The 72,089-nt window shown below is 35.3% G+C and overlaps 4 protein-coding genes and 1 pseudogene across 5 annotated transcripts; 4 read left to right on the forward strand and 1 right to left on the reverse strand.

Moving 5' to 3' along the window:
• The first annotated feature begins 19,493 nt into the window (after positions 1-19,493).
• Positions 19,494-23,371, forward strand: LOC141666760 (protein trichome birefringence-like 18). Of its 2 annotated transcripts, none has more exons than XM_074472934.1 (4): positions 19,494-19,641; positions 19,816-20,597; positions 21,278-21,552; positions 22,519-23,371. In XM_074472934.1, the coding sequence occupies exons 2-4, from the start codon at positions 19,988-19,990 to the stop codon at positions 23,323-23,325; spliced, it is 1,692 nt and encodes a 563-aa protein (XP_074329035.1). In that variant the 5' UTR covers positions 19,494-19,641; positions 19,816-19,987; the 3' UTR covers positions 23,326-23,371. The 2 variants fall into 2 exon arrangements, with proteins under 2 accessions (XP_074329035.1, XP_074329036.1); XM_074472935.1 differs by having other exon boundaries at positions 19,816-20,561.
• A 673-nt stretch (positions 23,372-24,044) lies between these two features.
• On the forward strand, positions 24,045-29,085 carry LOC141668842 (65-kDa microtubule-associated protein 3-like). The gene is made up of 13 exons (XM_074475869.1): positions 24,045-24,258; positions 24,963-25,048; positions 25,187-25,393; positions 25,772-26,023; positions 26,127-26,336; positions 26,424-26,579; positions 26,721-26,880; positions 27,003-27,154; positions 27,234-27,321; positions 27,489-27,562; positions 27,794-27,868; positions 27,968-28,262; positions 28,502-29,085. Exons 2-13 carry the CDS (start codon positions 24,977-24,979, stop codon positions 28,978-28,980), a joined length of 2,220 nt encoding a protein of 739 aa, XP_074331970.1. The 5' UTR covers positions 24,045-24,258; positions 24,963-24,976; the 3' UTR covers positions 28,981-29,085.
• Positions 29,086-30,300: 1,215 nt separating this feature from the next.
• LOC141667562 (AT-hook motif nuclear-localized protein 7-like) lies at positions 30,301-35,233 on the forward strand. The gene is made up of 6 exons (XM_074474107.1): positions 30,301-30,473; positions 30,803-31,186; positions 32,070-32,137; positions 33,237-33,368; positions 34,012-34,173; positions 34,444-35,233. The coding sequence occupies exons 2-6, from the start codon at positions 30,862-30,864 to the stop codon at positions 34,831-34,833; spliced, it is 1,077 nt and encodes a 358-aa protein (XP_074330208.1). The 5' UTR covers positions 30,301-30,473; positions 30,803-30,861; the 3' UTR covers positions 34,834-35,233.
• A 2,237-nt stretch (positions 35,234-37,470) lies between these two features.
• Positions 37,471-39,385, reverse strand: LOC141668503 (putative rRNA-processing protein EBP2 homolog). Its single transcript, XM_074475389.1, has 2 exons — positions 39,249-39,385; positions 37,471-38,535 (listed from the first exon to the last, which is right to left on the reverse strand). The coding sequence occupies exon 2, from the start codon at positions 38,530-38,532 to the stop codon at positions 37,672-37,674; it is 861 nt and encodes a 286-aa protein (XP_074331490.1). The 5' UTR covers positions 38,533-38,535; positions 39,249-39,385; the 3' UTR covers positions 37,471-37,671.
• A 26,491-nt stretch (positions 39,386-65,876) lies between these two features.
• On the forward strand, positions 65,877-67,646 carry LOC141668474 (UDP-glycosyltransferase 91A1-like; annotated as a pseudogene).
• The last annotated feature ends 4,443 nt before the right edge of the window (positions 67,647-72,089 follow it).

Raw genomic sequence — 72,089 nt, forward strand, 5'->3', positions numbered from 1 at the left:
TTGATCTATTTGGTCCAGTAAATGTCATGTCTATTGCAAAGAAGAAGTATGCGTTGGTCATAGTGGATGAGTTCACCAGATACACATGGGTGTATTTCTTGCACACAAAAAGTGAAACTGCATCTATCTTGATTGATCATGTCAAACAGCTGGATAAAATGGTCAAAGATTCTGTGAAAATTTTAAGGAGTGATAATGGCACTGAGTTCAAGAATTTGATAATGGAAGAGTTCTGCAAAAGCCATGGAATAAAGCAGGAATTTTCTGCTCCTGGAACTCCACAGCAAAATGGAGTTGTTGAAAGGAAGAATAGAACTCTCATTGAAGCTACACGTACAATGCTTGAAGAAGCAAAACTTCCAACCTATTTCTGGGCTGAAGCTGTGCAGACTGCTTGTTTTACTCAAAATGTAACACTCATTAACAAGCATGGAAAAACACCATATGAGATGGTGAAGAAAAAGAAGCCAAATCTGAAATATTTTCATGTATTTGGATGCAAGTGTTTTGTTCTCAAGACTCATCCTGAATAGCTATCAAAGTTTGATCTAAAAGCTGATGAAGGAATCTTTGTTGGATATCCACTTTCCATAAAAGCCTTCAGAGTCTATAATTTGAGAACAAAAGTGGTCATGGAATCTATCAATGTCTCTTTTGATGACAAGAAGATCACTGGTCTTAAAGATTTCGTTGACCATGATCAGCTGAGATTTGAAAATGAAGACTCATATTCTGATACTGAAAATCCTGACAGTCTAAGTTCTGATACTACAAACTCTGACGGATTAAACTCTGATGTTATTGAAACTGTGGTGACTACATTAAAGGAAGATGCACCTATGCAGGGGGAGCATACTCAAGATCCTACCACATCTCAAGAAACATCAGAACATGCATCTGGCTCTTCATGTTCTGATTCATCAAGTTCTGATAAGCCAAGTTCTGATAGTGCTGAAAATCTTAATTCTGAAGAATCCAACTCAGAGAGCATAGTTTCAGGGGGAGCATCAGAAAATGAAAATGAAGATAGCATGGATCATGGGGGAGCATCCAGTTCTAGAGAGAACATTCCATCTGCAAGGAAGTGGACAAAATCACATACACCTGATTTGATAATTGGAAATCCTGATGCAGGTGTCAGAACTAGAATAGGTACTTCAAATGAGTGTCTATACAATTCTTTTCTCTCTCAGACTGAGCCAAAGAAAGTAGAAGAAGCTCTTCAAGATGCTGATTGGGTGCAAGCAATGCAGGAAGAGTTGAATGAATTTGAAAGAAACAAAGTCTGGACCCTAGTGCCAAGACCAAAGAATAGATCTGTTGTTGGTACAAAGTGGGTATTCAGAAACAAAACTGACAGTGATGGCATAATTACAAGGAATAAGGCAAGGCTGGTTGCAAAAGGATACTCTCAACAGGAGGGAATTGATTATGATGAAATATTTGCACCAGTTGCTAGGTTAGAAGCCATAAGGATATTTTTGGCTTATGCTGCTCACAAAAAGTTTACTGTCTTTCAAATGGATGTGAAAAGTGCTTTTCTCAATGGAGAATTGGAGGAAGAGGTGTATGTTGAACAACCTCCAGGTTTTGTAGATACCAAACATCCAGATTATGTCTACAGGCTTGATAAAACACTTTATGGACTTAAGCAAGCTCCTAGAGCATGGTATGAGACTTTAGCTCAGTTTCTTCTGGAAAGTGGATTCAACAGAGGGACAATAGACAAAACACTGTTCTACCTCAACCATGGAAAGGACTTACTTCTGGTCCAGATTTATGTTGATAATATCATTTTTGGATCTATAAATGACAAACTTTGCAAGAAGTTTGCCAAACTAATGCAGTCAAGATATCAGATGAGTATGATGGGGGAGCTTAGCTATTTTCTGGGCCTTCAAGTCAAGCAGAATGAGGAAGGCACTTTTATTTGTCAAACCAAGTACACCAGAAACTTGCTAAAGAAATTTGGAATGCAAGATTGTTCAAGTGCATCCACTCCAATGGCCACTGCAACAAAACTGGATAAGGATACCGGTAAATCAGTAGATATTACTGACTACAAAGGTATGATTGGCTCTCTACTCTATCTAACTGCTAGTAGACCTGATATCATGTATGCTACCTGTCTTTGTGCAAGATTTCAAGCAGATCCAAGAGAACCTCACTTAACAGCTGTAAAAAGAATCTTTAAGTATCTTAAAGGGACAGCTGCTCTGGGATTATGGTATCCTAGAGAATCAGATTTTAAACTAATAGGTTACTCAGATGCAGATTTTGCAGGTTGCAAAATTGACAGGAAAAGCACAAGTGGAAGCTGCCAATTTCTTGGAGGCAGATTGGTTTCTTGGTACAGCAAGAAACAAAAGTCAATTTCCACATCAACTGCAGAAGCAGAGTATATTGCTGCAGGAAGCTGTTGTGCACAGATTCTTTGGATGAAGAATCAGTTACTGGATTATGGGTTAACATATTTCAAAATCCCTATTTACTGTGATAATCAAAGTGCTATTGCTATGACAGGTAATCCAGTTCAACACTCTATGACAAAGCACATTAGCATCAGGTACCACTTCATCAGGGAACATGTGGATGAAGGTACAGTGGAATTGCATTTTGTTCCCACAGATCAACAGTTGGCAGATATCTTCACAAAACCATTAATTGAAGCTACTTTTACAAGATTGGTAAATGAACTTGGAATGGTTTCAGGTTCTTTCTCTAAAGGGTTAAGTATCACTTTGGTCACTGAAGTGAGTGGCATGTATCAAAAGGTTCACTGTAGTAATCGGGATATCAGTTGTACCACTATAGTGGTTAGTAATGACAGTCCGTCATAGTTGACCTGTTGACTTGACGGAAAACAGTGACATAGGCCTCTTACGTGTATTGTAACGGATAGTTGTAGGTTACGTGGCATTCATAACGGCTATATAGTATTGTAATTACAGACTTACAGTCTCTATATATATATTAGGGTTCTTGTTTTTTCCCCAAATTGAGAGAAGAGTTTGTAGAATTCAATTATTTGTACATATAGCATCTCAACATGGCGACAATTGAAAGTCCCATAGCCAAAAGTAGTGGTAGTTTTTCTTGCGATTCTGTTAAAAATTGGGAGCACAGAAGTTGTCATTGTGGGATAAGAGCTCGAATTTATACCTGTTGGTCTTTGAATAATCCTGGGAGGCGTTTTTTTACGTGTTCCAAACCGAAGGTAAAATTTGTGTTCAGTTTATTTTCATCTAGCTATGTATGGGTTGATTTTCATTAAGGAAATATTCAAAAAAATGAACTAATATTCTTCAATATAGGCGTCCGGAGGTTGTGAATTTTTCGAATGGTATGATGCAGACTTTACTGGAAGAGCCAAATCTGTGATTACGGAGTTGAATCATAGAAGAATATTTTTGGAGGAGAAGATGAGACTTGTTGAAGAAGATCTTGGTAAAAAGACAGAGGAAAAGAGTGCTTTGCAATTTGAGAATAATGATTTGCTTGAGTTAATTGTTGCTGGTCAAGATCAAATGAAGAAGCTGTCAAAAAAGTTGAAGATATTAATGTTTGTGAGTGTTGTATTGTTGGCTTTGCTCTTCTGTGAGACTGCTTGAATGTAATGAATGTAGTGGATGTTATGTAAGGTTTATGGTTGTTAGATGTAATGAATGTAACTGAGTGTTTTTAACTTGTAATGATAAAGTCTCCTCAACTGAATTTTACCAAAAAACAGACAGACAAAAGTTGATGATTTAGAACATTAAACAAAAGTCTAACAAAAGTACCAAAAGTTTCAACAACCATAGCAATAGCAAATGTTTCAACCACCGGAACTTAACAAAAGTACTACAATGATCCACATAGCAAAAGCAAATTAGTTAGAACATAACACAAAAGTCTAAAACATAGAAAGCATAAACATAGTAGCTTCTAATCCTCCCCTAGAAAGACAGGTTCATCTTCAGAATTTTTGAAGTTGAATTTTCCTTTCATCAGCATCCTTGCACTCCTCCTTGGTGGTGCTTCAGATGGTGCAGAAGACTTTGAAGTCTTAGAAGAGGTTGCTGGTGCTTGAGATGTGGTTACAGCACTTACAGAAGTTCTTGACCCAACTGGCATGAAAGGAGTGTGAGGGGGTATTGGTTCAAAGACAACAACATTACCCAGTGGACCTCTAACAGCATCTTCAAGGCCTCTTGACTGATTTCCCCTCAAGCACATATCCTTACCATCTTCACTGTTGTCTAAAACCAAAGGTAGTTTCTTTCTTGGCACTCTGAATGCTAGCTTGTCAACATGTTTCTCAGGTGCTTGTTCTGCAGGTCTAGGCCTCCTAAACATCAACTTCTGTCTCCTTAATTCTTTTCCCCTCTTTTGAGATTCCCCAACAATAATACTAGGCTTCCTTGACACTGAAGTTGATGATTGTTGTGTTTCTTCAATGACAGGTGCCTCATTTCTTATAGCTTCATCTCTAACAGGTGGTCCCATGACAGGTTCTTCCCTCAAAGGGGGTTCCATGAGTGGCTCTTCAAAAATTTGGTTTGTTTCTTCCCTCAAAGTTGGTTCCACAACAGGTGGTTGAGATTTACTAGGACATTTGTTCTTTCTATGCCCTTCACTACCACATACACTACAATGCATTACCCTCCTGTTACTAAATCTTTGGATGCCCCCTACATTTTCACTTGCTTGACTTCTGGAACCCCCTTCCCAAGCTTCTCTCCTCCTCATTTTCTTAGGCCTCCCTCTGAGCTTCTTGGGAATGTCTGGAGGAAGTACCTCCTCACATGATTGCATTGTCCAGAATTCCTCCCCTTTCATTGCTTGTATGGAGAAATTGTAACTAGCAAGGTATTTTTCCCTTTTGTAATAATCAGAGACATAATCACTAGATCCATTAGCCTTATTTTCCAAATTACTCTCAGGTTGTTTGTTATTAAGTTCTGTAGGGGTTGTAGGCATGTCAACCAGATTATCAAGCTCAAAATGGTCTACAAACAATGAGATTTTACCATATGGTTTGTGCAACTCTACCATTTCCCTCACAGTATCATCATCATATAATAGACTAACACCATTCCTAAAACTAGACCCATCAGACTTAAAATAAACTAATGCAGAAGGATCGTAATCGTATTTCACGGCAAAATCATCCAAATCACGGAACGAAAACACATCAGTATCAACATTATGGAGGGTTTCTACTTTCCCCCCTATATAGCTAACATTAGGAGGAGAGGTCAAATCCCCATGGTGATGCAGATAAATAGTCACGAAAGAAGACATACTGAAACACAAATCACAACAAAACAAGTATTCCAAATTCAATCAAATAATATACAAAACATATGTTGAATCAAAATAAAATTAAAGTTCAATTAAACTTATTCATGTACAATATCATCGAAATGAAATTAGGGTTTCATACCTCACAGTCGTGCTTCGTTTACATCAGTCGACCTTGGATTAAAATTCACCTCTTCAAGAAATTAGGGTTTTTCGCCCCTTCCCCAATTCGCTACCCACCCGTGTTAAAATGAGGGATTTGACCCGATATTTTCATATATATCAGTATAAATCTATTAAACAAATATAATTTTCCTATTTTTTCAACAAATACAACTTCTGTGTGTTCACGTATGTCCACGTGTGTCCACGTGTGTCCACGTATGCTTCCACGACGCAATCGTTACGTTTTCCGTCAAGTCAACAGGTCAACTATGACGGACTGTCATTACTAACCACTATAGTGGTACAACTGATACCCCGATTACTACAGTGAACCTTTTGATACATGCCACTCACTTCAGTGACCAAAGTGATACTTAACCCTTTCTTCTCTAAATCTGCTTAGTCTTGTTCTGTGTTATCAGACTTTATGCTCAGTATTTACAGAATTAATCTCATTGTATATTCTGTGCTTAATTGATACATGTCTTTAAGTACTGACTGTTGTCTGATATATGTTTCTAAACTCTGATAAGTGATATGTCTGTTTAAGTAATTATTCAATCCTATGAGGATAACTGTGCTAGATACTGACCTAGTAGTCTTCAATAAACAAATGATTCCATGGAAGAAGTAATTATTTCAGTGGAAATTTATGACACTAGCAAATTCTGATAATTGAGCTTAGTTAAGTTCACTTTGTATATCTTATTACTAAGTCACAAATTAGAATAATGCTACTCATCTGTTAAGTTCTGATACTAGTAAAACTGCTGAATGCACTAAGTGCTGATAGACCTCTCTTATCAAAAGAAAAAGCAAAAAGATCAAAGAATAGAATCAGGTACTCCTTTGAGATCTAGAGTAAAAATGTGGAAGGGACGACCCAAGTGCATTGCTGGTATTAAGTAAATATGCATCAGAAAAGCAAAATATTTTCTTGGTGACTTTTCACACTCTATGATTACTGGAGAAATACTCTGAAAATAGCATAAATTCTGATAAACAGTCGTGACTCACTTACACTGAGAAGCCACTGTACAATAGAATTTCAAAAGATGCATAAAATTAGCACAAAATAGTTGAGGTGGACTCAAGCATAAACTCATTCTTCAGTCGGTTTCAGGACAATGACAGATCTTTAGCAAAATTTTAGTTATGCCTTATTTCTAAGATGTACTGCAGTGAATCAGACTTTACTCTTTGTCTGTTTTTAGCTTAATGCACACACTAATCACTCCATCTGAATGATGAAAATTTCTGTGGTGGTCTATGTTATTTTCGATAAACAGTCAGTGGGTCCTTATTGCACAAATTCTGAGGACAAGTTCTAAGTTACACGTTCTGATAATTAAGTTCTGACGTTCATAACTCAGAACTTGTATGAGGTTTTACTAAGATGGGCATTCCTTTTTCGAGTTAAGAAATTATGTTCTGATGACTGTTAAGTTCTGGTATAGGTCTAAGTTCTGATTTCTCAGTCTAATCCTTTACTTGGCTTATCTTTGAATAAAATTTGATAACAGTCTCAGTTTGTACTCAAATATGTTGAAGTGGAAGATTAATAGTCACTATGATTAGGATTAATGGTTTTGTACTTGAACAGTCCACTGTTTCTTGTGTCTTGTGCGGTCTAGACCATGCTTCCTCTTTCCAATGACTGTTATTCTTTTTCAAAGTCTAGGGAGACGAGGTAGAATTAATTCTACCTGTCAGCATTAAATATCTTTGCGTCTCTTGGCATTCTCTTGCCTATATAAGCAACCACTTCACATCAGTCTTTCCATCTCATTCTTCTCACACACTTATCCTCCTTCTTCTATCAAAAACACAATGGTTCGATACAACATGTTTTTGAACAACCAAACCTTCACAATGGAGCTAAGTTGTGCCGATTGGCAGCAGGAGTGGCATGTAACAGCCATTCCTGAGGAGATCTGGGATTCTGTCCCACAGGAGGTGCTAACTCACCTCCTATTCTTCTATATGGACTACCATCGCCATCTGGAGCGATTGGAGGAGGAAAGGCGGGAAGCTATCCGTCAGCAAGAGCGAATCATACGACTCGCCATCTTGTTCGTCGAAGATAGGAAGAGGAAGATGACTTAATCTCGTCTTCTTCCTGTTCTTCTTCATCCTCAGCTTTGTCAGGCTTCTTAGCTCGGACTAAAGCTGTTGATGTTAGGATTAGAAGCTTAGGGAAAATCTTGTATTGATGTAATTTCCATTTCATATATGTATTGACTTGATATATTAATGAAAACTGTTTTTACTTCAAGATTTTGTCTCTAAGTTATTTTATCTTGTGTTGATAAATCCTGATTGATATTCTGATGACCATTTAAATTTTGTTTTTATTTAAGTTCTGATTCTCTGTCAGCACTTATTCATCGAAATTATCTCGGTCATTTTTAACATGATTTATTTTCAGAATATTAATGTTGCAGTGACAAATATTCCAATCAGTGATAACAGGTTAAAATTTGAATTGTTTCCCTTGATAAATGGAACAATTTTTCCTTGAAACTCGGCAAATGGGTAAGTCATGATTACTGTTTTCTCGAGCCCAGTAACTATCCGTTATTACTGCATGTCTGACAGGTTCCAACAGTAATATTTTTTTGTATAAGTACAGCAGAGAGAAGATTTCTTTAATCTTTTTAATTTCTTCATCTTCTATCTCTCTTCTTACTTTTACTCTCCTTCACTTTACTATTTCCGTTGTTTTCATACAGATATTATATCAAACACCTATCAGGCATACTTAAACTCTAAATTTTTTCACATGGCACCAAAGGATTTAATCATTGATGGAGCTGAGTTTGTTCCAAACAACTATGCTGCAATTCTTGATCATGCTGAAGCTCTATTTGAATTGCACTTTGTGCAAGATCTTCTTGCACATAGTGAGGTTGGGTACGCCTTAACTCAGCCTGAATTATTTTCAAGTCAACAAGTTCTGAGGTTCTGGAGGACTGGCATTTTTGATGATGGTGGTAACCGTGGAACTCCCAGTATTATCTTCCAAGTGGGTGATTCATCTTTTGTAGTCACTCCTGGTACAGTACGCAGGGCTTTACATCTTCCAGAGGATTGTACTTTCTCAGTTCCAGAGGACTCAGCCCTTCGGGAGTTAATGGCTGAATTGGGATATGAAAAGAGTCTGACGAAACTTGGACAGTTGAAACGGGCTAATATCAGAAGAGAATGGAGTTTCTTCTTTGATTGCATCACCAAAGCTTTTGGGAACAAATGTTCAAATTTTGATGATATCCCAATTCTGAGTCAGCACATAGGGTATGCTATTATCCATCAAACTCATTTTGATTTTGCAACTGGAATAATTGGTTTTATTGGGGATAGGATGACAGAGGATAGAGATGTTGTTTATTTTGCTAGATTCTGTCAACTTATTTACACTTACTGTACTGATGAACCCCAGTTAGTCAGCACTCAAACCCCACCTTTTAAGGTTGCAAAAAGGTACTTTAATGACCTGATAAATGCTGACACAAAGAAATCAATGGTGAGACAATTACAGATCCCTCAGTCTGTGAAACAGATTCTGGTAAATGCTGATCCTGCTACTTACAAATCTGTTTACTCAAATGTTCAACCAACTCACCATAACCAAAATCCATCAACCTCAGTACCTACCTCTCATTCTACTCAACCTACCCTCAGAACTTATCTCAAATCCTATCTCTCCACTTCACAGACTGCTCAACCTTCTTCTTCAACACCTATTGTGAAGCCTACATCCTCTAAGCCAAAGAGAACAAAGACTGTTCCTCAAAAACCTCAAAAGAGGAGGAGAATTACTTTGAGAGATGAATCAGATTCTGAGGATCAGATTCCTTCTTCGAAACCTGTGGTAGATGAAGCTGAGAAGGCAACTTCTCAGAAGGATTCTGCAATTGGGGGTTCTAGGCTTCTCAAGAGGCTTAGACGTATGACAGTTCCTGAAACTCCCAAGGAATCCAAATCAACAAGGAAGTACAAGAAACAGAGGGCACAAAGGCCAGTTTCAGATGATGAGGAGGAAGCAGCTAAGGAAGGGGATCAGGAATCTCTGATCTCACAAGACAAGGAATTTGCTCCAGTCACTTCTTCTCCATCAACTCCATCTCAGGAAGTTGTATCTGACAAGGCTAATTCACCTTCTGTGTCTCTTGTTGATCCAGGCACAAGTGCTGAAATTGATATTCAGAACCTGGTTGTGCCTGAAATACTTTTCTTAGAAGCTCCAACAGCAAATAATCCTTCCACAACACCTGTTACTGATGCTGTTCAAACTCCTGAGTTATCACCAACACCTTCTATGCATCAAGATGCTGATGATAAGATTTTAGGTAAGCATCAGGATATGGCTGTTGATCAGAACTTAGTATCAGATCAGCAATTAGAGGATGCTGAAGCCTCCATTGCTACTCACACTGTTGTCTTATCAGAAGATACTGATTCTCTAAGTTCTGATGCTGCAAATGTTGGAGATACTGGTGAGGCTGCTACAACTGTAGATGCTGATGAAGCAGGTCCTTCAGGACATACTTCTCCACTGACTCTTCCTAAGTCTGAACTGGTAAAGGAGTTTGTTATCAGGGATACACCAGTACCTTGGAGTGAAACTCCTGTAGGTCAGGAGTGGACTAAGGAATGGAACTCAGTTTTATGTGTTCCAAATGCTTTACATCTTGCTGAGCACTTGACTAAAGCTGATGAAATGTTACATTCTGATGATTTTAAAACCCAGCTTAGAGTCACTGCATTGAGTACTAAACATCTACAAGGTCTTCATTCCAACACTCATGCAGAGCTACACAAGATTCAGGAGAACTTTATCAAACAGGAACAAGTTTGGAAAATTGATAAGAAAAAGTTCTTCCAACCTACCATTGACAGGGTTGCTTATATTGAGAAAACTCAAGAGAAGCAACAAGCTCAGATTGATCAAATTCTGACAAATCAAGCTTCTCAGCAATCGCAACTTACTGAAATCCAGACCTCAGTGGAACTACTTATCTCTCTTTTATTACCTGCTGATGCCAAAAAGGGGGAGAAGGTAATTAAGTCCAAATGCCAAACCAACAAGACACTGCAAGGAAAGGATGATGGAAACGATGACCAAGGAACCTCTGGAATGGGTAGTGGTCATAGTCAAGGTAGAAGGTTTACATCAAGACAAGCTAGTCACAGAACAAGTTCTGATACTGGGAAAAGAATAAGTTCTGCTGCTGGTAAAAGGATAAGTTCTGGTGAACTTCTAGATCTTGATGAGGAAATGTCAAGACAGTTATTTCTTCAAGAAAATCCAGGGATGGATTTGGAAAGTTTAAAGGAAGAAGAAGCCAGACTTAAATCAGAGAAAGTCACATCTAAATCTGAAGCTTCTGGTAAAAAGTTACTTCCAAAACCTAAAGGCATTGTGATCAAAGAAAGGATACATACTGAAGAAACTTTGGCTAGATCACAACCACAGATAGATCCAAGATCCAAGGGTAAAGAAAAGGTTGGTGAACCTATCAAGCCTTATGTACCTCCTGAGGAAGAAGAAATTACTGATGGAAAAGATGATCTTGCTCTGACTTCAAGAAAAGTTCTTAAAACAACCTCTGACATGGCTCAAGTTGTTCAGAGTCAAGAAATTAGTAAGTTCTGATATTCAGAAGAAGCAAGTAACCTCTGACAGTGCTCAAGTTAACTTGATATCAGAAAATAGATCTAAAACACTCCTACCAGGATTCACTAAAGCAAAACAGACTCAATCTTTGAAGACTACTCCAAGTGGTTTTGAAGCAAGAGTAGTTACTGGAAAGGAAGCTAGAGATAAAACTGGATTGGGAAGTGCTGATGAAAGAAGAGTACACAACACTACCGATGATCCAACTTCCTTGAGTGAACCAGGTATTGGAGCAACTCCTGAGAGATTGAATCAACTGGAATCTGTACAGATGGTTTACCATACCTACTTGAAAGAATACATCATGTTGTATTTCATGACAGATGGTAGGGTTTATCATATAAGACAAAATGCCATTCCTTTGAAGTACTTTGAAGAATTGGAGCATGTACTTTTCTTACTTCAAGTGGATGACAGAATAACAGAGACTGCTGCAAACTACTTAAAAGAACAGATTCAGAGACAGAAAAGGCTTTATTCTGTTAAGTCTGACAGCATATATGTTCCAAAGTACAGAGATCACAATGGTGATATTGTTGATATGAAGCCTAATACTGCACAGATCAGAACGTATCTTGGTATTAAGGACTTTGAATTCAATCTTGAATCTGACAAAGCTTATGTTATAAGACTAGATCAGGAGTTAAGGAAAGCAAAGATTAATGATCTCAGAGCTGCAATCTTTCAAACTGGTGAAGATACTGCAGAGCTTAAAGGTGTTAAAAGGAGAATGATTGATGAACTAAGATATGCTGAGAAATGTTTGTTGAAGAACTATCTCAGAACAACTCCTGACATCAGAGAGATCAGAAGATGATGAAGCCAAGTCGAAGATCTACAACTGCTTAAATTCTGATATTTATACAGATTGAAGTTGTTATCAGAAGTTGAAATTGGTAAAACTTTAAGGACTGTAAGTTGTAGTTATCTAGTCTATTTCTCATGCATTTGTACTTAATGTTTTTGACATCATCAAATATCTGTTTAACTTGTATATTTTGTTAATTTACAAGTTGGGGGAGATTGTTAGATATATTTGATAATGTCATGGCTAATATGTTTTATGTTTAGCTTTCAGATCTTGTGTGAACAGGATAGATCAGTACTTAACTGTTGATCAGTACTTATACTGGAAGTCAGGACTTAAGGATATCAGTACTTGTATTATCAGGAGATAATCATCAGAAGATAGATATCAGAACTTAAGTGCTGAAGGACAATCAGATAAGGACAGTAGCTGATTAAAGGAAAGAAGATCGAGATAAACATAAGAAGAGATATGCATGAAGAAGGAATTCCGTGAAGAATGGAATACTTGGAATAGAAGATATCTGATTGATATATTTTAGGAAGCAGAATTATATTCCATATCAATTAGCGATTATCTTGTAACTGTGTAGTATATAAACACAGGCATAGGGTTTACACTATAAGTGTTATCATTATCGAAGTTATTATTCTATATAACCCTAGCAGCTCTCGTGATATTTGTTCATCACTGAGAGGTAACAGTTCCATATTGTAACAGAGTTTATTGTTTCAATAAAGTCTGTTTTCTGTTATTTAAGTTCTTTAAGTTCGATTTGAGTGTACTATACACTGTATTCACCCCCCTCTACAGTGTGTGTGTGACCTAACAATTATGTAACAGCCCGTACTTCCGGACTATTAAATCTAAATCAAAACTACAAGAAAATGCAATTATTAATCCAAAATTTTATTACAAATGTGTCTATTACAAACACACAGTTAACGGAAGTCCAAAGGTCAATCTGCTCCAATTCTAAGTCCTCGAACTCTAATGATATCCAGTTCGAATCTTAGACGAAACCTGAAAATTGAGGGAATGTTTGACAGCTCAAAATAATAATTTATATCTTTTTCAAAAACACACTTTACACATATTATACATAACATCTTGTTAGGTTCCAATATGTTTGTCAAAGGGGGGGTTGAATACAAAATTTACCGTTTACGGAATAAAAAATTGAAACAAAATTCAAGTTAAATAAAACTATTATTAAACTTGAAAGGTGTTACAACAATGGTATCATTTACAAGGGATTAATCTCAAATAAATTATCACAAGTCTAGAATAAATTCGACATAAACTTTTTCTATTTTTGCAATAAAAAGATCAAATGCTAGAAGCAATTTGAGATTAAGTTCTAGGGATTTTGATCCACTAGATAGTTACACAAGAACAAGAGAAAGATTTTTAGTGGTTTAGATTTAACTTTAACTGCTAGAAATTAATGATCTTGAAGCAATTGAGAGATGAAATGCTGAGTTTAAGTCTTCTGCGGCTGCTGGGTTTCTTTTGTTCTTGAGTAGTTGAGTTGTATTCAATGTCTGTTGAATTATATGAATGTCTGCTGCTCCTTGTCTTTAATAATTCAATCAACGCAATTCAATTGAACTGGCAAAACAATCGGTGAAACAATCTGTTGAACTAGCAAGACAATCGGCATGACAATCTATTGAACTAACAAGACAATCGGCATGACAATCTATTGAACTAGCAAGACAATCGGCATGACAATCGGCATGACAATCTGTTGAACTAGCAAGACAATCGGCATGACAATTGATTGAACTAGCATGATTTTCGGTATGACAATTAATTGTCATACCAGTTTAATTGATTGTCATGCTGAATTAATATTGAATATAAATTCAAAATCAATTTTGAAAATTCATAATATTAATTCAGAATTAATTAATCAATTAATTCAATTAATCAATAAATTAATATTTGCATATATAATTTATTTTCTTAATTAAATTATATGACTTAATTAATTAATAGAGAATTAATACTACTTTTGAACAACAACCATTCTTCTGAAAATCTTCTGAAAATTATGAATCAATTCCACCACTTCAATGTTGACACTCGATGTACTGTCTGGTTCATGAGTGACAAACTTCCGTGACGTTTCTTCATGTCTTGACTTTGATAACTTGATTTTATTCAGATTAAATCCCTGTAATTATCTGATACCCTGACAAGATCTCTGTCTCTTGATTAAATCCACAATCTTGATTTATATCACTGAGGCTTGATCAATTTCTTGAACTTCTTCCAGTGAATTAATTTCTCAAGTTTGTAGATGAACATTATTTCTGAATCCTTTAACATATGTTACTTTGTGAGATCTCTTTGACGGTAGATCCACTATTTACTTGTTACATTCTTATTTGAGTTGAGTTAAATCCTCGAATAAACAAATAAGCTATGACATATGCCTTTCACATTTATCACATAGGATCACACAAATATTCTATTCTATAACAATTAGTTCAAGATTCATACTATATATTTTATAACAATTATCAAAACAAAGCATACAACATATTCTACAATTCATATAATCAATATTCTTAATCAATCAATAAATCTTAAAAAAAATCTTATTTTTAGTCCCATAGTCCTAAATCACACCTTATGTCACACTTTGCTAGTGACCGACATCTTATATTTTATGTCACACTTCCCAAGTGATCGGGTTCTTATTCTTATTCAATGGGGGGTTAGTTTACGTCCCTCGTCAAGTGCAACCTAATCTTGACAAGGTATCGATGTGTTCCGGAACATGCACAAACTAGTACTAAGTTCTATGTATCATACTACCCAGTGATCAATATCTAATTCTAATACATGACTAAGACCGGAGATTTCCGAAAATTTGTTATCTTATTAATCGCATATCGATATCACACTTATAACAACTAAATAAATATTGGAGAACATGTAATCACACATAATATGGAACGTTACACAATATACGGAGCAACGAATTCTCACTTAAAGAACACGTAGGCAAACAAATAATACCGACCAACAGAAAGTTACTTACAAAATGTGTAGGCTAACAAATAATACAGGGCAATGGATAGTTACTTACAGAACAAGTAAGCAAATAAGTAATACGGAGCAACGAGTAGTTACCTAACTCAATCACGTAAACAGATAATTCATAGTAGAGCACATAATCAATCTTTAGCAACCCATCAAATACGAAACATCTAAAATCTTGAACATCTCCACAATTCCGATTCTGATCAGATCCTTATTTACCCTTTTGACCCTTTAACGACGTTTTATTGGAAAACATGAATCACGAAAGTTGTAGAGAACGAAAAGACCTTTCCGAAAAGTACAAAATCAACGAATTCCGACATACGATGAATTTTTTACGAATTTTACAAGACAACTGATTTTTATGTAAAAGAGCTCTACGAATTTTGACAATAAAAATGAAGAACACGAATATGATGTATTTATAACAATACAAAACCCTTATTTCTTTACCTACAAGTTATACATATTAAAATCTTATCCAAATTTTTGGACAATTAGTCTAATTCAATTTTAAATCCTAGTCCTTGTCTGATCTTAATATTTTTTTCTATTATTCTATTATTAATCTAATTCTAAAAATTACGGGATATTACAAATTATTGCGACATTTAATGTGTATTTAGGATATATTTTCTATCCATATCACTAATAACATTCAAATACATTATTTATGTATTTTATTCACTTATTCTATTTGATTAAATAAGTCAAATACAACTTCTCCCACTTGACGTTTTAATTAAATATATTTATAACTCCCACTTTTGACATGATCCCAATGATTTGAATCATCCAATACAAATCTACTCACTTATTTCTGGAGTAGTATTTTCACTTTCCCAACTTAATATTATAAGTCATATAACCAAGAACTTTTCATGAATACATTCACCAAAAAAATTTCAATCACGTTCATAATTTTTCTTCCCAAACTCCAACTCCGACAAAAATAAATAATTGTCCCGAAGTTGAATTAGTATCAGATTTAACACCTATACCGTAATAACCAATTATTTCAGGCACGTCTGCCTATTAATCAATTTGTACAACGTATTTTAAGTACCTGATCATAATCCTCATTTCCAAATTAACCATTTACCCATCATTTTCAATGGGATGGGACCAGAATGCATGTCTACATTCAGAAACAAATAGAATTTTATTTCAGTAATTTTTTTAGTTCAAACTCAGCGAGTTGAACATGTTCAATCCCTTAATCTGGATTTTTCGAATATATAAGAGTTCAACCAAATCTTTTCATCAAAATATTTAAACAAACTCCCAATTTTCAAAATAAAGACACAATTTTTCACTTTATCAAGAATCTATAAACAAGCTGCCACTTGTCGAAATATAAATACACTTGTATAATACATTCTCGATATAATATTCCCTCGATTTTACATTGCCTTTTCAAAATTCACTTTCAGGTTGTGAATTTTCTATCTTTAGAAAAAAATCATATAACTCCCACATTTGTTTATTTTCCACGCATTCAATAATTTTTATTCACGAGTCAAATTCTTACAATCTCATTATTTTTAACCATATTCAATGGTTCATTCTCAATATTCATGTCGAGCATTATTTTGATCGAATTTAATTAAACATGTATCTCAAAATAATCACTCATATCTAAAAATAATCATTCATTTATTTTGAGTGTCACAATTTTTTTGATATACAATTGTCATTTCCACCAAATTTCAATACATATGATACATAAACTTCCTTTATCTTAATGACAGTTCTCGGCTCACGCACAATTAAGTCATTTGTCATTTTCATCGTCTATTTCAACGATAATTATTTATCATCTCAAAAAATTAATTTTCAGCTTCATGTAAAAATGGACCACTAAATTTTGATAACATCACTTTAATTATCATTTTAAATCCATCAACAAGATTTAAAATTATAACCAAATACGTAAACAGTTTTCGAATTGTTTTAAAACAATTTATTTTCACCTTGCAACATGGAGAATGGCACTCAAGTCGAACCAACATCCACCTATATCATTGATTAAAATATCAATATTACTTAAAAAAAATATAGTTTAATTGCTCTCTATTCCAAACATAACATCTTATATAAAATCATTTACTTTAATGTAAATAGTTAAATCACACCCCAAAAAATTATTATTTTTTATTTGCTCTCTATTACGAGCATTACAAGAAATTTCTTTTGATACAATATCGTCTATTTCAAAGGAGGATTCCGAATCATGCCCAATCCGACAACTAAAAATAATAATTTTTCAAATAAATCCTAATAAATTAAACTAACATACCAAAAAAATAAGAATATCATGTAACTCTAGCAACCATTTTAAAACAAAATATTTTTTTTTTCATGCAATCGCAAAAGTGAACCAAGAGAATCATACACTTGTTAAACAAATTAGCAAGCAAATTTAATCGAGGAACATGTTGCACGTAATAAAAATTATTACAGGATGAAAGAGCATATAAAAACCTATTACTTCTACAACTATGAGCAAAAACAAAACCTAAGAATATGATATGCAAATAAGTATTCAGGATAAAATTAATAACAAAGACGAAGAAAAACATATACTCCCTCCGTCCTGATCTTAATATTTGAAATGAAGAATTTGACAGGCATTTTAAGGCTATTATCTAGTATAGTTTTATAACTTATTTTTTTTAAAAAGAAATTTGAATTTTTTTTTAACATTTAAATATTATTCTAATGAAAAAAGTTTTTAAAATAATTTATATAAATATGGTAGAGGTCGAACACTTTATTTCAAATGTTAGAAATTCATTAGGATGAAGGAAGTATTATATAATCATGACAAAACCAATTAAGGTAAACTAATTTACACTATAACATATAGTCAGAAAAAAATCATCATGAACATACAAGGCAAGACATATAAACAAAATTAGAAATATAAACCAATCAGAGTATTAGTTGAAACACTGCGGAAAATTAAAAAATTCCAAGAATCGCCATAGCTCTAGTACCAATAAAGAAACTCAAATAATGTATATATATATTATATAAGATATATATATATATATATATATAATATTATAATGATTAAGATGATGCTTTCAACACCCCCTCCAAAATTATAACCGCTCAATTAATACACATCAATATCAATTAATACATTTTTTTTTGCTAAATAATTAATACATTTAGTATATATGAAATGTAACTTACATATAATTAATTCACATAAGTTAACAACATTCAAATACATTATTTAAATAATGTATTTTAATCAAATATATTATTTAAATAATGTATTTTATTCACTTATTCTGTTTGATTAAATAAGTCAAAATACAATAATTTAGGGTGAGGGAAGCCATAAAATATAATATATGATCCTGTAATGCATTTTTATTACACATTTGAGTGGCCATGAGACCATTCTATAACACACTTATGGTGAGAATCTCATCCCATTTTTGGGCTCACCTGGGTGTTATACCAAAATACCCACTTCAATTGTTCAAAATATTTATAGGTGATGTTCTGACCAAAATAATCTCGTTACTTTTTAAAAAAATAACAAGAACGCGCACATATAATCTGTATTTAATGAATACACATTTTGAGAATATTGTTCCCTTTTAGTTTATAAAAGAAATACGTATTCTTTGTTAACTTTTTTAGAAAAAGTGAATATGTATTCTTTGTTATTTTTAAAAATATTGAATGCACATGTTAAGTATGTGTATTTACATGGATACTCATCCGCAATTTTAGGTAGTTTTGTGTTGTTGAACCCAAAAATGAATTCCAAATTAAATATAATAGTAAATCTAATATAATTTCTAGTGATATTTTTTTAACAATTTTTATATCTAATGACATTTAATAATTTTTTGTCAAAATTGGCTTAGTCTGAATTTAAATTTCATAAAATTTTAGTTTTTGTTTAACAAAGGAGTATATCATAAATAAAATTTTGGGAAGTTCAGATTCTTTGATAAATGACTCATAATAAGCGATATATGAGATGTAAGAAATAAAATATGAAATTACATTTAGAGGTGATTAGATTACCTTTAAAATTATAACAAGTTTATGTCATGTGACCAATTAACTCGAAAAATTAACTATTATAACTAGTATTAACTTAAAAATCAATTTTATAAAAGTTTGAAATGAAGTTGCATTCCAGGTTCCAATATAAATTCTTGAAATCGTCATATCAAAAATTAAAAATTAAAATCGTACTTCAATAATTATTTTGTTGTATTTTTGAAGCTGAGTTTAAAAAAAATCAATTTTTGAAAAAATGGCCCCAACCCCAATGAATTTACGTCCCCTGTCTTTAAATGAATAATTAAATAATTATAAAATAAAAATATTTATACGAAATTCCTTTTTCACAATTATAAAATTGTAAAAATGCAAGTACACATACGTGTACTTGATCATGAACCCTTTCCATCCTAGATTCCTAGACCAGGTAATATTTGTTTTTTGCTGTAAAAGTAAAACTCTAATTTGATTCATTGCGTGCTCTTATCTTTTACAGCACATAACATTACTAAATCTTGAAACTCCCCCCCCCTCTTTAATTTTGGAGGATCAGTTTACAATCAATCACTTGTCACATAATTTACTATTCATCTGGATCAAATCTAACAATTTTCAGGTACCAACCAATTTCTTCAAGATTTGTCTTTTATCTGTTTCTTGTTGATTCTTGTATCTATTTATATGTGTTGTATGTATATCTTTAGAAATGCCAATATAAAAAAAATGTTACTTTTATGTATATCTCAAGTGCCCATTATTTACTTTTTCTTTAAATTCATGTTTCTTGCAGATCTTTTTATGTTTCTGGTGATTTTAGAACTGCCCTTTTGAAATTCTTGGTCATTTATGTTCAAAGTTGCTTACTTTTTAATTTTAGGGGTAGTTTAGGTAGTGGGGGTTTTGAGGTTTAGAAGATAGATGTGCTTGTTGGAGTTTCTTGAATTCGATTAGTTTGTTTCGATATGAAACAGGGTTTCAGTGAAGGGTATTCGTCGATGAGTGCGTATCCGAAGAGTCTTGTATCGATTGTAGCCACATTGGTGGGACTGGCTGTGTTTTTAGTTTTAGCTTCCTTGTTTATGGTTTCACAGCCGATTGGGTCGTATTTTTATGGGGTTAATCGTTCCGAGAATTTTGGTTCAGTGTCTTTGCCCCGTGATGGAGATATTGTTAAGGATTTGATAAAATTGAATTCCACGGAGGGAAATGGAAATTTAGTACCTCTTGATAATGGAGGCAGCGAATCTGAAACTGGTAGTAAGCCTGATGTTAATGTTGTTGAGAACCCAGTAACTACTTCGCAAGGTACAAATGAAAAGTCGGTTTCACAGCCAGAGGTGACTGTAACTTCATCTGATAATCCATCTGTATCTAAGACCGATGATATTGTTGATCAGCCATCGACAGAGCCGAGTTCCCTACATGAGGGGAAAGTCGATAATGTTTCTTTGTCAACCAATGTCACAAATAGTGTGGAAACTGGAAAAGATCCAACACTTGGCATGGAGGTGTTGCCTACTGTGTCTCCTGTACAGGGTAATATAAGCAACAAAGTTGGTTCTAGTTACTCAGGTTTTACTCTGAATCATATTTCCTTTCTTAGTTAATTGCAACTCTTTACCCAAAATGTGCCTATCTTGCCTTTTTATATTTATAGTAACTAATATACATTATTTTTATAATGCAATTATTTAAAAATTATAATGAGAACAAGTGAAAATAAAAGGAGTGATAAGAGGCAATTTTTCCAAGTCTTTAGTATCTACAGAATTCTAATAACATTAGTCCACTCCCTAAGAATTTTTCGTTTATTATTTAAGTGAAAGAGATTAATCATGAGCTAATAATAGTGTCTTGAGCTTCTAGCTTTTAGATAGTTGTTAGTACAGATAACAGTAACAGGCCTACTTTGGGTCATCATATTAATTATTTTAGTGAAATTCTTAAGAAAAAGCAAGTTGCATTTTTTGGATTTGCTTCGCATGGTAAATTTTTTTGTGGTACATGATGGAGTTCCTCATTTTACTATAATAAATCTGAATACATGTGTTTAATCACTTAATAAGTGGGAAAGTAAACTTTGTATTCAGCCAGATTTGTTATATTATAAATCCAATCATTATCAACAGCTTCCCGTGGCTGTGAAATGATTTTGTTGCTCATAAAATGATGTAATGAAAACTAAGAAATGATATAAAGAATTATCTATCAAGTCAAGTTCTGAACTAATCTCTTTATTGGCAATTTGTCAGATTGTGACCTGTACCATGGGCAATGGGTGTATGACCAAAACGGTCCTTTATACTCCAACAACTCATGTCCTGTCCTGACACAGATGCAAAATTGCCAGGGAAATGGTAGACCAGATAAGGAGTATGAAAATTGGCGATGGAAACCTGAACACTGCGACCTACCAAGGTTTGATCCAAAGAAGTTCTTGGAATTGATGAAAGGAAGGACGTTAGCCTATATCGGCGATTCAGTTGCTCGGAACCAAATGGAGTCAATGTTGTGCATCCTTTGGCAGGCAAGTAGTCCACCCTATAGATGTACAAGTATGGTTGGTAGTATATGTTGAATTAGTTTTGAGCGCAAATAGCTAGCTAGCTAGTGCTAGGCTGCCAAAAGTTCCTCGCATAGTGATGTTGAATTGGAAATTAGAAGCCTCTACATCTATGAATGTTAAATGACTTCATATCCATATTATACTACTGATAAGCAAACACCTAAATCATCTAAATTCATTAGTTTCCTGTATAGTACGTTTCGGGGGGTTTTCATCTTCTTTTCATGTCTTTTACTTTCATATAATTGAAATTCTTATCCAAAAGCAGATAAATGCATTTGTTCACGCGCTTCCTGTTTATTCTTATTTTCCTAACCTTTAAGCATTTAACTCTTTTCATGTTCGTCGTTCATTGGTGTGTGTCAGTTGTGTTTGATATGATGATATTATACAATTTAACTTTCTTGTCTCCATTTTCCGCACAGCGACATGCCTACACATTAAGTATAAATATTCTATCAATGTACACTACTATAAACTATAGAGTATAGACAGATTAATGGAGGTTTATAAGTACCTGTTTAAATTATTTCTAATAAAAAAATGTGTAGGGTGCTGAATAGCATGCACAATATTTATTTTACTAATCTTGGCCTTGACAAGAATGGTATCTGTTATACGATTAAACTAATTATGATACATACCATTGCTTGCTTGTCAGACACAGGGTACTGTTAATAAATAGAGTAGTTTGTTATCTGTAAATGTTAATGTGCTAATTCTTATCTTATTGTAATGTTATCTATTGACATTAATTTTAGATGCTTGACCGGGTAAAGTTTTGTATGATCTTGACACCAGGCTCTGTCTGTGTTTTTTATTCGCTCACTTGTTAAAACTCCATTGTTAGCCAAGTCCCCTTGGTTTTGGCGTATAATTATGCTGTCCTGTGGCTTACTGTATTCGCCTGATCTTGCAAATTTCCAGGTTGAAGTTCCGCAAAACCGTGGGAACAAGAGAATGCAAAGGTATCACTTTAAGTCGACTAATACTATGATTGTACGGATATGGTCCTCCTGGCTTGTCCACAGAACATCTGAGCCCTTTGATTTTGCTCCTGAGGGGTTGGACAAGCTTCACCTTGATGCTCCTGATGAGGTTTTTATGGAGTTTGTCCCGCAGTTTGATGTGATTGTCCTTTCATCTGGCCACTGGTTTGCAAAAAAATCTGCCTACATCTTGAATAATGAGATATTGGGAGGACAGTTATGGTGGCCAGACAAGTCTCGGCTGAATAAAATTAACAACGTTGAAGCTTTTGGAATATCCGTAGAAACAATTCTCACTTCCCTTGGCACCCATCCCAATTACACTGGTTTAACCATAGTTAGGTCTTTCTCACCTGATCATTATGAAGGGGGAGCCTGGAATACTGGAGGTTCGTGCACTGGAAAGGTTAAACCTGTCCTGGCTGGTGAAATAGTTGAGAATGGCTTTACCAACATTATGCATGAGAAGCAAGTTAACGGATTCAACAGTGCCATGAAGAAGAAGACAAACAAATCAAAACTTAAATTGATGGACATCACAGAAGCCTTTAGCTATCGACATGACGGACATCCAGGGCCATACCGAAGTCCTGACCCAAACAAAATTACTAAACGAGGCAAAGATGGAAGCCCCCCACCACAGGATTGCCTACATTGGTGCATGCCTGGACCAGTTGACACATGGAACGAGCTGGTAATGGAAATAATTAGAAGAGAGTACGAGGGTGGTACGGGTCCTTCATGAAATGTATACAATATGACGATATTTTGATACTATACACTTGAACATAGAGTACTTTGGCTTACTGATATGTTGTAACTAGAAGAGGGTCCATATTTTTTGGTAGTACATCTGTAACATTCATAAAATGTCAAATTTTATTCATTTGAAATATGCCAAGGAGATTATACTTTGCAAATTATGATTTAATAATGTGGTATAATATATTTATGTTTGTAAATTGTGATTTTTGCAGATTCCGGTACCTTACACTGAGTTAATTTTCATCTATTGTCTTGAGAATTGTAGTTATGATGCGTAATGGATCTAGTTCTCTGTTTGAATCGTGTTTTTAGGGCAATTATTCTTTCACGTTATTGTATTTCAGATCAGGATTTTTAATTTGTTGGTAATACTATTTTTACAGAGCGGCTACGGGTTCCCTACGATAAAAAAATCAAAAAAAAATCAGAAACTGGTTGAAATTAATTTTTTTATTAATTTTAACTTATAAATATTAATATTTAAAAATATTTATTCAGTTTTACAGGCTTTTGTGTCACATATTTTATTCCTATTTGTTTGTATTTTGCAATGATAAAATATCTAGTGTGTGTTCATGGAGGGTCTACCATTATTAAAAAATATTGGTCAATAAAAAAAAAGTTAAAACTAAAATTATAAAAGTCTGTGAGCAGCCCAAAGATTAAAGACCAAAGTTGCACAATCACTCTCCTCAATTCGAAATTCAAATATTCGGAGCGCTCAAACTTCAACCACTTTACATCACTTTGTCTTACATAGAGAGTTGTAGACAGTCGCTAAAAACAACTACGCTTTCTTAATTTCAAACCACTTCAGTTGTGTTCTGTTCCAAACCACAGCTTAAGCTCCATTTCTACTCCTCTCTCTCTTTCTTAAATTTCATTGCCGCAACTTGGATTCAGATCATAACAGGTATATTCTCTATTTTGTTACGATTTATTTGTCGCAAACCTTTGTAGAAGTTTGTTGCTCAGTTGCTTTCCATTTCGTATTTAGTAATGGATCTTTAACTTGGTTTTGCAGTGATCTATATTAGTTCTTATTTAATTTCGTGTGATTTTTTTGATCAATCGTTAACTTAAGATACTCACTCTGATATTGAAATTGCAACTATTAATACATTGAGAATCATTAGTAATTTTATTATATTTTTAGTCAATTATACGAGGTAAATTAACATTTTAGGATGCCTACTGTTATGTAGCTGTTTGTTAATATAACCGTGATGCAGATTTGAGGAGAAACATCATATGAAATAAGTTATAAGCCTATAGCTTCCGGTATACACTGCCTCGATATAATGTTCCTTAATTTTTAACAGTTTGTTGTCTACTGTTAACAGTACAGCAAAATTGTTGGCTAAATAGCTGTTAAATGCCTTAACTCCGTTGATCACGAGTTTTAGGAAGAAAACACATATAAGAAATTGTTTCAGGAAAATTTTAAAAATAGTACTCATAGATTTTGCCTTGTGCTGTTTGCGAGTTTAAATGAAGTTTCAAAAATGTAACCTCTAATTTATTTTTATTTTTCAAATACCTTCTTGTATAATTTTTCATGTGTCTTTAGCACATTGTCCAGAATCTGAATGTTATATATACGGCCTTCATTGACAGGACTGTTTTCCAACATGTCTGTAATGCATCTTGATCCTATGCTTCAAGCAGAGACGACATGTGGATCTCTGCTGTATGAACTCCAGGTTTTTACCATCCTCCCTTTGCCAGTTGATCAGTCCATTTCTGTTCTCTATCTACTTCACTTTTTTTTAATCTACACACTGGTTAGCTATGTCTTGATGTACGTTCTCAATATATTTTGGACTTCGTGATAAGAACAGATAATATGGGATGAAGTTGGGGAGTCTGATAGTGAAAGAGATGAAATGCTACTTGAGCTTGAACGCGAGTGCCTAGAGGTATATAGAAGAAGGGTGGATACAGCTAACAGGTGTAGAGCTCAGCTAAGACAGGAAATTGCTGATGCTGAAACACAGCTTGCAGCTATTTGCTCTGCGATGGGAGAAAGACCGGTACATATTAGACAGGTATGGGTAATTTTTGTCAAGGTATTGAGTAGAATACTGAACTATTTTGGAACTCAGGTTTTATGATCTGCTGGCACTAATTGTACAACATTTTCTACATTATAAAAAATTTCTATTATGAGTTCATACTGTATTAGAAAAATTCAAATGAAGGGATGATGACAGTATTATTGCTCTTGCTACAAGTCAATTACATTTTTGTAAGTTCAAATTTTTTTTATGAGATTAGACACAGAGGTTGATGCTAGTATCTAAGTTGTCCTAGATTGATGGTGATGATTCATGATTTTGTAAAAATTGAAACAAGTTCATAAGTGAATTGAAATTTACATTTCCAAATCAATTGTCATCAAATTTCACATGTTGTGCTTTATTCAGCCTGATCAAGCTCCTGGAAGCTTGAAAGCAGAACTCAAGACCATTTATCCAGAACTAGAGGAGATGCAGAGGAGGAAAGTGGAGAGAAGAAACCAATTTTTTGAAGTTGTAGAGCAGATACAAAAGATAAGAAGTGAAATTTATGAGTCTGATAAACCAACTAATACTAGCAATGTTATCGATGATTCAGATTTGTCATTAAAGAAGCTTGAAGAATCGCACACAGAACTCCAGGCCCTCCAAAAAGAGAAGGTGCTTCCTCTTGGATTCTGTCTTAAACATGATGCAGAACTTGTAGTCAACGGAATTTTTGTTTTCAATTTTTTCTGGTATTTTTAAATTTATGTAATTGCAGAGTGACCGCCTGAAGCAAGTTGTGGATTACCTAAGTTCATTGAGTTTGCTCTGCCAAGTCCTTGGCATGGATTATCAGCAAACAATTAATGAAGTCCATCCCAGTTTAGGTGATTCGAAAGGAACAAAAAACATAAGTGATGATACTATTGAGAGTTTGGCATTTGCTATACAAAGATTGCTAGAGGTTAAGATTCAGAGAATGCAGCAGGTAAATTGGTGAATTACATTTGCCGCCACTCCTGTAAAATTAGTATCATGTACTCTGCCGCTTATGGTAAGATGTTAAACTTTGCAGCTACAAGATCTTGCAACTTCCATGCTGGAACTTTGGAATCTGATGGATACTCCAATTGAGGAGCAGCAGATGTTTCAGAATGTTACCTGCAATGTAGCTGCTTCAGAACAAGAAACAGTAGAACCCAATATTCTTTCTGCGGAATTCATCAGTTATGTGAGTTGATTGTTCACCACTAACTGCTGTATTTCTGCATGTTTAAAATTCTGCTACTCATTAGCTTTTATCTATCACCACCAACTACATTTTCATCAAAAAAATTAATCTGCAATTAAGTATTTAAAAACAATGATGCAGGTAGAGGCAGAAGTATTCAGATTGGAAGAATTAAAAGCAAGCAAAATGAAAGAACTCGTTTTCAAGAAGAGGTCTGAGCTAGAGGAGATCTGCAGGAAGACACACATGATTCCAGAGTTTGATAGTGCAATGGATGCTGCTATAGATGCTATTGAAACAGGTATCGGGAGTTGTAGATTTATGCACAGGAAAAAGTTACAGTAATTTATTTGTTGCACATTAATCAAATCGTTGTGATGGGGACATAACCCCATGTCTGATATGTCACTAATTTTTACAAAGGAGTTGTGGAACCTGCTTACATCCTTGAACAAATCGAGATTCAAATTGGTAAAGTGAAAGAGGAAGCACTTTGCAGAAAAGATATACTTGAAAAGGTCGAAAAATGGATGGCGGCATGTGAGGAGGAGTGCTGGCTTGATGAATATAACAATGTATGTGACTTTTCTCTCGGGTAATGTAACATTTTGGCATAGATCTCCTGCGATAGATATTACTGATCATGGCTATCAGGATGAAAATCGATACAATGCTGGAAGAGGTGCTCATATTATCCTTAAGCGTGCTGAGAAAGCTCGTGCATTGGTTAGCAAACTTCCAGGTAAAACTAAATTTAGAATGACTTTCTTTCAAAATTGTAAAATTATCTACCAAGCATAAAATTGGTAAAGAAAAAATAAAGCAATTGTACACTTAAATTTAACCCAAAATCTTAATCTTTACTCATGTTGACAATCCTGTTCTGTTTTTCTGCACCACATGAGACAGGAATGGTGGAGTCGTTGGCCATGAAAACTAATACGTGGGAAAACGAGAGAGGAATTGAGTTCACTTATGACGGTGTAAGTATTAATGCTCCTCGCCCCCCTTTTTTGTTGTATTACCTATTCTTCAATGCATTGAAAATTTAAGTATACAAGGAGAAGAGTGATGATCCGAATGGTGTTCTTGGTGAGGAGGGGGAGAGGCAGACCTTGTCTATGAATAATCTTCTATTTTTTCCTTGTTAACTTCTGAAGTCTAGTACTTGTTCTTATAATTTATATCAATCTTCTCTAATTTGTGTTTATCAGATTCGCCTTATTTACATGCTTGAAGAGTACAACATCTTACGGCAAGAAAAAGAGCAAGAACGCAAGAGGCAGAGAGTATGAAATTACAGTCTCAGTCATGACCTATATATGGATTGTTTTACGTGAGCATTTTCTCAATCATGATCCATGTACACGTTTGTTCCTCCATTTCAGGACCAGAAGAAGCTGCAAGGGCAGTTAATTACTGAACAGGAAGCAATATTTGGATCAAAACCAAGCCCTATGAAATCTCAGAACCTTAAAAAGGGTGCTAGATATTCATGTGGCGGCGTACCAAGCAGTAGAAGACTTTCACTAGGAGGTGCTATGTTACAAACTCCAAAAGCTAATATGCTTAACTCCATTAAAGGTACTCCAAATACACGTCAGAACAAAAGGAATGAGCGTCCGCACCAGGACAATCGGTTGAATTACAAAAGGGATGATGAAGTTGCTGCTTTATCAGCTGGTAATTATTTTTTTTCTAAATTATCTTGCGCATTTTTGTTCGTTATTGAAGTAGGTCAACATGTCTCAGTGGCCGAAGTAAATTATTTCGGAGTGAAGCATTCTAGGTTGGACTTGTTTTCGGTGGTTCATGCAAGTAGGATAGAGTTGTCACTGATGTTACCTCATTGTTCTTATATTATAAGATACATCAGCCAATCTACCTGGCCAATTCATATGTTCCTTTGCTCTTTATTTCAGGAAGGAGGGGCTTGGACATTGCTGGTCTTCCTGTAAAGAAGCACTCTTTCAATGCAGCTAACAATCCTCATGAAGTAGAGTCACCAATTACACGCAAACCTTTCTCGCCCATATCCTCCTCTGAATCATCTAAAGCACATGCAGATAACATTTCGGAAGACCTGAACAAGCAACATGGCGGGATGTTACAAAAAACAGTTACTGGTAACATTACACCATTCATTACACCAAACAAGTTAACTTCGGTTGCATATGAAGAAAACATGACTCCTGCTAAAACAATGACACTGCCGGTGCCCTGTACGCCTAAAACAGTATCAGTTTCAATGCAAACAGTTATGACCCCAGCTCCTCAACCATTTGCTTGTGGTACTACTCCGATCAAAGAGTTTCATGAAGAGATCGAGTACTCATTTGAAGAAAGAAGAGCAGGATTTGTGCTCAGTAGATTACATCCACATACAATGTTGCAAGTTTAAGTTTTAGAACATTTCGATGATTGCAAGACATATTTGTTATGTACTCTAATATTTGCATACTTCAAAATTGATTTGTGAAAGGTCAATTGTTGCTGGCTTGTCTAATATCTGTAAATGGTCTACTCATACATGAGCTGGAACTAGGTATATGAATCATCTCTATTCTCTACACAACTGTGAGCATTTGTTTTTTTTGTCTTTGACGAACTTGAAACTTTCTAGACTTAATATAGTGTTTGATATTGTGTTTGTGACTGTAACAGCAAATGTGGAAACAAACTAGAGTTTAAAGCAAACTTCTTATGCATAATATTTAATGCAACCAAACTTAGTAGAGTTTATAACAACTTTTAATCCACCAAAACACCAGCTGCAACCGAATCACAATAAAGTTATAATATATTCATCCTGGTCCCAGATAACTCAGCTCGTTGAGTTGAGAATTTTTGGTCCAAGGTTCAGGTTTAATACGCGAATGTAAAATTTGGTCCAATGTTCAGATTTAATACGCAAATGTGAAATTAGTCGAGATACATGTAAGTTAATCAATATACTACAAAATGCACATACACTATTTTAGTTCGAATTCGAAATAGGACCAAACATAAAACTTGCCCAAAAGTAGGGGTAGGTAAAGAATAAAATACAACAAAACATACTCACCCTTAATTACATTTCAATTTTCCTATTTCTTTCAGAAGTTAAAAACACTAAACATTATTTTGAAAAATTGACATCATGTTATAGAAAGCATATATGGGCCCATAATTGTCGCATTTCTTTGCTCAAGTGCATTGCAAAATGGAAATTGCAGGTATGAATGATGTAACAAGGGCTCCTTATTCCTTAAACAATTAGAAGGCAATACTGTAAATTAGTGCCAATATGAGGTCATTAACTTGTTAAATCACAGGCTTACATTTTGTCAAGGATTAGTTTAAGTAATTAATTAAACAATTAATTCACTAATAAGCCAAAATCAAGCATATGCTAAACTTTAAATGGCATAAATGTAAATTTTTCCAAATTAGAGGGCATATCAAATTATATTTTCAAGTTTAGGTTTACCTGAAAAGTTGAAAAGACAAGGAAGCGGTCTACGATATTACTTTACAGCTTTAACAATTAATACATTGTATAATATAAAAATAATAAACACCTTTAAAATTAAATATTAATTCCAAACTTCTTTATTTTATTAAATTTCCAAGACGGACTTGAAACCATTCTCTTAACCAAAATTAATACTTCGAATTTTGTAATATAAATATTATTTAATAATTACATATGGAATATTATAATCACAATTCTTATTTATTAAATATCATTTTCCTGCTCTTCTTTGCAAAACCCTAATTTCAATTCCTTCAATAATTTTTCTGAAATCATCAGAAAAATTATATATATAATTTTCATATATTTTTGTATGAATCAAGTCCCGCCATTGAAGCTCTGTGTATACTCAGACAAAGCTACAACATAGTACTGTTGCTGTAAGTATTTTTTAACTGTAGATTTTATATATTTCTAGTTTGATTTTGATCTTCTTGTAATCAAAGGCTATGTATCTATTTCTTTGTTGTTCTTGTAACTTAAAGATTGAATCTTTATGATTTTTTGACTGTGTTCTTTGTAAAGATTGAATCTTTATGATTTGTTGACTCTGTTCTTTGCAAAGATTGAATCTTTTTAGTATTTCTGTATAATGGTGATTGAAAGATTTGAACTTTATGATATATTGATTGTGTTCTTGCAAAGATTGAATTTTTTTCGTGTTTCTTTGGGAATGGTGATTGAAAGATTTGAACTTTATGATTTGTAGGTGTTAAGATTATAAATTGGAAGAATATATTTTGTTGGTTGTGTTCGATTTTTGGAGAAATGGAGGGAAAAGATGATGTGCAAATGGCTCCAAGAACTGAAAACATAATTCATTTCGGGACTGAGTCACCTCCGGTGCCTGCTCCGGTTGTGGCTCCGGAGGGAGTGGCAGTGGCAGGAGAAACTACGGTGAGTACAGAGGGGAAGAAGAAAAGGGGCAGGCCAAGAAAGTATGGCCCAGATGGGGCTTTGGCCTTGTCTCCGATGCCAATCTCGGCTTCGATTCCGTTGAGCGGAGGTGAGTATCCTACATGGAAGACTAAGAAAGAGAAGCCAATTGACCTGTACATGAAGAAGCATAGAATGGAATATGGCAGTCCACAAGGTAAATTCAATACATTCATGTATATGTCATATGTATATAAATATAATGCTTTGGTAATTCTTTGATTGTTGCTCTAATTGACATGATGAGAATATAGTGTTACTAAATTTAGATTTATGAAGTCAGTTATATTGTGTGAGATTCTATTACTCTGGCTAGAATAATTTTTTATCTGGGAATGCTGTAAAAAGTTATAACTGCAGGAGATTGAGAGAATCTTTCTGTTCTATCTTAAATTTTTTTTACCACAAGCAAGATGCTTTAAAAAAGTAAAGAGTACAATTTGGGTACCTTCATGTTTTTATAGGTGATGCCTCTGACCAGAGCAAGTTTGTCTTTTACCTAATAATTGGATGAAGTTATGGTCAGAGTAGGACTAAAGGGATTGGGTGACTCATTTTTTCTGATGATGATGGCAAGGCTTATCTAGCTCATATTTGCAGTAGAATATCTTAAAGCTTGATTTGTAAAAGAATAAACCTTTACTTCTATACATCTTTGATTCTCTATAAATTTATTTAGCTAACTCATAACATTTGAATAAAGTTACTCAAATGTTCTCTTAATATGCAACACTTATGATAATCCCGTTGTTTTATATTCAAATCTGCTGTCAGTAAAGTTAGGAAACATAAATGTATATTTGCATATGGATTATGGAGTGTGTTCAGAAATAATATCTAGTAAATGACTGAATGTCCACGTGGGCAGATCAAATTACAAATGGGGAAGGGGATAATCGAACCTGGGACCTATTTTACAGGACACCAGTCTTCGCCACTGGGCTAGGATCTTATTGGCTTATCTTTATGCAAATTTAACGTATGTAAACTGTAAATTTGCCTGATGTGCCAAATCCATGACTGATAAAATTATTTTGTAGGTGAGAAGGAGGCTTACACTGCTGGTGCAAATTTTACTCCACACATAATTACTGTTAATGCTGGCGAGGTATTCCTGATGTACATCATTATACTATATATATCTCTCTATATATACATGTATCTGTGTGTATATGTGCGTACCCTGTTTCGTAAATTGTACGGTTTTAATGACGGTTGACAATCTAAAAATCAATCTAGTTGTTATTGTGATAAGCTATGATTTTTTTATATATAAGTGGGGACTGGGAAGACGTTAATAAAGCTGTATTAATATTTTTTTTTATCATTTCAGCACCGCGCAAGTTTAACACCCATCTATTTAATGTTATGAACAAATCAACTGCAGGAATTTGAGAACCTTCATAAATTAAAGTTTTGATAAAGTTATATAATACAGAAATTTAATGTTATGAAATTTTAGATCCATACCTTCTCTCCCACTTCATGTTCCTTAATAGTTCTGAAGATCATAAAAGTATAGGCAAATAAATATTTTCATGTAGCATTAGCGTTAACTATCCGTCATAACAGTCTTACACTCGGAATATTTTCGACTGTAGAATCTAAGTAATTCAAAGAGGTTAGCAATCTCACATGCTACAATAGAATTTATACTGTCATATTCAGTCTGGTATATTCACTGTCGTATTGACTTGTTAAGAAAATACTTGGGGGCTAGAAAGCAGGGATTCTTTGGTCACCCGATGAATCCCCGTATCCCCACGAACCACCGAATCGGATACTCGGATGCTCAAAAATCTCAACTAAAATTCATCTTTTTTAATATTTATACTACCAACAAAAGTTGTTTTAGTTTAAATTCTTGTGTTTTAGATGCTTATATCATGTATTTGATCTATTTTGCATAAGAAAGCTAATTTTGTTAGTAAATTTCATTATTCATGGCAGCAAGTATATATTTATAATATTTGTATATGTACCGTAATCCCCCCCCTCCAATCCCCATATTTTTTTTGTCGAATCCACGTATCCCTGCACTATGCACCCGCATCCCCGCACCCGTATCCTTGCTTCTTAGCTTGGGGGTAAAAGAGTTTGACTGTGATTTTAATGACGTTAGCCATCTCACATGCTACAATGCTGGAGATATAAGAATGACATTAGTCACATTCTAAGAGTATTATTCTAATTGTAATTGCTCACAGGACGTCTCGATGAAGATAATGTCATTTTCTCAGCAAGGGTCGAGAGCTATATGTATTCTTGCAGCAAATGGTGCCGTTTCAAATGTTACTCTTCGGCAGCCTAATTCTTCTGGGGGCACTTTAACCTATGAGGTGTGCATTACTTGTAATTTAACAAACATAAATTTTCATGGTATATTAGTAACACTGCGATTTATGCAATGCTCCGAGACTCTTAATATTGCTCCAAAGTGTGGTGAAAGTAGTCATATGCTCTACATTTGTTCATATAACTATTCTGTCTCCAATAATATATTTCGAAGGGTACTTTGTAGAGAACCATATGCTTTTGTCTTCTACAACTGCTTCTCTGCGAGAAAATTTGCAGTAAAAGTTATGATGCATGAAAAAATCTGAAAGTTTCATATGATAAGAAGTTTCCCGTTAGCAGTTAAATCAGAAGAAAGAATAGTAAGTGGTGCACCATTACGATATTTTGTTGAATTATGAAAGAGTGATATTATTTTTTTGTCATACAGTATAATATAATGATAGATGATGTTTTTATTATGAAGTAGTATACCTTGGAAAGACATCTGTTTCAAGTAAATAGTTTTTAGTATGGAAGAGTGATATTTTTGTTTTGTTTCTCCCATGATAAAGATTTATAGGACATCTGTTCCAAGGAAATCAAAATACACCAAGGGGTCTGATGAATTCTAGAAGAAAATTCTGTGAAGGATCATATATTTCAGGAAATTATTTATCAGAGATTAATATTATATGCTTTTTGCAGGGACGTTTTGAGATCCTTTCTTTGTCTGGGTCCTTTAGGCCTACTGATAGTGGGGGAGCAAAGAGCATAACTGGTGGTATGAGTGTCTCCTTGGCAGGCCCAGATGGACGCGTCATGGGCGGTGGACTTGCTGGTTTGTTAGTAGCTGCTGGTCCTGTTCAGGTTAGACAATCCTTAAGATTAGGGAAAGAGAAAAAGGTTTTTTTTTTTCTTATATAGGTGGAGGGTTGTAAGGGACTTCATAAGATATATGTGGCTGATAAGTTTCTTTGTACATGATCCCAAATTGAATCCAGGGGATTGGGGACATTGTTTTATTTATTTGGTTTTGTGATTTTCATGTTAAAAGTGAATGTGCGAGGAAAACAAAGAATTTGAAATGTTTAATGTGTAGTCACTGCACGTTACTGACTAAAATCTTTGGTGTATCAGGTTGTAATTGGCAGCTTTATTCCTGGCTATCAGCAGGAGCAAAAGCCAAAAAAACAGAGATCCGAATTTGCACCAACTATTTCCCCTATCCCTGCTGCTAATCATGTTTATGCAGGAAGTACTGATGCAATTTATACTGGTCCGCTGAGAAGCATCACCCCTGCTTCATATCATGGAGTCAATGGAAGTGCTGGTAACTTTGTTAGTGGCCCAACAATTGTAGCTGTTGAGAATAATATGTCCTTGCCCAGAGAAGGCCTTCCTGTTGTAGCAGCTGAAAATAGCATATCTATGGCTGGAGATGGCCAAACTATCGCTGCCGAAAATAACGGATCTAAGCCAGGAGAAACAGAAAAACTCAGTCCATCAAAGTGCATGGTTTCATGCTGATCTACTGCAATCTGTATCTTAGTTCTTTTGGGTAGCTTAAGTATCAACCCTTGAAGACCCCCAAAACCCCCATGCCGAACAGGCTAGTTATCGTCAGAGACAAAACTAGGTTTGTTTTCAGGTTGGTTTAACCCACAATATCTACTACTTTTCTTTTAGCGTAGGACTTCAGATGGCAAATTCTCCTTTAGCTGTAGCGACTGTTTGCTGTCTGATGTTGTCGATGTAGAATTTAGATGTCTCTGGTACTTTGTTTTACTTTCCTGACTCGCTTATATCAGGATGGTTGAAAATCGAATTTTATATATTTTAGCCGTGTGGTTTAAACTTATGAACTGCTGTAGTTGAACGAGGTTTGTTAGCATGTATGATGCTCGTATCTTCTAGGGTATTATTTTTACTGCAAGTTTGTTCAGAAGAGTTATTACCTTAGTATACTTTGGATGAAATTATGCATAATGTATGTAATTCATAATGTTTTATACCAAAAGGACAACAAGACTGGAGAACGTAACCAAATTTGAGATTCCTCAAGTTAGCAATAAATAAAAATAGATCAATATTTTTTACGGAGTAAATTGTTATTTTTATACGAAAACTGTTTAAATTTCTATACAATCGAAGTAAATTTCGTCATGCCTCCCGTAAAAAAAAAAGCATTCGTCATGCCTGAATTATTAATTTCGGGGTCAACTTATTTCCGGTTGGTAAGTAAAATTATTGGTGAATGAAAAAGATAGATGAAGTACAGTACAACAACCAATTGTTAAATTAGGTCAATTATGTAACAAATGCGAAGTATTTATTTAATGAATGTTTGTTAGACCAGTTATATTCTTTGAAGAAATATTTCTTGCCGAAATTTCATTCGGTAAAAAAAAAAATAATAATTCAACACAACAGAATAAAAATGAATTAGTATAACTTGTAAATTTGCAATATGAGAAGTAGGATGTGGCAAGGTGAGATATGCCCACATAATTTTCATTCACTCTAATGATCTCAAAAGCCTTTCTATAAAAATAAAATTGATAAAGCAAATCTGATTTTCGGATTATATTTCTTAAATAATGTTAAATATTATCAAAAACCTTAAGAATTTTGAAGATTTTCATAAAATCGCACAAATAATATTAATCTCAAGATACAAGTTTATTTGAAAAATAAAGACATTCACGTCGACAATAAGTGGTGATTTAAGTATTATATAAATAAGGGTACAAGTTGTTAAAAAAAATTACACTGTCTCTTATATATTTTTTCATACGAGTTTTCATCGACTGAAAACAATATTTTATAGCATAGTTAATAATATTAGAAGTTAAATTTCTCTTCTTAGAACATATTAAACCACAGTTAAGTGACTCACAAATTGGGGTACGTAATAAAATTAAAACTTTTAATGATACACATAAATAAATTATTACAGAAATGTGATCTTTTATCTGATATAGACCTTGGTTGACATCAGATAACAGACAATTGTGCAAGTCAAGTACAAGACATGCCAGTGATTCGCAGCTCAACGATATTTACCAAGTCTTTTCCAAACTTCACGACAAATGAACTACACTTTGTATGGTAAAAGTGACACTGTGCAACAAATATTATTGAAAAACAAAGAACTATTCAGTCTTTAGTGTTACATTCTTACTATTGTACAGAGGTACATAAACTCCCCTGTTAAGAAATGGTTAGACTAAACACAAACAGCATATAAGTGTGTTCATTGGATCACAATAGATTTCTGCAACATCTCACTCTTCCAAGCTTGAGTAGTCTTATCGATAAATGCTTCAATTCTTTCTCTCAGTTCATCATCTTCTTCTTTCCTCCCTACTTCTTCGAAATTTAGCAGGTTTCTGTCTACGCATGGCTCTATGAAACTTCTTGATTCATTCTTATCATTGGATGAAGTATAACTTTTCTTACTTTGAGCAGTCATACCCTTCTCGTTACCACGTGCCAGTTCTTGAGAATGAAGACAAGTACTATCCTCATCACTATTAGTACCTGAAGCTGATTTTGAGCTGCCAATGAGTAAAATGATTATGATCAGATTGCAGAAACAGAAGACGAGAAAAGAATTCGAAGCAACTAAGTTGATCAACTCCAATGTAGAATTGAACATTCTCGCGGTAAGCCAAAGAGAGAGTATATTTCAAAAAAGAGATCAACTCTTGAGAGGCTTAGAGGTTGATGGCGCTAACAAATCCTTTTATAAACAGCTGAGGAAAAACTGTATTATGCAAGCTTTTGCAGTGGACTTTTGAAGAGTACATGATGATAAGGAGTGGTGTGAAAACTGAAAGCTAATGGGGACAATAGGCATATTATATAACATTGCTTGTTCTGTACATACACACACTTCATATATAAAATTAGAAGTCTCCAACACAAACTAAAAGCTGGTATTTACCTCATTATCATAACCCTCCACTATACAAGTCTTGTAATCACCAAATGACCTCACATGGCTACGCCTACTACTTTTTGAGTAGTCCAATTTATACAACTTACACTTTACAGGCTTATATTCCGTGTTTATTCTTTATTTCATCTAGGATGAATAATAACCCATGTAGTGTACTCGAACATAACTTAAACTGTAATAGAAAAACTGCAAGTAGATCAACAAGACACGGTAAACCTTGTACAATTTAAATAAGTAATTAGCAATGAAGTCGATTTCAAAAAACATTGAAGAGACAAAATTTGAACTCAGAAAGCCATACAATACCAACGCAATAATTATAACACTAATTTGCACTAGAACATTCTTGGCTATAAGAATTATGTAAATTTCGACAATGTGCACAATCGTCATCCCTGCTTCCATCAAGCCTTTCTTCTCTTATTCTTCGAGAAACTGCTTTTCTTGAAGCCCCCTATTGTGTCATTTGTGGTTTCAGTCTTACTTTGCTTTTTCATACCTTTCTTCCTTCCGAGTCCATGCTTTGAATTTCTGTAGTCCCTGTTCTTCCTCATCTTATCTGCTTCTTTCTTCCCCTTACCAGTTGGGTCTTTTGCTTTGCCTACAGAAGGATCACTCTCAAATGTACTCTTGTCTTCATCTGCTGAACCTATATCACCATCTTCTTCTGATCCGCTTAAGCCACTTTCTTGCCTCTCCTTCTGCAATTGCCTAGCAGATCTTTTCTCTTCTTTTTCCTGCTTAGCCTTTTCTCTAAGTTTCTGTGCCTCTACTTCTTTGGCAATTTTCTCGTTTTCCCTTGCCTTCCTTCTCTCCTCAGCCTCCTCAACCCTATTCTTTTCTGCCAGAAGCTGATCCTTGACCTTTTCCAAGTGAGTATCATTTTTCACCATGGCACCGCTATAGCCAGCAGGCGTCAAAAAGGGGCATCCTACAGACTGAAATTTCAGAAAGGCCTCCTTTGTACCCTCCAATGCCTGAGTATAGAAAACAAGTTCTCGTGCCAGGTCATCATTCGCATCCACCTCCTGCTCTTGATTCACATCAAGAGAAAGCTTGTGTATCCAGTCCACATTCTCAGGCCAGCTAATATCTTCCAGCTTATCAAGTAAACCATCCCTGTTGTATATTGCATTTTCCGAAGGTTCACTTAGTCTTATCTCATCTTCCTCATCAAATTCCAACTCAGAATCCGAGGACTCTGTATCTGCATTATTTTCAGCTTCCGCAACAAACACAGCAGCTCTTTTCTGGTGCACCGCCATTTACTATTATCAAGATCAAACCAATAACATACTTTACAAACAAACCCAAAAATCAATTCATAATCACGCAAACATGTAGCACAATAAAATCCACCACATATTGCACCCCAAAAAGAAAGAAAGACTCTTAAATCTTCGCAGATAAAACTTTCAGCCTTCCTACGTTGTATGCATGTTTAAGAAGAAATTTATGCATTTTCTTTTTAAAAAAAAAGAACAAAGGAATTCGCTTAAATCGCTAGGCCATTAAAACTAAAGCTACTCCATCTAACTAATTCTTTTCTGCTAAATATACTTTATCTCATTTTCTCCGCACACACATACACAGACCACTAAAGCACAACAGTACTTATGACATACACGAAAGAGCTACCTAATCTAACATATTCACTAAAACAAGCATATTTAAGTTGCACATAAATTGTTCATTGGATCCAAACAACATTCAAGCTAACAGCGCGTTTATAAAATTTACAGCGAATCAACTTACGAACGAACTTGTAAATAGATATCGAAATGATTTTATAGTCCATAACTTTATCTATCAATTAAATTGAACATATGTATTTAATTTGTTATATGAAACAAGTTATCAATTCATAGTTGTAAGTACATTATTATCAATCAACTATATGTATGAAGCACTTAAAGATACATAAACATATACACACAGCTAATAAATGTGTTCAAGATGAATACTATAACGAGAATCTTACCGGAAAATAGAAGTGACAACCGGAGCTCCGGTAGGTTTAAGAGAGCGAACAAGATTGTTGGTCAGCTTAAACCCTAGTTGGGGATTTAGGTTTAGTTATTGTTCGACTATACTGGGCCGACTTGGGCTGGGCCTAGATGAAAGAGGATTCGTTTTTAATTTGGAAGCAATTTTGTTTTGTTTCAACATAAGACAACAAGATTCAAATCCGATCCGTTTCGGTTTGGTTCGGTTCGAGTTCGAGCCCGGATATTAAAAATAAAGATTCATATCCGATCTTTCGGATTTTTTCGGGATTTCGGGTCGGTTTCCGGTTTAATTCGGATATTTTAAAAGTCATTAATTAAAAATAAATATATAAATATGTTACTTAACACATTTTCATTGAATGCTAAGAATACAAAAATAGTACTCTATCTATTGTAAATAAATGGTTGAGGTCTTACTTTCCTAAATCTATATTAAACGTTCAACTCAATTATGCGTGCTCGATTGTTTAACTAAAAAATAGTACTATACATATTTATGGTATAATAAATTTAATTATCGACAATTATCTAATATATCGGTTATAAAATTTGAATTTAATTATTCGATGTATATAAACCATGTATTATTGTTATAAAATTATGTAAGATATGAATATTTTATCAGATTTTTTTCGGGTTTCGGGTTCAGATCGAGTTTGAAACAGATTTCGAGTTTCGGGTCGGGTATCGGTTTGGTACAACGAAGATCCAAATCCAGATCCAAACTCTTTTGGTTCTAAAATTAAGGTCCATATCCGGATCCAAATCCAAAAAGTCGGGTTCGGGTATATCCAAACGGATCTACAAGATATTCGTGGAAATATATATTCATATATAAATCTTCGAAGGGTTTTATTAAACTTCGGTAAATAAATTAACCGACTATAATCCAAGAACAACAATTTTCTTGCTTCTACAAATATTTACAAATCAAATCCTATACATGATCTACAATTATTTGTCCAAGGATTTAATTACCGTGTAACGATATAATGGCCCTAAATAAAATACAAGATTTAAATTGGGCATTATAACGTTTCTCTAGTGAGAAGTTTAACAAATATATAATGTGCTTGAGCTTCTATGTATATCTCTTTGTTTCTTATTTCACCAACTCTTATGTGAGAGATGATGAACATAATAATAATTTCAATTGTAATCCTTCTGCTTCTTTGGTGTAGACTTTATATATCAATTGGATACGTGGTCAATTTTTTACCACATAAATCAATTGATAGATTCAATAAGTTATTGCTGAGATGTTACTTGCGTTCATGGAGGATTTAACACTTGGTTTCTTCAAGGAAAGTATTAAGTTGCGCCCACAATATACCTTATACATTCCACTTGCGCATACTAGCTTACTAGAAGACATTTTGCCTTAATTTTCTTCCTAACTTGTGCCTACTAGGGCACCTAGGGAGATTATGGGCGCCACTTAACCTCACTGGCGACCACAAGACTCATGGGAAGGGTTTTTACCTTAGAAACATGTTGAGTTGCGACCACTCGCTTCCTATGAGGCCTTAGTTGCGACCCTTGCTCCCTTGGAGGTCTTAGATGCGACCCTAGCTCCCTTGGATACTTTAGTTGTGACCCTAGCTCCCCTTGAAAGTGTTTTAGCCTTTAACAAATTGCTAAGTTACGACCCTAGCTCCCTTGGAGACCTTGGTTGTGACCCTAGCTCCCATTGGAAGTGTTTGTGCCTTAGTTTTTTTTCCAAGTTTAGGGATGACAATTTTACCCGACCCGACGGATACCTGATCCGTTTGGATTTACCCGAACCCGATTTTTTGGATTTAAATATGGATCTGGATCTTATATTTAGACCCGAAAAAGCTTGGATATGGATTTGGATCTTAGGTATACCGAACCGATACCCGACCTGAAACCCGAAATCCGTTCCAAACCCGATCCGAACCCGAAACTCGAAAAAAAACCCGATAGCATATACTTATCTTACATAATTTTATAACAATAATACATGATTTGTATACATCAAATATTTAAATATAATGTTATAATAGGACGTTGGATAATGATCGATTATTAAATTTATTATATTTCACGCTAATATTAAATTATCTAAATGTACAGAGTACTATTGATTTAGTTAAACAAACGCACACACATGTGTGAGTAGAACTTTAACCTACATTTATGAAAGTAAGACCTCGACCACCACATCAACCCTTTATTGACAATATATAAAGTACCATTTTTGTATTCTTAACATTGAAAAAATGTGTTACCTAACATATTTGTATAAAAATATAAATTTCTTTATTTTTAAGTAATTACTTTTAAAGTATCTGAATTAAACGCGAATTGTCCTAAAACCCGAAAAAAATCCGATAGACCGAATTTGGATCTTTGTTTTTAATATCCGGACCGGAACCCGATCTGAACCGAAACATAACAGATCGATTTGGTATCTTACGAAATCCGATCCGATCCGACCCATTTCCATCCTTACCAAAGTTGCAACTACAAGGAACAACATGCATTTCTGAGATAGTTTCTTTTCCCATTTCTTCCCTATTGCTCCTACTAGGTCAAAACTAATTCCGGTACTTAGTTTTTGAGTTGTACTTCAATGTTTTTACTCCTACTAAGCAATAGAATGGTCTCAGTGACTCCTACTACAATGTAGTGATCACTTTGACTTTGTTTCTGTAGACGCTTTAACCCTTAAATTGTCCCGTCTTTAAGTCTTCTCTCCGAGTCTTCGTATAAAACATATAACCTTCATATTATGATATGAATCCTCACTTAACAATTCTTTTAATGATAATACTTAAATTCCTTTCACGAACCACTGACGCATAGTGCAACTAGTATGGTTCACAGATGACTAACTTCAATTCAGGTCTTCGTAATATATCCTTGATTACATTGTTTATCTTGCAACAACTTTATCGCTTCAAACACTGACTATTAATAAATAATTATACTTTCACTGGAATCTTTTCAGGTACTTAGACAATGTCTTCATTGCTACTACAATCTTAAATACTTCATTCACTATTCTTCACTGACGCTTGAACATATAAATGAACTCCTTTCAGTGAGTATAACTTCAAGAATGCAGAAGTCATTTTTAACCTTCGTCTATACCCTGTCTTCAATTCTTCAGATTCCTATGCTTCAAACACCGTCTATCTTCAATCAATGCTAATACATTGAAACCTTATTGTGGCACTGTCATACTGAAATCTTAACACATCTGAAACCCTGAAAGTATTTAACCTTATTCTTCACTGAGGTATGAACATATTAATGAATTTCTTTCAGTGACCTGTAATCAGGCTTCAAAACTTCTTCTAATATTTTGATTCCTTGTATTTACCTTATCTTGATTTCTTCCTGATTTCTTGTGTAGACGTAGTATTATTTACCTGTCATGTTCTATTGTTGAGTTATCACATCTACTGTTCATACAGCTTCACAATCTCATCAACAATCTTCCCTTATTTGATTGTTAAACCTAAAAAACAAATTAATAGAGAGGATAACTCAATTAACAACTAGAAAAAGCAAAGTACCGGGACTTGTAAATAATGCTACTGGTTTTCTGGATCAAATTCTGCATTTCCAGATTTCTTGAGTAACTGAAATGAAAGATGCTTGTTCCTCTATCACTGAACTGATCTTCAAGTAGTCTCATCTTCATATTATTGGTTCTTTAAATCTCTGCAAGATAACTATTCTCAGTCTTGAAGTAATCATCAGCAACTTCTGTTGTACTACTATATTTCCTTATCTGAAAAGCATATATCTCTCGTGCTTCTCCCATATGAGAGATGACTCTTCCCCCTAAAGAAAATAACCATTATGAAGAACGGTGATGAACCAATACCACTTCTTCTTATCACTAGGAAATCACCTTTGTCTAACACTTCTTCTGTTCAATAGGATATCCATAATATAGAACAATGGTGTAGTGTACATTTGCTTTACCTTTACTTTTTCCTGCCACTTCTCCCCCTTAGTTGAGGAATCCTTCAATATTTCTTATGTTACACTTCTTCTCCTCAAAATAAGAGAAGAAGGTATTTTGTTGTCTGAATGAATTCTCATATAGCACTTGGTTAAAAAAGAAGTAGCAAGTTATTATCTAATCAACGATGCCCCTTAAATACTGCAATAATGGCTTCACAGTTGATCATCATGTTAACCAAGCTTCCTGACATCCTTATACCTCCCAACTGTTAACATAATTGTTAGGCCCCAACTATTCGATTACAATATGTAATTGTTAGGTTCCTAAGTGTTAGGTCCCAGTCATAAGCAGATTTGAGTCCCTGAAGTATAGAGTTGGATCCCTAAGAATCATCTTCTGAAAGATGGAACATTACGAACCATGTTTAGGGAAAGGGAATTAGATTTGGTGTTTCTCTTTCTTCCTCACTATGAGTGTGTGATTCTGTTTTGTGTACCTCACAAGTGTTTCACTCTTCTCTCCACTCGTATTTACACTCATTCTCACAAGTGTATCTGTTGGTGAGACTACGTAGCTGTATGAACAGTTACGTGATAACTCAACACGTTAACAACACTAGAATAGGACAGGTTAATAATACTACGTCTACACAAGAAATCAGGAAGAATGAAGACAAGGCAAATACAAAGAATCAGAAGATTAGAAGAAGGCTGGAAGTCTGTTTACAGTTATTTATTGACAGTCAGTGTCTGAAGTGATAAAGTTGAGGCAAGCTTAACAATGTAATCAAGGCTATAATACGAAGACCTGAATCAGAGCTAGTCGTCTGTGAACCAGACCAGTTGCACTAGGCGTCAGCGTTTCATGAAAGGAATCTGAGTATTATCATGAGAACGATTGTTAAGTGAGGATTCGTATCAGGGAACACATGTTTTATGATTCAGACGAAGACTCAAGAGAGAAGACTTAAAGATGGGACAATTCAAGGAATGTAATGCTCTACAGATCCTAAGTCAAGGTAATCACTACCTTGTAGTAGGAATCATCCTGATCAATATATTGATCTTCAGAAGCAATATCCTGGATGTACAGTTCAATATTTCAGTACAGGAACTGATCTTGACTTAGTGTGATACTCATGGAATAAATGAGAGCAAGAATAATTTCACAAGTGCAGTTTTTATCCCTCTGGTCGCCATAGAGAAGTGGAGTAAATTTTTATAAGGAAAAAAATCCCTCTGCTCCCCTCTTGTCGTCATAGAGAAGTAGAGTAAATTTTTTTCTAAGGCAAAAACTCCCTCTGCTCCCCTCTTGTCGCCATAGAGAAGTAGAGTGAATTTTTTCTAAGGCAAAAACTCCCTCTACTCCCCTCTTGTCGCCATAGAGAAGTAGAGTGAATTTTTTCTAAGGCAAAAACTCCCTCTGCTCCCCTCTTGTCGCCATAGAGAAGTAGAGTGAATTTTTTCTAAGGCAAAAACACCCTCTACTACCCTCTTGTCGCCATAGAGAAGTAGAGTGAATTTTTTCTAAGGCAAAAACTCTCTCTGCTCCCCTCTTGTCGCCATAGAGAAGTAGAGTGAATTTTTTCTAAGGCAAAAACTCCCTCTGCTCCCCTCTTGTCGCCATAGAGAAGTAGAGTGAATTTTTCTAAGGCAAAAACACCCTCTGCTCCCCTCTTGTCACCATAGAGAAGTAGAGTGAATTTTTCTAAGGCAAAATTTACACTCTATACACTCTAGTCACCACAGAGAAATTGAGTTGAATTTTTCTAAGGCAAAATTCACTCTTGGTCACCACAGAGCTTAAAGTACCAGTTGTCACCACAGAAATCTCAGCCACATATTTATTGTATAAAGACTACACTTTGCAGCAGATCTGAATAGTTCTGTTTATCATCTTCTCCAACAAAAAGAGAGCTGATAAAACAAGAAGCGGAGATTTATAGAGAAGCTCCGGCACCTTGAATATCCGTTTAACTTCTCACCGAAGTAACGTTATAATGCCCGATTTAATTCTTGTATATTCATAGGGGCATTATAATCGTTACCCGGTAATTAAATTCTAGTACAAACAAAAGCTAGATTATTGTATAGGATTTGATTTGTAAATCTTTGTAGTAGCTAATAACTTTGTTGTTCTTAGATTGTAGCCGGTTAATTTGTTTACCGGAGTGTAGCAACACCCTCGAGGATTTATATACGAATATATATTTCCCCGAATACTTTGTATTCCTCCTTTTTATTGTTCCAAACACTATTCCTCTCAAGAACACGAAACCACAAACTGAGCACTAAATATTTTATCCGCTAAAGATTTGAAAGAATTTTTAATTTAGTGATTATCGTATTCAACCCCCCTTCTACGATAATTCGGGACCTAACAGTATCATTCCTCTCATAGCTCCAAAAATCCAGTTGTACCTACGAGGAAATCACCTTAGCCATCCTTAAGGAGGTCACAGGTGGAGAAATGGGATTTCGCAAATCCCCATCCTTGTTAGACTCGTCAGATAAATCTAAGTCATAAACTACAAGTTGCTAATTTCCTGTTAAGGGTTCCAGATTTGAAGTCTGGTGTAATAACCCCAATTTTTGGAATTTTTTTTTGAAACCCTTATGAATAGTGCTTTTGCTGAATGAGAAAACTTTTCATGCCACACTATGTAGGGGTTCTGATATGGATATTCTGAGATTTTATTAGTACTTTATATGGGATATAAGTGTATGTAAAGATCGTCAGAATCCAAATCCGAACACTTTGATTTTTCCCGGAAATCCACTAGGTACGGAAATAATTGAGTATAAGGTAACAGGATAAAAAGGATTTAAATTAAAGGATTATAAGAGAGGATCATAAAAGGAATATAATATATTGAGTAAGGTTAAGGGAACCTAAGTAATAAGATCCCCGGTATGATCCCTCAAAGGATAAACGAAAACGAAAGTTAAGCGAACCGTATAACAGATCAGCGGTCATTAGGCAAACAATTAGAAGCTAATCAAAGAGATTAGAAGGGATGATGACATAGCAATGTGACATAAGCATGACATAAGGGGAAGGAGATGTGGTTGATTTTTAACCACACAAAATCAAGGGCAACTAGGTAATTTACTAAAATAAGACAAAAAGCAACCAACCAAGCCAAAACATTTCATTTTCATCAAAAAACACAAAACCCCCATTTTCTTCTTCAAGCTCTCGGCCTCTTTTCTTAAAAAATGAAAGTCCAAGCTCCTCCACTTGCTATTTTACAAGGTAATTATCCTAGCTTCTCCTAGTTAAGTTACATACTTCCTACAAGTTTAAGCTTCTAATTCCAAGCCAATCTTTTTCTAGAAATCAAGGAAGAAGATGGTGAATAGTACTTTCTTGAAATTAATTTTTGTGTTCTTGATTTCTTTGAAAGAACAAGCTTGTAGGAGGTTAGATTAAGGCTTCCATGGGCATTCCAAGGATCTTTCATGGATTAAAAGCTTCAAGGAAGGTATAACTCTTCATGATCTTAGTTTTAAGTTTTGTTGTTTAGATTTCCTAATATTGAGATGATGGGTTAGTGTAATGGGTTTGTAATCATGTTTAAAGCTTGTTATGAGTAGTTTAGTTGGTGAGAGGCATGATTATTGTGTGTTTAGAGATGGGTTGATTTTGTGATATTTTTGGAGTTGGAAATCTTGGTTATTAGTTAATGAACCTAAGTAAAGCTTTTAGTTCATGTGGGGAATAAGTATAAATTGTTAATGTGGAGTTGTTGAGACTGTTATGATTTAGTTTGGATGGAGTTTTTATTGGGTTGTGATTGTGGGTTGAATTGTGGTTGATTTGGAATGGTTTAATTTGGGAAATCGCGTAAACATAGCCGTCGTAACGTCCGATTTTCTTTAGACTGTTTTTGTGCATAACATTAGGACCCGAGAACCCCCTGCTAGATGTTGACCATTGCCATGTCTAGATAGCTCATGTTACGAGCTTCGTTTTGATATGTAGTTCGTTCGATTCCGATGCACGGTTTAGGAGAAACGACCGTTTCAAGTAACGGCATTTCGCGAATGAAACATTTCCCCTCGCCTTACTTTGAAACATAGGTTAAAGACCTTAAAAGACTAATTGAAGTATGAAACATTTATGTAAGGTGTAATAGGTAGTTGGTAAGACACTCGCGAAGGAATCGTCTTAAAACTCGTAATGGTTAAATTATTAAAAATGGTGGAGCTGAGGGTACTCGAGTGACTTAAGAGAATTAGTAAGCGCAAAACAAGCGTTAGAGTCTAAGTTAGTTAAAGTATAGATTTACAAGTGACTTTGGTTTAATTCCAACTTACTTGTTGTTTATAGGTTACCAGACTCGTCCCGAGCCATTCGTAACCCCCAGTCGCTCAGGCAAGTTTTCTACCCGTTATAACTGTTGTTGTGATGTATATATGTATATGCATTATCTTGCGATAGATGCATGTTGGTTAATTAGCAAATGTTGTAATATATTGAAGCATGTTGCTATGGTATATATATATGCATGCCTGTTTCGTATTCTTTCCATATATATTTGTTGATTCAGTTGATAATACCTATGCTAGAGGATAGCAGTATTTTGCATATACCCTTATTATAAGGACCCAAAAGGTGAAAACATTTTCTAAAACCGGGAGTCGAGGATCCCGAGTAGATTTTGTATATATGTATATATATATTTATATATATATATGGTTATAGTTTTCAAAACTATTAATCGAATAAGGTTTATTCGATAACTTTATTTTATTTAATGAATATTATTATGAATATTCATTCGAGGGCTTATGACTTCTTTATTTTATTAAATGAATATTATTTGAATATTCATTCGAGGGCTTATGACTCTTTATATTATTTATTGAATATTATTTCGAATATTATTCGAGTGCTTATGACTCTTTTATATTATTATTGGATATTACTTGGATATTCATTTGAGGATGTATGACTCCTTTATTTTATGAATATTATTTATAATATTCATTCGAGGTATTATGACTCCGCTTATTACTGCAATATATTCTTTATTTTATTAAAGAATAAGGTGTCAATAATCAAACTTATTTTCGATTATTCAATTAAAGATAGTACTTTCGTATAAGTATATCTTTGCTTATTTAATACTCATTTCAAGTATAAGTTTTAATACTTCTACTTCAATTATTTTTATAAAGATTATTCTTTATGGGAATATTATTTAAATAATAATATTCAGACATTTTCTAAATATACTGGGGACTGATTTACTTCATTAAATCAGCTTTACTCCAAACACTCTCTAAATTGTTTTCGAGTCTTCAAAATGATTTTTAAAAGTTAGAGCGGATCCCAAAACTCATTTTTATATTTAAGATCTTCCTTTTTAAGGGGATTTAAATACTCGCTCAAAACCTGAGGGATCCGGCTCTGTGGTGTATTTTATATTAGCAACAAGGTTGCAGTTTTGGTAAATGAATTGATTACTTATCCATCGTTCGGGAAGTAAGTCCATCTATTGAGTCGGCATAAGCAACATGGGCTCAGTGGGCGTCCATGATAGTGTAAGTGGCTCAGTGGGAGTCCATCAAATGCATAAGTGGCTGAGTGGCAGTCCAGCATAAGGTCCTATTGAGACCAGGGTGATGACCAGTGGGGAATTCGTCCATCTACTAGTAGAAAAGGTTACTTATTGGTATCTTTGTCTGATCAGCGAGATACCTAGTTTATGCCAAAATTCTTCTCCTTTCCAAATTTATTGGATATTGCAACTCTGTTCATACTTTACATGACAGAGGTTTTCAGGAAATGTATAAAGAAGATGTATATGTGGATATATATATATATCAGAACTTAATGAAGTATATCCTAACTTCATTTCCTTTAATAATATTTCAAAGATTGAATCTATTCAAGTCTTATCTTATGGTCTCATCAGTGGGATGAACTTTTGAAATTAATTATAACTTGAACGGTGGTAGTTCAAGTAGTATTTGGAAAAGATATAAGTATATTGGAGTATCTTGTAACTTCATCTTTTAAACTTATATCTAGTTAATAATTGTCTTATGAATGACAAAGATTTTCAGAAAAATATTGAGACAAGGTTAGATATATTAGATCACCTTGCAACGATACTTTTTATACAGTTATAAACTGGACCTTTGTGTATATTATGCATGGAAGAGGACTTCCAAGATTTTGAAAAGTATATATGTATATATATACTGACCATTTTGCGACTTCATCGCATTAAATTATCAAACTTGGTTCATTTCTTTTGACCAAGACTTTCATGAGTACTATGAGAAGGCTCATATATTGTTAATCATTATACATATTATTTTGGTGGGCTTGCTGCTCACCCTTGCTTTCTTTTTTCATCACACAACATCAGATAGACAAGATGAACAGGACCAAGCTCCCAATTCGCGAGCGGATAGGAAGCTTTCCGCAGTTTCCTATAGGTGTTGAAGTCACTGTAGCTGAGGTAGGGAAATACCAATAGACTAGGCTTCAACTTTTGATGTACCAGATTATGTATATTTACGAATTGTAATAATGGCAAAGAAAATGTAAATTTATTCAGAAAACCTTCTAAGGTGTATTGGCAGATAATTGTGGAATAAAATGACTTGTGATTATTTTTGGATGTTCATCTCTGAGACTATAACGTGTGGTGTGTGTGTTTATTGTGGGGTCACAGTACAGAGTAGTTGATTAATTATTAAGGTTGGGTGTTACTAAGGGAAATGGAACTCGTGACAACCCGGATCCCCGACCCCGGATCTGGGGGTGTTACAGAAGTGGTATCAGAGCTAAGCGTTATAAACCTCAAAGATGATGTGACGTTAAGATAATAAGTTCACTAAGATAATAAGAACTCTTGCCAAGTTCATAGTCGGGCTACCTAACGTAGTACTGACAGTTAAAACCCTTATGGGAACCCTTATAAATATCGTGATATAAGCGTAGTTCGTTATCGTAGACGGTAGCGGGCTTCCGAACCCTGAGGTTGAGGAGCAACAATGCGATGATGTTTATTACTTATTAGAGATCAGATTATGGATCCGATAGAGCGTCCTAACGCGGGATCGGATGATGTTCATAATGAGGATATATAGGTTGAGGATGTTGTCCTAGAAGGGATAGTGCTGAGGAGGTCCCCATGGAGGATCCTGACAAGAATGAATAAAGGACCACTGAGGAATTGATGACCATGGTTAGGTCGACTATCAGAGGTAGGATTGGTCAGTCACTACCAGAGGTTCGTTCAAGTTTGTAAAGATAGTCGCCCCTTTAACGCGGCTTACTCATAAGACTGAGAAGTTCGAATAGACAGAGAAATGCGAGAACAGCTTTTAAGAACTGAAGCAAAGGTTGGTGACGACCCCTATGTTGGCGTTGCCGGATGGAAAAAGGAGATTTTGTGATTTGTAAGTGATGCTTCGTATAAGGAATTAGGGTGCTTTTATACAGCACAACAAGGTACTCGCGTACACGTCAAGACAATCGAGGTAATATGAAATTCGATATCCCCACCCATGAGCTTGGGCTCGTGGCAATAGTTTTGCCCTAAATATTGGAGGCACTACTGGTATGAATAGAAGTGCGTGATTTACATAAACCATAGGAGCTCTAGTACATTTTTACGTAGAAAGAGCTCAACATACGCCAGAGGAGGCGGTTAGAGCTAATCAAGAATTATGACTGGGAGATTCTTTATCATTCGGGGAAAGCCAATGTGGTGGCTGATGCCCTTAGTAAAAAGGAGAGGCTCAAGATGATAAGGTCTTTGGGAGAGTTTATAAGAGATTTTGGAAATAGAAGTGAAGGTAACCGGAGCCGGTACCGAAAAACTGTTTGAGATTGCAATACAGTCCGAATTATCGGAAAAGAACATATTGTGCCAGAAAGAGTGATGAATGAAGGCAGAGAGCCAACAAATAGATAAGAGGTTAATACCGAGAAAGATGATAAGGGAATAATGAGGTATTCCTATAGAATTTGGATTCCAAATGTTCAAGAGCTTAAAGATGAGATCATAGATGAAAGTCATAGTTCAAGGAATAAGATTAAGGGCAAACCCTGAATGTGATAGTCAGGGAGGACGCCATCAAGATAGAAGGAACCCATAACATAATGAAGTGGAAAATGAGGATTTTAACGTATAAGATAACCCCAAGTATGGGAAAAGGATGAAACATTTCATACTAAGGAAACAGAAAGTTGAGAAAGGAAAGGACACTCGAGACGGTACTCCTATACGGCAATTCATGGACCTGTCTGAAAAGAACTTAGACTATTATCCCCAACCACCACCTTGAGGAAACCATGCAGTAGGAAATTCTTTTAGGACCTTTAAGTCTCTAAGCTCTCAGAGTTCCAAGGAACAGGTTGACCTAGTCGAGGCAAAAGCCTGGCTAAAGGAAATAGAGGAATCAATTGTGATTCTAAATGATTGACGAATCACAAAAGACTGTTTTTGTCACTTACCCTCCTAAGAGAGAGGCCACCCGCCGGTGAAAGGCCAAGGAAGGCACGGAGCAAGAGATTATAATAAACTGATTAAAGTTCAGTCAATTGTTTTCAGGAAGGTACTTCCCAAAGTTATGGAGATAGTGTAAAAGCTTTAGAGCCAGAACAAAGGCGGACGAGTATGATGAATTGTGAATCTAAGTTGTAAAAAGTTGTCAAGATTCGTTCTAAGGACACGAATCCAGAGTGACGGGATGTTTGAAATCAATGCTTATGTTGTGTTGGTTCATGAAATAATGATAAGAGAAAGGAAAATTAAAAGAAATTGAAGTGGAAAGGAATATAACGGCAATAGAGTTTGAGGAATGATAAGGGAGTTGGGTATGAGAAAACCCTAAAGACTCGTAGCAATAGAAATAGAAAAGTATGTAATCGTCAGGATGAGGGTGATTCACCATGAGTTAAATTGATGGTGGAACGCATAAGAGATACATATATTTTATTCCCTGTAAGTTGGGAGGATCCGAGGAAACCTTGAGATAGTTCGAAGGATGAAAAATAAAATGCGGATAGACTGAGGAGACAAGGGAGTAAGAAATTAGGAAAAATTGAATGAAGGAAGTGACCTTCAAGAATGTGAAGTGTAAGACCGGTGGCTTGTTACCCAGAAAGGGAAACGCCAGTTATGAAAGATATCCCAGCATTGAGGTGACTGTTGAGATAAACAACAAAAGTAAATGAGGAATTATTAAGAAGAAGTTCACGTTGAACATGACCAATATCTTCCAGAACATCCTTGTTATCGTTACCAAATTAGGCAAGACAAGCGGATAACCGTTGTTATCTTTTGGAGGCCATATTGATTGACCCCATTTTGAATACAAATGTTATTGTGAAATTAGACATGTACTATCGAGGTGGGAATGATTGAATAAGACACCCTTATCAGGGATATATGACTTGATTTATCCATAGAAGGATGCAGGTACCTTTTAAAGGTGGAATTAAGGATAGAACATCGGTAACTTAAAATGAATCCTAGGGGAATGCATAAAGGTTGGCATTTCACCCTTAATAAGGACAGTATGAGTTTTGACAGTATGATTGGGAAAGGGTTAAGGTAACAACAACCTTTAAGAATCAGTGGAGAAATTTTTCAGAAATATATAGACAATGGTTCTAGTATTAGTAAATGGTATTTTGATATGCCCTGTATCTAGGGAATACAGGAGGAACGATTGAAGGATAATCTTAGAGGTTTTACAAGGAAAAAGGTAATATTCAAAATTCTCAAGAATAGAAATGTGGATAAAGGAAATATGACGTAATTATAATGATGCCAAGTGGGGCACGTGTTAAACCACGAGAATGTATGAATCGAACCAGTAAAGGTCGAAATTGTTCAGGGCAATTAGGGCCCAGAATAAAAGATGTTCTAAGTATGATTGAGAGTCAGTCTTGACAGTGATTAGCCTCTAAAGACTGAGGCAATAACTTATGGAAAAATGGTGATATTTTTTTTTTACTCATCTGATTTTAAGGAAAACATCTTCACTCAAGCAGTGATCGGAAATAGGGTAGAAAATTAGTGAAAGTGGTTAAGACGACATTGATTGTAAGGAAATATTACTATCAGGAAAGGCCAAAGAGGTGGCCGACACTTTAAATGTAAGAGGACAATTACAGGCGCTCATGCCAGAGGAATACAGTAATAATGGTTGAAGCCGTAAAGTTTGTTTTATGGTTGGAGAGATTGACATTCCTTCTGATGACTGTGCAAATACCCAACCCTAATAGTAGTTGGTAAAGGTTTAATTCGTGTAATCACCATGAGCAGGCTATCTATCTCAGAAGATACTATCTTGAGATAAGCCAGGATCATGTTTCAAAAAGGACTAGACGAACCTTTGAGTTAAGTCTTCTGTTTAAGGCATATGATTAAGAATGGTATTAACCTGCTATCGTTGCTTTGATGGAAACTCTTCTGCAATTTTATTTGCTTCATGTCATGTATGTATGTCAGGATCAGGAGTGTTCTTCATGAATCATGAATGGTGATTATGTTACCTCCTTAGAAGAATTCGATACGATATGTATGGACTCCGTATGGTTAGCTATTAAGACTTCAAGGAAAATGAATGACTACAGTGGGTCAGTGGTGGACCATAGTAAGGCAGCAGTGATTCTGCGAGTGGTGAGCTGATTACAACCGTGAGAGTTGTATTTGAATGGTTGTTGAGATTGAGTACCACTAATCGGGTCGTGGTAGTGTATAAGTTATCATTGATAGACTAATTAAGTAGAGTGTCTACCTAGTGAATATTTATTCTTTCTTATGAATAGAGAGTCGTATTATTATACAAGGAAGGTTGCGCTGCAAGCATAAAACTCTAGTAACGATGATGTCTAGAATGAGATCCCAGGTTCGATCTTTGAAATCGAGGGAGTTTCAAAGGTGATTGTGTATAAGCTCGAGGAAGAGCATGGGTCCAGAGAATGATGGACGAATTAGCAAATATTTAGGCATGTGAAATACGATGCTATAATACTTGATATTGATATAAATACGTATATGTTTGGTTCTCCTATGACAAACCTCTATAGTTCAGAGGTAGATTCCAAGCCAGATATTTTATGGCAATAAAATTTTTACGAATATACAATTCTCTTCAGTTCGTTCTTTTCTCTCCTTTTCATTTCATATAAGCTGAGAAAAACAACCCTTCCAGAAGGGGAGGTATTGCCGAATGACTATCTATCTGTGTGATAGAAGCCGAGTAGGATACCAGCTATTGTTTAATTGCTTGTCAAGTACTAAAGGCTGGCCACCTTCTGTACTAACTATGCGATATAACAAGTGTTCATGATCATAGTGATCTCTCAACAAATTCATTTACTTCTATATGATTGATCAAACTTTGGGAAATAGAAACAGCTGAAAAAGGAGTAATAAAGTTGTGGTAGTATTCGGAATGGAAACACATTTGTGATACTAAGGTTGACGTGGTTATTAAAAGGTTATAGAACGCTAACGAGCAAAAGTATAACCAGTATAATATTAGGAACGGAAGGTGATAGCGATTACGAACTGGAAAAGAATGGGTATTGAGAAGCAAAAGCTATAATGTTAGAAGCTATGATGAGAGTCTGTGCAATAGACTTGAAAGAATTTGGAATGATCACTTAATACGGATTGAGTTATCTTACGACAATAGATCATATGTTAGTATTGAGATATCGCCTTAGGAGATCCTTGAGGGAAGACAATGTCGATCTCCCTTATGTTAGGATGAAGTTGTAGAGCGCAAGATGCTCGGACCCGCAGTAGTCCAAAGGACCAGGGATATAATAGATCTAATCAGAGGATGACTGGTAGTAGCCAGGAAGGACATAAGAAGTATGTCGATTTGACACGAAAGGACAAAGAATAGGAAGGAGGGAACCTTGTATTGTTAAAAGTATTCCCTTGAAAAGAATTAATGAGGCTCGGGAAGAAAGGAAAGCTAAGTCTACAATTTGTTGGACCCTTGGATATATTAAGACGTTTGGGAAGTTAGCATATGAGCTAGCCCTACCCCCGAACCTGTAGCAAGTTCATAACGTGTTCCACGTATCAATGTTAAGGAAGTGTAATTCGGATGCCAGACAAATAGGGGCATATGGGCGCATAGACATGCAACCAGACGTAACCTATATGGAGCAACCAGGAAGGGTATAGAGTAAAAAGGAACGAGTGCTTAGGAGAAGGGTTATCAAACTAGTAAGAGTTTGATGGTAGAACCACAATGTGGAAAAATTGACTAGAGAGTTAGAAAGTGCAATGCTAAGAAAGTATCCCTATTCATTTCTATCTGATTCCGGGACGGAATCCTTTTAAGGAGGGGAGACTGTAATAACCCCAATTTTTGGATTTTTTTTTTGAAACCCTTATGAATAGTGCTTTTCCTGAATGAGAAAACTTTTCATGCCACACTATGTAGGGGTTCTGATATGGATATTCTGAGATTTTATTAGTACTTTATATGGGATATAAGTGTATGTAAAGATCGTCAGAATCCAAATCCGAACACTTTGATTTTTCCCGAAAATCCACTAGGTACGGAAATAATTGAGTATAAGGTAACAGGATAAAAAGGATTTAAATTAAAGGATTATAAGAGAGGATCATAAAAGGAATATAATATATTGAGAAAGGTTAAGGGAACCTATGTAATAAGATCCCGGGTATGATCCCTCAAACGATAAACGAAAACGAAAGTTAAGCGAACCGTATAACAGATCAGCGGTCATTAGGCAAACAATTAGAAGCTAATCAAAGAGATTAGAAGGGATGATGACATAGCAATGTGACATAAGCATGACATAAGGGGAAGGAGATGTGGTTGATTTTTAACCACACAAAATCAAGGGCAACTAGGTAATTTACTAAAACAAGACAAAAAGCAACCAACCAAGCCAAAACATTTCATTTTCATCAAAAAACACAAAACCCCCATTTTCTTCTTCAAGCTCTCGACCTCTTTTCTTAAAAAATGAAAGTCCAAGCTCCTCCACTTGCTATTTTACAAGGTAATTATCCTCGCTTCTCCTAGTTAAGTTACATACTTCCTACAAGTTTAAGCTTCTAATTCCAAGCCAATCTTTTTCTAGAAATCAAGGAAGAAGATGGTGAATAGTACTTTCTTGAAATTAATTTTTGTGTTCTTGATTTCTTTGAAAGAACAAGCTTGTAGGAGGTTAGATTAAGGCTTCCATGGGCATTCCAAGGATCTTTCATGGATTAAAAGCTTCAAGGAAGGTATAACTCTTCATGATCTTAGTTTTAAGTTTTATTGTTTAGATTTCCTAATGTTGAGATGATGGGTTAGTGTAATGGGTTTGTAATCATGTTTAAAGCTTGTTATGAGTAGTTTAGTTGGTGAGAGGCATGATTATTGTGTGTTTAGAGATGGGTTGATTTTGTGATATTTTTGGAGTTGGAAATCTTGGTTATTAGTTAATGAACCTAAGTAAAGCTTTTAGTTCATGTGGGGAATAAGTATAAATTGTTAATGTGGAGTTGTTGGGACTGTTATGATTTAGTTTGGATGGAGTTTTTATTGGGTTGTGATTGTGGGTTGAATTGTGGTTGATTTGGAATGGTTTAATTTGGGAAATCGCGTAAACATAGCCGTCGTAACGTCCGATTTTCTTTAGACTGTTTTTGTGCATAACATTAGGACCCGAGAAGCCCCTGCTAGATGTTGACCATTGCCATGTCTAGATAGCTCATGTTACGAGCTTCGTTTTGATATGTAGTTCGTTCGATTCCGATGCACGGTTTAGGAGAAACGACCGTTTCAAGTAACGGCGTTTCGCGAATGAAACATTTCCCCTCACCTTACTTTGAAACATAGGTTAAAGACCTTAAAGGACTAATTGAAGTATGAAACATTTATGTAAGGTGTAATAGGCAGTTGGTAAGACACTCGCGAAGGAATCGCCTTAAAACTCGTAATGGTTAAATTATTAAAAATGGTGGAGCCGAGGGTACTCGAGTGACTTAAGAGAATTAGTAAGCGCAAAACAAGCGTTAGAGTCTAAGTTAGTTAAAGTATAGATTTACAAGTGACTTTGGTTTAATTCCAACTTACTTGTTGTTTATAGGTTACCAGACTCGTCCCGAGCCATTCGTAACCCCCAGTCGCTCAGGCAAGTTTTCTACCCGTTATAACTGTTGTTGTGATGTATATATGTATATGCATTATCTTGCGATAGATGCATGTTGGTTAATTAGCAAATGTTGCAATATATTGAAGCATGCTGCTATGGTATATATATATGCATGCCTATTTCGTATTCTTTCCATATATATTTGTTGATTCAGTTGATAATACCTATGCTAGAGGATAACAGTATTTTGCATATACCCTTATTATAAGGACCCAAAAGGTGAAAACATTTTCTAAAACCGGGAGTCGAGGATCCCGAGTAGATTTTGTATATATGTATATATATATATTTTTATATATATATGGTTATAGTTTTCAAAACTATTAATCGAATAAGGTTTATTCGATAACTTTATTTTATTTAATGAATATTATTATGAATATTCATTCGAGGGCTTATGACTTCTTTATTTTATTAAATGAATATTATTTGAATATTCATTCGAGGGCTTATGACTCTTTATATTATTTATTGAATATTATTTCGAATATTATTCGAGGGCTTATGACTCTTTTATATTATTATTGGATATTACTTGGATATTCATTTGAGGATGTATGACTCCTTTATTTTATGAATATTATTTATAATATTCATTCGAGGTATTATGACTCCGCTTATTACTACAATTTATTCTTTATTTTATTAAAGAATAAGGTGTCAATAATCAAACTTATTTTCGATTATTCAATTAAAGATAGTACTTTCGTATAAGTATATCTTTGGTTATTTAATACTCGTTTCAAGTATAAGTTTTAATACTTCTACTTCAATTATTTTTATAAAGATTATTCTTTATGGGAATATTATTTAAATAATAATATTCAGACATTTTTTAAATATACTGGGGACTGATTTACTTCATTAAATCAGCTTTACTCTAAACACTCTTTAAAGTGTTTTCGAGTCTTCAAAATGATTTTTAAAAGTTAGAGCGGATCCCAAAACTCATTTTTATATTTAAGATCTTCCTTTTTAAGGGGATTTAAATACTCGCTCAAAACCTGAGGGATCCGGCTCTGTGGTGTATTTTATATTCGCAACAAGGTTGCAGTTTTGGTAAATGAATTGATTACTTACCCATCGTTCGGGAAGTAAGTCCATCTATTGAGTCGGCATAAGCAACATGGGCTCAGTGGGCGTCCATGATAGTGTAAGTGGTTCAGTGGGAGTCCATCAAATGCATAAGTGGCTGAGTGGCAGTCCAGCATAAGGTCCTATTGAGACTAGGGTGATGACCAGTGGGGAATTCGTCCATCTACTAGTAGAAAAGGTTACTTATTGGTATCTTTGCCTGATCAGCGAGATACCTGGTTTATGCCAAAATTCTTTTCCTTTCCAAATTTATTGGATATTGCAACTCTGTTCATACTTTACATGACAGAGGTTTTCAGGAAATGTATAAAGAAGATGTATATGTGGATATATATATATATATCAGAACTTAATGAAGTATATCCTAACTTCATTTCCTTTAATAATATTTCAAAGATTGAATCTATTCAAGTCTTATCTTGTGGTCTCATCAGTGGGATGAACTTTTGAAATTAATTATAACTTGAACGGTGGTAGTTCAAGTAGTATTTGGAAAAGATATAAGTATATTGGAGTATCTTGTAACTTCATCTTTTAAACTTATATCTAGTTAATAATTGTCTTATGAATGACAAAGATTTTCAGAAAAACGTTGAGACAAGGTTAGATATATTAGATCACCTTGCAACGATACTTTTTATACAGTTATAAACTGGACCTTTGTGTATATTATGCATGGAAGAGGACTTCCAAGATTTTGAAAAGTATATATGTATATATATACTGACCAATTTGCGACTTCATCGCATTAAATTATCAAACTTGGTTCATTTCTTTTGACCAAGACTTTCATGAGTACTATGAGAAGGCTCATATATTGTTAATCATTATACATATTATTTTGGTGGGCTTGCTGCTCACCCTTGCTTTCTTCTTTCATCACACAACATCAGATAGACAAGATGAACAGGACCAAGCTCCCAATTCGCGAGCGGATAGGAAGCATTCCGCAGTTTCCTATAGGTGTTGAAGTCACTGTAGCTGAGGTAGGGAAATACCAATAGACTAGGCTTCAACTTTTGATTTACCAGATTATGTATATTTATGAATTGTAATAATGGCAAAGAAAATGTAAATTTATTCAGAAAACCTTCTAAGGTGTATTGGCAGATAATTGTGGAATAAAATGACTTATGATTATTTTTGGATGTTCATCTCTGAGACTATAACGTGTGGTGTGTGTGTTTATTGTGGGGTCACAGTACAGAGTAGTTGATTAATTATTAAGGTTGGGTGTTACTAAGGGAAATGGAACTCGTGACAACCCGGATCCCCGACCCCGGATCTGGGGGTGTTACATCTGGGAAGGTAAAAAATGATCCAAAGAATTTAGCATAAAAATCAAAGTTTCTTTCTAATATCTATGAAGACATTTCCTTGCGACTCAGGTTATATCTGAATTATTTTTAGCAAGTTGTCGATCTGCACTTATGTCAGATCCACTATCCGCAGATGCATCCATGGGATTTAAGCCTGGGGAGGTAGACACTGACCATTGACATATGGCTATTGAATCAGTATCCTCTCCTAACACCTGTAAAGGAAATTGGTCCATTAAAGAACTTTGAACAATCGAATTTGATCTTCATCTGACCTTTGTGTGTGTATCCTCACCTTGTGTATTAAGAATTGTTTGTGTTTGAGGTGGTGACACTACTACGGATACCCTGAATGACATGCAAATTTCAATAGACGCACCATGTTGAAAGGATGAATCTAGTAACTATTTTTATTCCTTTTCGGCCATTACATCTTTTTAGAAGATGTATGAGGGCTAGCAGTTGCCTCAGTTTTAATATTACTCGACTTTGTTGGAGACAGAGCTGTTAGGTTGACCTCAGAACCTTCCTTATTTGGTGCACAAAGGCACTTTCTCCCTCACGCTCGTTCATACTTCATTTTAGGGGTAAAAGAGTATTGATTGGTTATGTTTCATTGTTTGTATATACACTATGTGATAGAAGTTGTTGGTTTTTAACCTCATGACTAGCGGTGAAAGAAGGCCATTGGAGGTAAAATGCATGTAAATCTTTGAAATTTTTTGTATGATTGAAAATTATACATTTTATCTTTTGAGAGAAATGATGTGCAACGGTGATTTTAAAAATAATTTCATGAAATTAGCAATTACCACTGTAGAAAGAAGCTTGTTTTTTCCTAAAACTGTCCGAGTGCATAAGTCTATTTTTATGCATAAAAAGATAAATGATTTGAAAAGACACAGACTGATGACCTAGCGGTGTTATTCCCTAACAATACAACAACAAAATTATAGAAGGGGGTTGAATGAAATTCTGGTTTCTTTTTGCTTTTCTGAAAAACTATATCTAAAATATACAACTATTTTTTGAATATGCAAGAATGCAGACACGGCTTTGAAAGTAATCTACAACATAAAGTAAATAAACACGAGTTTAAAAACTTTTCGAAGGATTTGTCTTTCCACCAGAGATGTATATATTGAAGAAAACTCTATGATGCAAAGTGCACACAGCTGCTTAAAAGTAAATCTTACAACTTTGAACTTGAGAGTGTTTCTACAGATACATCTTGCTTGTTCTACTTGTTGTTCTAGTTAGTTTGAAACACTTGCTACACTTGGTTTATATATCACCAAGTTTACATGTGCAAAAATATAGAAATAATATTCTTATCTGCTAGGTCCAAGCACATGCTTCTTCATTTCTCTGTCCAATGCAATCCAAGTAAGATACAACAGCTTTGAATGAGTTTGTATTGCATGGAAATGGAAATGCTTCATTTTCTTCTAAAACCTGCAATCAGGCTGCCACATTCCTTTTGTGCACTATCAACTCACGTGACTCCGTCAGCTTCTGTCAAGTCACTATCAACTACTATCTTATTGATTATCCGTTGAGACTTCATATATATTATTCGTTGACACTATATTAGTGACATCCGTTGAAACTTTCTTGGTAGCATCCGTTGACAACTTTATTTGATATCCGTTGAAGGCTTGACTGGCTTATCCGTTGAAGGCATAATGAGTTATCTGTTGAAGCTTGTAGAGTCATCCGTTGAAGCTTGTAATTTAGCAGTTGAAGATGTTTTCATAGTTGTTGATACTCTTTCACTTATACAAAATTACAAATAAGCGGGGACTTTAAGGCGCACAATGAGAAAATGGCCCAATACCTTGCACGAATGCAGGAGCTACTTAAGAGATTCCCTCATGAAGAATGTCAAATATCGACAGAGAGGAAACCTAGTGGGCTGACTCCCTGGCCAAGTTGGCATCATCCAATTTACCCATTAATCCCAACCCAATATATGTCGATGTCTTAACAGTTCCTTCCATCGATGAAACATCTGTCAATCAGATTCAGAGTAACCTTGACTGGCGACAACCACTCCTCGACTATATCATCGACAATAGGCTTCCTGAGCGCAAGACTGAGGCTCGCACACTCATATTTAAAGCTAGAAACTATTGTATTATTGGCTCATTGTTATATCGGCGTGCTCTATCTGAACCACTGCTCCGTTGCTTGGCTCCAGATGAAGCTCTTAAAGCAATTATCAAGATACACACTGGCATCTGCGGTGAGCACCTTAGTGGGAAGAACCTAGCCCTTAAAGTCATCAGGCAGGGACTATACTGGCCCACAATCCGAAAAGATTGTGAATATTACGTCAAAAAATGCCAAGCATGTCAGTTCCACCAGAATGTAAGTCATCGGCCCACGACTGAGCTAAATTCGGTCCTCATCCCGTGTCCTTTTTTCCAATGGGGGATAAATATTGTAGGCCCCTTTCCAAAGTCCAGAAATCAATGCCAATATATCGGGGTCGCGGTTGATTATGCGACCAAATGGGTCGAGTCAAAGCCCCTTTCCAAGATCTGAAAAAAGGAAATTATAGAATTTTTCATGGAGCATGCCGTCTTTCGCTTCGGAGTGCCAAGAATTCTGGTTTCCGACAACGACACACAGTTTGTGGGAGCTCAGTTTGAGAAGGCTCTAGAGGATCTAAAGATCCAATATATCAAGGCATCTGTAGCATATCCTCAAGCTAATGGGCTCATAGAAGTAACAAACAGAACCATTCTACAAGGTCTAAACAAAAGAATTGAAGAAATACCCCTTTGCTGGGTTGATGAAATCCAAAATGTGTTATGGTCTTATAAGACAATACCTCGAAGCGCAACAGGCAAAACTCCCTTCCGCCTTGCATACGGCGTCGACGCTGTCCTACCTGTCGAGATAAACCTAATCTCCTTACGGGTCGAGATGTTTGATCCTATTATCTCACTTGAGGGCTTGTGCTTTCACAATGACCTACTTGAAGAAACAAGGGAAGAATCCCGAATTCGGATGATTGCACAGCAAGAGAAGATCACAAGGTACTTCAACAAAAAATTCAAACCCAAGAATCTTAAGGTTGATGACCTTGTCCTTCGAGATTTCGCGGCATCGCAACCCACCATTTCAGGAAAATTTAAACCAACGTGGGAAGGCCCATATCGGGTGTCGAAGGTGGTGAGCATGGGGACTTACGAGCTCTCTCATCTCGATGGCCGGCCTATCAAAAATGCCTGGAATGGAATTCATCTCAAAAAGTTCTATCAATAGTTTACTTATGTTTGTAGTGGTTCGATACCTCAAGGAAACAACTGCCATACTATAGACAAACCCTCGATGCAATGAGGGTTGTTATGAGACCCCCATTGAGGGGTGATTAATTTATGACAATGAATGCTGCTAAGTTACTTCGAAAAACAAAGAGTACTAATATCCAATTGCTTTATCTTTTGCAAGAATGATAAACAGAAGTTACTCCAAACGACTTTAGTCAAAACGGTGGGAAAATATGTCAATTTATGACACAAAAAAGTAAGTAAATGAAAATAAATACATATAGATAGATAATGCGTACAAAAAATTTTGTAAACCGAAAATAGAGATTGCAAAAATAGGTGCAATAAACAAATAGTCTTAAGATATAATCCAAGCACATAATTTGAAAGGAAAATCCCAGATCCAAACAAAAACTTAGTTCACAAAAACCAAACACAGAAAAAGTAGTAAGTAGTCTATTACATCAGCCAACGGGGCATACCCCGCCTTCATGATTCACCGCCCATTGAGGTTGCCAGGTCTCGCAGATAATCTTCGAAAGCGTGTCCCTCAACATTAAAACCAGCCTCCGACATCCGGCGAATGCATCGGTCATAACCGTCGCCCAAAGCATCAGCAATTTCTTCCACGCCCTTCTGCACCTCGAGCTTCAAGTTCTCATTTTCCTCGACTATCAGCTTATAAGACCCATTCATACCTGGTCGACTTGACGGTCCAACCCCTGACGCTTAGTCCTGTCCTCATCACGTTCCTTTTCAACTTTTCGAAGTCGGACCTCGAGCTCCAGGATCTTGTTGTTCAACGTCTGCTCGACAACCCCCATCTCTCCAAATTTCTTCGACAACACAGTGTTTGCATTAGCCAAATCAGTCGCCCTCTTCTCAAGCTCAGAAAAACTAGCCCCATTCTTCCTTTTCTCCCCCTTAAGAGCTGTTATCTCAGCTTCTAGATTCACATGAACCTCGCCATCAACATCAGCCCTATACTCCTCTATAATGTGCATAAAATCAGCAAGAAACTGTCAAAATACAAGGGATAAAACATCTATAATGCGTAAAGTACGATTAGCAAAAGTAACACTAATACAATCGAATTAAGGTACAAAAAAAGAAGAGAAAGAAAGAAGAGAGCGAAATACGCATACCCATCCAGCTCGAATCTTGCATCGGTTAGCGAGATCATCGCGATGTCGACCCTCATACACCAACGCATCCTGAGGAAGATTAAAAATCTTAAGAGCCCTCAAGGGCACGGTGGACCCACCTGTCCAACATTTGGTAGGATGAATCTCTACCCTGAAGGCATCCCTCCTAGATCTAGGGTCGACGGTGTTCTCCATCAGCACTCTGTTACCCACAAGCATCAATGTCTTGTTAACTCCTCCAACTGCAGCATCCTGACCACCAACAGTTCCCTCATCTTCCTCGCGTCGAGGACGCTTACGAAGGTTAGTCTCAACCGGACCAGCATCTGACACAATTTTATCCTCATCCTCGACCACCTTGTTTCCCTGATCATCAAGAAACTCTATAGAAACAAAGTGGTTGGCACCCGACGGTCCTGGCTTAGTGACATCAGTGGGCTTCCTCGTAGCACGCTGTAACAAAAACATCATAGCTTTGTCCATTTCTCCTCGAACTCCGCTGTTCAAAATTATTTTCAAAGAAGCTCCCGCCACTGAAACATAGAATAAAAATAGGTCAATTACACCATATATAAAAAAAAGACGAGGAAAGAAAGGGAGCATACAAAGACAACAACAAACAAGCATCTCCCTTACAATCGTGCATTTTCAAAAAGCTAAAATCTTTCAAAACTAAATGGGTATACAGCGACCTCGACCCATGAAACTCGTCTAAATACGCCATGTCATGCTTCTCCAAATTATTTAAGTAATCTATCATTCTCTGACCAACTTTTCCACTTGGCTTCACAAACTCCAAGTCGGGCCCCCCAACATACAACCACTTGGTGTGATAACCAGAATTCGAAGACCTAATGCTAACAATCTTCATCCTTTTATGTTGAGAGTCAAAGTACACCTGACTATCGTGGTAACGAACACCATATATTGAAAAAATAATTTCAGAGTCGGAAGCCGACCCTTGTCACAACACAACTCCACAAACCCGCTGAGCTGGGCAATGGAATTAGGCCTCAACTGACTAATCCCGCACCCGATGGCCTCATACATTGCCAAGAAAATGCAACCGAAGGCCGAAGTGGAACAAAATCATCGGAATACTGTGCATCTCGAACTCCTGCATCATCCAAACTCTTTCATCTGTAATAGGCACCCGATACCGATACCCATTAGACAAGTCAATATACGTCTTTAACTTACTCACGGGGGGATCCTTGGTAATATAATAGCTAAGATAACTGAGACTTGATTTACCCTCAAACTCAACTCTACCCAATTGAAGACTCTTCTCCACAACCCTATTCCTAAAATCTGAAGTGCGAGGGCTCAATGGAGGTGAGGGAAGAGGACCGTCGGGAATACCTTTTAAAAAGTCATCACCCGCCAAAAAATCAAAGGACCTATGCTGAGCTAAGTCTGGAATTTCCAAATTATCCAAATTCAAGGTAGATTCTTCATCACCCTCCTCTAATGGCCTCGTCCCAGGATCTCGATTAGAAGCGGTGTGTGAAGATGACAAAGAACGTGACTCTGCCATCTCAACTCAACAGATTACAAACACTACGAAAGACGCACGCAAAAAGAAAATCTAATAAAAGAAAAGAGAAGTTGCAGAGGGGAAAGGAGAAAAATTACAGGTGAGATTATGAACGGAGAAGGAGGAAAGCGGTGAACCCCCTATTTAATAACCTGGGAGGAAGCCGAAGAGTCTAGCACGCCAATCTGCGAAGAAACTCAAAATAAATTTTAAAAAAACACACAGGCAGCTATATTTAATCCTAAAAGAAGAAGAAAGAAACAAAAACAAAAAAATAAAAGAAAAGTAAAAAGATAGAAGCACATACACATGCCACGAAAAAATAAAAAACAAAATATCCATTTCTCTTTTATTTGATTTCATTTTTAGTAGCACACATATTCCATCTTTTTTCTAAATTTACAATTACTTATCTTTTGTTGTTTTGTGTCCCTTTCGTTTTTATTTGTTTACTCTTATCCATACCCTAACTTCATTTAGGTACCCACGTGATCCCCAAAGATCGAAGTTCAAAAACTTAAAAGGGGAAAAACGCAAATCTAAATATATTGCATGAACTAGGAGGGGGACAAATGTTGGACCTACGAAGATGGGCCTAAGAAGATTTAGGGAAATAATAATGTAACACTTAATTAATAGGCCCAAGAAGCCCACATTGTAACAAAGAGCCCATTTGGGACTCCCTATAAATGTAAAGGACCATTTTAATTTGAAGGGGTTGGTTGATTAGAGAAAATATCTCCTAAAAGATTAGTCTTATGTGTTAAATAATATACGAGGCTTATCAAGTATGTAGTTACTGATTATATAAAATTGATGTTACCAGATTGGATACTATGTGATTTTGCATCTTATTGGCTTGGCTCTATTGCATCCTGCGTTGGAATTCCAGTCGGATGGTATTACGTTTTCCCAACTTCTACTTTAAGCTTTGTGGGCCCGCCAACAACATGATCAATGATGATGTTTATCATGTCAAACTAGAAAAATTTACAGGTAAACACATTGAAATAAGTGTCTCAATGACCAAGTATCAGATATACGAGCAATAACTTCTAATTTAGAAGATGATGGAACAGAGAATGTAAGTTACCAATATTGCCTTGGAATGACAATTGAAAACTGTGATATGGTGGTAATAAGAATTAGCTTTGAGTTTAAACCAGAGTTGTTAAATTTAGTTTAGGAGATCTATGAAAAACCCCTGGTTCTTGTTAGATTATTTCCTGTTGAAGAGAGTACTAACCATGTGGGTAATGAATTTTGGGGGTGATATAAAAGATTGTCTTGATAAACAAGCAGAGGGGTCAGTGATATATGTAGCGTTTGGTCCTGAGACCAAACTAATTAAATTAAGGTTATTGAGTTGGCTCTTGTTTGGAGTTGTCCGAATTACCTTTCTTTTGGGCTTTTAGAAAGCAAAGAGGGTCGATTGATCAAGAGTCAGTTGAGTTGCCTCAAGGTTTTGAAGAGCGAACTAGAGGTCATAAGATGGTTTACAAGACTTGAATGACTCAAAATAATATACTGAAGCATGGCTCGATTGGCGGTATGTTGTTTCACGCAGGTTAGAGCTCAATGGTGGAGGCTGTCCAGTTTGAAAAAGTGCTAATATTGTTACCAATGTTGGGCGATCAGGGGATAATTGCTAGCCATCTGGAGGAGAGAAGTTGGGTTTTATGATCCCAAGGGACGAGCAAGATGGCTGGTTTACTAAAGACTCCATGGCAGAGTCACTAGAGTTGGTGATGTTGGATCAAGCTGGGAAGATATATAGATACAAAGTCATGGAAATGCAAAGTGTTTTTCATGACAAGGATAAGCAAAACTGGTTATGTTGATAACTTGATGGCTTATCTAGAAACTCACAGACGATAACCTTCAATGATTGATTATTTTTACGAGTAGTGATGAAGTTATAAAAATAACTTATAAAATATACATGACATATTTTAATTGGTGAAATTCATATTAACATATGCAAGGTTCATAGCGTATTTATTACATGGATGAGGAATCAACCAATCAAAACCAACACCTCACTCTTTGGAAAAGTTTTGATTTTTTTTTCTGTGACCTATAGAATTACAGTATTGTTATTATTGGTTGCTTTCTCTCTTAACCTCACTTCTTAACATGCATTGTGAAAGGCTACATACCAATAACATCAGAAGATTTGACAATTGAGTTCAAGTAGAAGGAAAATGTGTCCTTAATATATGATAAAATTAGATATACCCAATTAGCAACCAAAAAATAATGTTGACATCCTTTTCTATCTAATCAGACAAATTAGGAACCAATAACAGCACCGTGAACCGGTAATATATAAGTTTGTTAACATAATATAGTTACTGAGGAAAATCACAAAACAAAGAATAAAAACCAATTAAAAAACCTAGACATGTAGCCCTACTTATCACTTGTTTCCAAGTGTGAAGTACATATAAGAAATATTTAGTAAATTTACAATCCAAAATTGACCAATTGCCTCTGTAAAAATATATTAAATACCACAGCGGAGGAGAGAAAGGATGTCTTGATTTTTCTTTAAAGTGAGATTCAATGGTGCGATCCTCTATGCTAAAGATCCCCATATCATGGCCACCACAATGGTCTTTGAGACTGCTAATAAATTTAGAGTCATCCGTGAAATATATACAATTATGCTTTATTATTTCCGACAAGGATACCAAAAAAGATGACGTATTACCGAGGAATAAAGATTCGTTACCCAGACTTGTCACTGGTATCCAATTTCCCAATTCATCATGTTCTGTATATTCCAACTTCCACAACAAGAATTTACAAGTGTGATACTTCCTGGAACCACTTGGTCGATAAACCTCTCCTCTGCGGAAATGCACAATTAGCAAAAGCTCATGTCCTGACGATGATTCAACCAGGTACCATCGCGTATCACTACGAGCTTCTAATGGAATTGATGCAATTTTTGTACCTCTAGGCCCTCTTTTGTCAACGTTATCATCAATTTCACACATAAAAACACCTTCGCAATTAACTGCATAAAATTTGTTTTTATAAAAGGTAATATCTTCAAATGATCCCGAATCAACTTTGACATCAACCCATTGTTCATCTCCCGGTCTAGCAAAACCCAGAATACGCATTTCTCCATATATTGCCATAACTACTGGAAGATGACGATTATCATCATTAATTGTAGGTATTGTTGAGGGCATAGCAACTTTTGTAATAAAGTTATGAAAGTAACTTTGGGGTTTAATATTGCGCTTGACATAGTCATACTGAGATGGAAATGTAAGCATGGGAGGAAGTGGAATTTGTTGTATAGAGAAATGATGCAAGAGGTTGATTTTTAAATCTCTCCCTAGTATTAGCAACCATCCTTTATTTGTTCCTAGGACTAATTTCCCAGATGACTCCGGCAAATCGATATTATATGTCTTTGCTGTTGAAAGACAAAATATGCCACGAGTACTAATGACTTGATCAATATTGTATAAAGCATTAACCTTGTTAGCAGGCTCATCAATTTCATAATCATAATCTTGGATGATGACTACTTCATAGTTACCCTCACCATGAACCTCGTGATTAATGTCCCTATATCCATCAACTTGATCGTTATGGTTTTCCTCATCAGATCCATCAACATCACCATCAAAGCTATCATCATCATCGTTGTTAGAGCTATCATCCTCCTCCTCCTCCTCACCGTCGTCGTCAGAGCTAGCATCCTCCTCCTCCTCATCATCATCATCGTTAGAGCTATCATCCTCCTCCTCCTCATCATCATCATCGACCGCAGGAGCTGCTCTACTGACTTCCGCCAAAAGAAGATAGGGAGGTTTGGAAAGCGGTACCTCTGAAGAATATGTTGCCGCTTTACATGATTTAGATACAACTGAAAATTTAATGTTCCCTGGAAAATTTAACCTCTGGGCTATAGCTGTCAATTCATCTATGCAAAGCTTCTTCCAGATATCATCATTGTCCTCGTTCATCTTTGTATAGTGATGATCAGAAAAAACAAAAAAAATTAAACAAAATATTATACCCTGGATCAGATGAGCACTCTGGATACCAACTCTATGGCTTCGATTAGTCTCGTGGATAACAAACCTAATGCTGGATAACAAAGTGTGTATGTATTAGTAGAGCAGAAAGTGATACCATATCTTATTCTGTTTATACAAAAATTGATTTAGGAATATCTTTTGCATATTTTAAAAAGGAAAAAAATCAGATACAATCAGCTATTTACGATTATGAGTCGGAAACTTTGGAATACATAATCAACGGTACCATCTGAACCGGCCTGAAAGCCCCAGGCTAAAAAATACGATTAAAAAAATCTGATAATTTGACCGGAGGCCCATGGCCCAATACGCACATGTGTATCAAAATTTTATAAAAATTAATAAATAATTATTTCAATTTAATTATAATTTCATAAATTACAAAACTTATTTTAATCGTTGTATGTGAGAAGCAACAATGAAATACACGGGTTCCCTTTAATATTTAATTTTTCTTTAATATTTTCTTATCAAAAAGTAAATCAATTGATTAATTAACCTTATCCAGTATATACCACTTAGTGTAATTTTTGGGGGTATACTGTACACAGCCTTAGCTTTACCCTCTTTCCAAATAATGAATAAACTGTTTCCTAAAAAGACTTTCGACTTGTATGTGTACATATATGTGTGTTTTGCTTTTAGGTAAAAAGTGATACACATTGATACATAAAAATACGTAAAAGATTTATTTATAAAAATATTATAGTACTATTATACATAGCTAATACCTTGACTCATAGTTTTTTTCACATGAGATTTACCTATTATAACAGCCCACACTTTCAGACTATTAATTTTAAACCGAAACTAAAATCAAATACAATTTCTTGATAAAAATCTATTACAAAGGTGACTATTACAAACGCGCAGCTAACGGAAGTCCAAAAGTCAATCTACCGCAGCACTAAGTCATCGAACTCCAATGCTAACCAATTCGAATCTTAGACGAAACCTGAAATTGTAAGAGGGGTGAGCTACAAAGCTCAACAAGTACAAATTAACTAACTATTTAACCGAAAAATAATGGGTGTTTTAATAAAATGATTTTTCTCAAAATAATAATAATTTTGTAAAATATTTTCTAAAATAAATCCAACCCAAAGTTTTATATTTTTAAAATTCAAAATTTAAAACAGAACATAGCATATTTTATAACAGATCAGAACATAATAAAACAGAATGAAATGATAATTCTTATAAATACCATAGTCTTGATCTACGATCACACTTTTCCAGTAGTCGGCATCTTATTCTTATTCTTATTCTTATTTACCACACTTTGCCAGTGGTCGGTATCTAAAGTTCCATAATTACGTGCCCTTAATAAGTATCTAAAGTTGCAGACTCGTGTGCCTACTAAGGGTATCTAAGGCTAGTTCCGGAACTATAACGTAAATTACTAAGGGTGTTAAATATATATGTTGGATCATCCAATAAGACATCAAAGGCCTTCTCGTAAATATATAGGCCATGTACCTTATTTGGTTGAAGCCCATATGATTTGTTAAACTAATTGTACTATCACTTGTACTTCTAAAGTGGTACTGCATCATTGATGAAAAAAGACTCCTACCTACCGGTGTTAGACCTTTAGATTCATAAGCTCAATCATCTCACATCTCCCTATCTTCCCTATCTCATTCATCTTCAATCTTCATATCATCAACTGGGTAACTTGTCAGGAATTTTTATCTTTCTCTACCTCGTTTGACTCTCTCTGATCTCTCACTAAATCAAACTAACCACTCCGATTTATTCATAAGTTATTAGGTCACACAACACTGTAGAAGGAGATTGAATACAGTGTAGAATACAATCAAATCGATTTCGAACACAAGTAACAGTAAACAGATATATTCGATATAATAAACTCCGTTATAATGGAACTGTTCTCTCTCAGTGATGAACAAATATCAGGAGAGCTGCTAGGTTACAATGTAAGATCTTCTCGATAATGATAACACATCTAGTGTAAACCTATGTCTGTGTTTATATAGTACACAGTTACAAGATAACTTCTAATTGATATGGAATATAATTCTGTCTCCTAAAATATATCAATCAGATATCTTATACAATTTTTTCAGTCCTCTAACTCTTTCCATGCATATCTTCTTTTTGTATTAGTCTCGATCTTCTTTCCTGTAAATCAGCTTCCTTTCTTAACTGTTATTCCTCCAGTACTTAAGTTCTGATATCCATCTTCTGATATTTATCTTCTGATAATTTAAGCCCCGATATCCTTAAGTTCTGA

The sequence above is a fragment of the Apium graveolens genome, chromosome 6 (genome assembly GCF_009905375.1).
Source record: "Apium graveolens cultivar Ventura chromosome 6, ASM990537v1, whole genome shotgun sequence".
Classification (NCBI taxonomy): Eukaryota; Viridiplantae; Streptophyta; class Magnoliopsida; order Apiales; family Apiaceae; genus Apium; species Apium graveolens.

Excerpts from the sequence above, each read along its gene's own strand:
- LOC141666760 (XM_074472934.1), top strand. The coding sequence starts at position 19,988 with ATGAAACAGGGTTTCAGTGAAGGGTATTCGTCGATGAGTGCGTATCCG. Across the intron at positions 20,598-21,277 it reads AGTTGGTTCTAGTTACTCAG|ATTGTGACCTGTACCATGGG; the intron begins GTTTTACTCTGA and ends GCAATTTGTCAG. Across the intron at positions 21,553-22,518 it reads TGTTGTGCATCCTTTGGCAG|GTTGAAGTTCCGCAAAACCG; the intron begins GCAAGTAGTCCA and ends GCAAATTTCCAG.
- LOC141668842 (XM_074475869.1), top strand. The coding sequence starts at position 24,977 with ATGTCTGTAATGCATCTTGATCCTATGCTTCAAGCAGAGACGACATGT. Across the intron at positions 27,155-27,233 it reads GGCTTGATGAATATAACAAT|GATGAAAATCGATACAATGC; the intron begins GTATGTGACTTT and ends CATGGCTATCAG. Across the intron at positions 27,563-27,793 it reads TTGAGTTCACTTATGACGGT|ATTCGCCTTATTTACATGCT; the intron begins GTAAGTATTAAT and ends TGTGTTTATCAG.
- LOC141667562 (XM_074474107.1), top strand. The coding sequence starts at position 30,862 with ATGGAGGGAAAAGATGATGTGCAAATGGCTCCAAGAACTGAAAACATA. Across the intron at positions 31,187-32,069 it reads GGAATATGGCAGTCCACAAG|GTGAGAAGGAGGCTTACACT; the intron begins GTAAATTCAATA and ends ATTATTTTGTAG. Across the intron at positions 34,174-34,443 it reads TAGCTGCTGGTCCTGTTCAG|GTTGTAATTGGCAGCTTTAT; the intron begins GTTAGACAATCC and ends TTGGTGTATCAG.
- LOC141668503 (XM_074475389.1), bottom strand. The coding sequence starts at position 38,532 with ATGGCGGTGCACCAGAAAAGAGCTGCTGTGTTTGTTGCGGAAGCTGAA.